We start from the raw sequence: 72089 nt of genomic DNA on the forward strand, positions 1-72089 counted from the left end.
AAATTTGTTATATTGTCTAGTGAGCATAGCTGAATACGATAAAATTTCCACGTGTGAAACTGCCATAGAAATGTGGTATAATCTTGAAATTACATATGGAGAAACAAGCAATGTAAAAGAAGTCCGAATCAACTCTCTAGGAAATGACTATGAACTGTTCAAAAGGCAGACAATGAGAACGTAGAATTTGTTCTCAAGATTCAGAAAAATAGTTTGCAAACTCAAATCTCTAGGAATGGTATATTCAAATGGACTGCAAGTTTGCAAAACTCATCAAAACTGTTCCTAAAGCTTGGAAAACAAAAACAACTATCCTTATTGATAGAGATCAGCAACGCCTGACGTATAATGAAGTATGAGGTAATCTTATGGCTTATCAATATAATCACATCAACAGGTACCATAAGGATGAAAAGAATAAAATAGTAGCTTTTACTGCTGGAACTCCTGAAAGCGAGAAAGACGTTATTGAATCTCAAATTAATGGAATGGCCCTCATCTATCGCGGTGTTAGAAAAATATTGTGAAAAAAAAACAAAGACCTTAACTAGATCTCAGGAATAATGGCTACACCAGTAATCATGAAAGATGCTATCACTGTGGAAAGCCCAATCATATTAAACAAAACTATCCTGATTTTAAAAAGAGAAACTTTTGAAAGATCAAAAACTCAAAAAGCCTTGACGCATGGAGTGATGAAGAAGTATGAGAGAGGATCAAACTGAAGCTGCAAATATATGTTACATGGACATAGGGGAATCTCTGAGGAGCATACTAGGAAAACCTACAAGAAAGGAATGTGGGTAATTGACAACGGATAGTCAAGCATATGACTAGAATGAAAGAAAATTTTAAAGCTATTAAAGATATTGATGTAGGATATATACGATTTGGAGATAATTCTAAAGGAGAAATAGTAGGAGTTGGATCCATTAAAATTAGTCCATCACGTGATCTAGTCGAAATGTATTTAATTAACGACCTCAAATACAATTTACTTTGTATTAGTCAACTATGTGATGCTGGATTTGAAGTACTCTTCAATGATGTAAAATGCACTATTCAAAATTCGGCCAAAAGCATCACTACCATAAGAGATTGTGTAGACAATATTTATGTTCTAAACAATGATAATCTTCCTACATTTACTTGTATTTCTGCTATTTCTTGTGATCCCTTATTGTGGCATTGAAAGAAGTCAGAATATACAATTCCTAATTATCTCGCAGTCCGTTTAATTAATTGTTATCACAATATTGTATTTCTCTCTATTTCGTTCATCCTTCTTTTTTATTTTATTCCCAATTTTAATTTTTTATTTTTAATTTAATCATGGATAGTGGCGTGTGTTTCATATTGGTCCAATACAAAGATCGATGGAATTTTGCGGGTTTGTTTTTTTATGTCATCTTTACTTCATTTTAAATTATTTTTTTAAATATAGATTTAGATTTTATTGTTGTAATGAGTCTACTAAAATTTTGTTGTTATTGAAATTTATTTCTTCGAAAACTGAAATGGATATTCAGTAATGGATTCTGAATTTTATTGTTTTGTGTATTTAGTTTTGTCACGATCCAAATTCATAAATCATGATAGAACCTACGTTCCCAACCGATGGTAAGTCAACCCAATCATTCTTATCAATTCAATAAAATAAATAAAGTAAGGAGACTAGCGACAAGTGGAATATCCAACACACTAAGTCTGTCATAAGTATGAAATGAGGAAAGCTAAAATACCACGCAAGATTTGGTGTTATAAATACAAGAGCTTCTAAAATAGGACTCAAATATGAAGCTAAAATGACTAGTTTAGACGTAATAAATATCTTGTTTGAATACTAAAATAATAGAATAAATGAAAGAATGAGGGAGGTGTGGTCAACAGAATAACAAAGCAGCTCACCACAACTCCAAGATAACTCAAGCTCCGACTCACAAAGCTCAACGAGATGCACTCATATTCGAAATCAAATCTGCACCACAAAAGAGTGCAACAAGTGTAGTATGAGTACGAAACCATGTGTACCCAGTATGTCTCATTGACCGACAATGAAGAAGTAGTGAAAGGAGTATTAAAAAAAACATTCTCAAATTTTGTAATTTTACTTTATAATTATCAGTCAAGTCTAATCAAAAAAGGGATAATCAATATCACAAAATATTCAACATTCAATTTAACACATAATCATGTAAAATGAAGAAGAGAATGAGATATATGCAACACCATGAGATGATATGCCTCAAATAACAAGTAACCTCACAACCATATATATACAATACTTCTTGGAAATTCTTCGAGAGTTTGTGACCCATGGGGGACTCGCGCAGTTCATATACCAACACGGACAATCTCCACATGTTTGTGCGGATGATCTCAACACACTATCATAAAATCCACCATTCCCAGCACAGACGATCTTCACGTGCCCAACTTATAATCATAACCAATTTCAACACGGACGATCTCCACGTGTTAGACCTTTACTCATATTCAATCTCATGTCAATGCATGTGCATAATATAATATCAACAATATAGGGGATGATGATGCATCTCAGTGAATTAAATATTAGTATGACATATAATCACTCCAAATTTCACAAATATACGGTTAAAATAAGAAGCACAACACAAACAAAATTAAATCAACAATACATCAGCTAATGGCCATATGCTTTGGCATTCTCGGATTACAATCCTTCATTCTATAGTAATAAAGTTTCCCTTTGTATCATCGGTACCCGCACCAATGCCCATCACACCATTGGTACGAGACCCTCATCTTTCGCCCTTACCCATTATCTATTTTAATTTTTAATCTTTAATTAGAAAACATCCTTCAACAAAGTTTGAAAGTCTTACATACCTCGAATGCCAAACATATGTCACGAATCCTCAAGATTTTGCTTTCCCTTTCGCGCAAAACTTCACAACATTCCCATTCTATCAAATATATATTATTCATAAGTAAACGAATCCGTAGAAACCCATATTACTATATGTCTAGCCTAGACCTAAAAACTCACCCCAAATCTATAATCAAATACCTAAATCTCAAGCCTAGGCTTAAATCTCAATTTCTTCAAATATCATAAATCTAATGATATTAATATAATACAATACCCCAAATATATTAATATATAGCAATATGTCAAACCAATTTAACTATGAACACTCATGAATTTCCACGAAGCTAAAGAGTAAATTATAAGCGAATTTTATATGTTTTGCCTCTACTATTAAAGAAATATTAAAGAAAAGCATAAAGTCTATCCCCTCATCGTTGCACATATTGGAATTTCAAATCTAAATACGCAACAAAAAGAAAACTTTTGTCTCCTACCTAATAGATACTAATCCTTACATTATCATGATTATATCACCTTCCCACTAACTATTTTAACAAATTGACATGACAATTTCCAATAACATTACAGGAACATTCTATTCCTAGAAATATTTAATATGCATCAGGTTTAAAGTTACCTGAAGCACTCTCGGATGCCCGCCGAAGATAGTTCCTTACTCTCTTATTTCTTTTATTTTCTCTTCAAAAATACAAATTATAAAATAACTACTCCCATTTCATCTAACCTTATAACATTGATTTTAAAGGAGTAGTAGATATGACCCACTTCAAATAAAAAATAAGTTTTTGTTTTCCATTAATAATTAGTTATAAAAAATAAATCACCACATAAATTAATTATTAAAAGAATACCCTTCAACTAAATAACCATAGTTAAACATATTGTTCAAAATTTTTATTTAAAATTTTACGGGAAGAGTCAAAATAGTTCTATGCTCAAAACGACCTAACGGGTCATTACATCATCTACCACTTAAAAAACGTTCTTCCTTAAACGATTAAGGATTAGGAAGTACCTCAATGCTCAAAAAGCTAAGGATATCTAATCCTCATGTCTGACTCGGTCACCCATGTAGCCTCCTCTATCGGAGGATGCTTCCATTGAACCTTCACTGAAGCAGTCTCTTTTGATCTCAACTTTCGAATTTATCTATCCAAGATTGTTACTTGCTACTCCTCAAAGGTCCAATTTTGATCAAGTAACACTGAGTCCCATTGAATCACATGAGCACCATCCCGGTTATACTTCTTTAGCATCGAAATGTGAAATACAGGGTGAACACCAGAACACCCAGGTGGCAAAGCTAACTGATGCGCAACCTAACCAACATGCTCACCAATCTCGAAAGGACTAATATATCTCGGGCTAAGCTTGCCCTTCTTCCCAAATATCATCACTCCCTTCATGGGTGAAACCTTTAATATAACTCGTTCTCCAACCATGAACTCTAGATCACAAACCTTTTGATCTACATAACTCTTTTGACTACTCTGAGCCATAAGGGGCCTATCCTGAATCAACTTGACCTTATCCAAGGACTCCCTCGACTGATCTATATCCCACGGTCTAACCTCAAATGCATCAAATAAACCAATTAGAGATCGATATATCCTACCATACAATGCCTCAAATGGTGCTATCTCATGCTCGAATGATAACTATTGTTATATTCAAACTCCACTAAGGGAAAAAACTGATCCCACTGACCACCAAAGTCGATCACACATGCATGCATCATGTCCTCAAGGACCTGAATAGTCCGTTAAGACCGACCATTAGCCTGAGAATGAAAGGTTGTACTAAGATCCACCCGAGTACCCAACTCCTTATGCATAAACTGCAAAACATAGGATAGGATGTAAATTATGGGCCATGATCTGAAATGATAGAAATAGGCACCTCATGCGAATGAAATATCTCCCGAATGTAGATCTTGGCTAACTTCTCTAAATTATAGGTAGTATGAACTGGTATGAAGTGCACAGACTTGTTCAACCGATCCACAATGACCCATATTGCATCAAACTTACCCATGGTACGCGACAACCCTACCATAATGTCCATAGAAATAGTCTCCCATTTCAACTTAGGTATAGGCATCCTTTGAGACACACCACCAGGATTTTAGTGCTCATACTTCACTTGTTGGAAATTTATACATCAAGACACAAAATCTTCTATGTCCCTTATCATACGACACCATAAATAATATTGTTTCAAGTCATGATACATCTTAGTATTTCCCAGATGAATAGAGCACCTCGAACTATGAGCCTCTTCCATGATCAGTTTAGTCAAATCACCAACCCGAAGAACACAAATACGACTTTTTATCCTCAAAACTCCTTCACCATCAGGAATTGCCTCATTGGCTTCTCCTTGTAATACATTGTCTCGAATCTTACACAAATCACCATCATCAAACTATTGAGCCCGAATCTACTCCAACAAGGATGACCTTGACTCCATGTAAGCCAAAACTCTACTAGGTTCTAAAATATCAAGCCTCACAAAGCTATTGGCTAAGGACTGGACGTTCATAGCCAAAGGACACTCTCCAGTATGTAGCAAGGCTAGACTACCCATACTTACCTTTTTTTGAGTCAAGGCATCTGCTACAACATTAACCTTGTCTGGATGATAAATGATAGTTATGTCATAGTCCTTGAGTAACTCTAACCGTCTCTGCTATCTCAAATTGATATCCATCTAATTGAATATATACTGGAGGCTATGATGATCTGTGAACACCTCAAAATGCTCACCATAAATGATGCCTCAAAATCTTTAATGCAAATGCTACAACCGCCAACTCTAAGTCATGAGTAGGGATCTTCCCTAACGGTACTGTTGCTACTAACCCCATGCAGGAAAAAGAGCTTGATGTTACCAAGGCTGATTATAACATGGTAAGTTTGCCAAAAGTGTTACCTCATGTATTAATTCAGCAGCACCAACAACAAAACATCCAAAAGACCATTCCAATCCAAAGTAACTTTCTTAAGATATCTAGTAACTTTGACAAGCCTAGTCCAAACTATCTAGGTAACAACTTAGTTCCTAATCAATCTCAAATAGGTGCCCTTACCAACCAACCACCCCAGAAAAATCAATTTCCCAACAAGAGGGATCAGGTCCCTCAACCAACACCCTTCATAGTAGTTCAAATATTTGCCTCTAAGCTTAGAATCAACCAAGCTAGGACTGAGGTCCTTTTTGTACTATCAACCCCAACTTATACCACTAGACAAGGCCTACCATCTGTCATTTTGAAAAAGAAGATTTCATGGTTAAGTTAGCTTTTAGATATAAGTATACCTTAGTGGGAAAATTTAGCACTACCATGACAAAAATTGAGTTGCTAAGGAAAAGTTTCATTATACAAACCCAACTATCAGGAGGAGTCAAGATAGCTCACTTCAATGCTAGACATGTCTACATTGATCTTGATAATGAGCTGGACTACATTATTGTATGGACCAAACAAAGGATGAATATAGAAGGCCAGTTGATGAGGATACAAACTTGGACACCTACCTTCAAGACTGAGGAAGAGACCCCAGTAGTGCAAATTTGGGTTGCATTACCTGAATTGCCATGGCACTACTATAATAAAGAGGTTGTGACTGCTTTGTTATCTTCCATAGGTAAAGTATTATACTTGGATATTGCCTCTATCCAAAAGACAAGAGGGAGTATAGCTAAGGTAAGAATACAAGTAGATCTCACAAAGGAAAGACCAGCACATGTGTGGATAGGTCATGATAAATAGGATACCACTATAGGGAGATGGAAAGCCATCCACTATGAGAATGTCCCTGAGTACTGTATGTACTGCAAGCATCAGGGCCATATGATACATGCTTGTACTGTCTAGAAGAGAGATAAAGAGCAAAAAAGAAGAAAAGAACTACAAGTTGATAGGAAAAACAAATCTAAGGATGATATGGAGACCAAGGAGCAACAACAACCACAGACTTCTACTATGCAATTGAAGAATAATATCCATACATCTAGTAATCAAACACAATCACAACATGTAAGTAGTAACAGGAATGAAGAAGGATGGCAAATTCAAAAGAAGAAACAAAACAAGGAGTCAGACAATCCTCAGTAAGCCAAAGGACCTAAACCTGCTACACCAAGAGACAAAGTCAGAAATGAACAATTATTGCTCAACCAAATACTATCAGGTAAGTCTACTAACTCCAATATTATTTCTAATAATTATGTTGATCTTGCTACACAAGATCAACCCACTAACCAAGTTGCAGGAGAAAAAAATAGCAAAATAAATGCTCCTATTAGGAAGCAACCAACAACACAGGACAACACCATATCACAAGGGCCAGGTATTGACTTAAGGTTCCCCAAGTCCCATTCCCCTCATAACCAATGCACAGGTGTAATGCCAACTGCTGGATGTGAAATTAGTAAAGAGTCAAGACCCCCAGGTATTGACTGAATGCTCCTAATCCCCAGACAATCCTCTTATTATAATGCTGTTGTTGCTGATGTAGAAGTTGATGGAGGATTGGAAGGAAGTGAAATGGAGAAACTTACTAATATACAGGAAGGGGTAACCAAATAGGGTGGGAATTTGTCTCATGTTATGCATGAAAACCCAAGCACTGACCCTTGCTGTGACTTTAGAGCTCCTTCTACCCCAACTCCTCTCCCTCAACACAATATGGATCTACCCACAATTGCATAGACTAATGACAGGATAGATGAAAAAATTGACACTACCAGTCATGCCATTCACTTGCCAACAGTTATAGGTTCTATGGCAACAGATTTAGGGGCTACAGCAAGTACAAGTGCCACAAGGTCTAATGAAAAAAAGAATAAACTGAGCAAAAGAAGAAGGGATGCTATTAAAAAAATTAAAGAAAAGAAACTTGCCGACAAGGGACAAATTTCTCTGGTACTGGACAAGGTGCCAGAACAACATTCTAATCTTGGGGGCCATCAGTTTGTGCTGGAGGATGACCAAGTGGGGTTGGACAACCACACAACTCCTCAGCATCCAGCCAATAGAACTGTAGAGCAACTCATACAGTCCACCCCCAAATATACCCTTCATACTAACATAGAGGTCCCTCCTGATCTAGGTGAATATGTTGTTATTGAGTCTGAAGATGAAAGTGATAATGATGAACACCCTTTTAATGATCCAGATGAAGATGATATTGCCAGGGAACAGCTTATCAGAACACTTAGTCCAACCTACATAAATGATCATGATGATGAGATTCAATAAATAGCTAACTCCCAAGGTTTGTCCCCTAGAGGAGGCCATAAAACCAGATTCAACACTAAAACTACCAGTCCTACTACCTCTGCTCCTACAAGTAGACCACACACTAGGATTTTAACTTCCAAAATATCTCAATGATTAGCACATTAAGATGGAATGTGAGGGGTATAAATACCCAAGGAGTCATGGAAAGACTTAAGTCTCTTAAGAGTATCCATCAGATTACCCTTATTGCCATTTTGGAGCCCTTCTCTGATAGTTCCCAACTTCAGCATTTCAAAAATTAACTCAACATGGATATGCTACCAGCAATCCAAATGGTAAGATTTGGATTTTTTGGACTAAAGATGTGGACTACAAGATTTTGGAAAATGAGGAGCAGTTGATCACTTGTGAAGTTAACCATGTAATGAATCCTAATCAATTCATAGTTACCTTTGTATATGCAAAATGCAAGGATCATCTCAGAAGACTACTCTGGGATAGCTTGTTACAACAATCTACCACCTCCCACCTATGGTGCATTTTAGGTGATTTCAATGTTATTATAGATCCCCAACAGAAGCTGGGGGTGTCACTTACAATATGAAAAAGAGCCATGAGTTCATCAACATCATTGAAACCTGCGGATTACAAGATCTTAGGTTTTGTGGTCAGAGATACACTTGGTCTAATCACAGGGGTATATTTTTCAGAATTTGGAAGAGACTTGATAGAGGAATGGTCAATGATAAATGGCTAGAGATGATGCCTCAAACTTCCATTACTCATTTACCCTCGGTGGGTTTAAGTCATTGCCCTTTACTGCTAGAGATGACTGATCACAACCAACACCACACCAAATATTTCAAATTCCTTAACTGTTGGACAAAACAGTCATCCTTTTTGGATACTGTTAGTAATTGCTGGAACAGGACCATGGAGGGTAATCTAATGTGGTGTTTTCATCAAAAAATGAAGAGGTTGGCAGCCATTCTTAGTACCTGGTCCAGACTGCAATTTAGGGATATCTATGCCAAAGTTAAAGAATATGAAGACAAGGCTAGACAGGCTGAAAAGGAGCTGATCACTGTAAATTCTGAAGAGAATAGAACCAAGCTACATGCCCTCAATACTGAGTATATTAAATATCTGAAAATGGAGGAGTCCATATTAAAGCAAAAAACTCAGTTGCATTGGTTCAAAGAGGGTGATATGAATTCTAAGTACTTTCATGCTTTGATAAGAGGAAGAAGAAGGAAACTATATATCCATAAGATCCAGAATGAGGATGATAATTGGGTACAAGGTGAAGAAAATATAGCCAAAGCTTCCTGTGAACATTTCCAAAGCATTTTCACCGGTGAGGAAACACAAATTCAAGAGCATATTCTCTAATGTATCCCCAGGATGGTCACTGATGAAAACAAGAAAAACCTGAAAGCTATCCCTACACTAGAGGAGCTGAAAATTATGGTTTTTTCAATGAATCTCAACTCAGCTGCTGGACCTGATGGAATGAATAGCAAGTTCTTCCAAGCATGTTGGGACATCATAAAAGAGGACCTCCTTAAAGTGATCTTATCTTTCTTTTGTGGCCAAGTTATGCCCAAATATTTCACCCACTCTTGTTTGGTACTACTCCCAAAAGTAAACCATCCTAATAAACTATCAGAGTATAGAATGATTAGCCTTAGCAACTTCACCAACAAAATCATTTCTAAACTCATTTCCCTTAGACTGGCACCTATTCTACCCAACCTCATTTCCCTTAACCAATCTGGCTTTGTCAAAGGCAGAAGCATTTCTGAAAATATCATGCTATCCTAAGAGATCATACACTAGATCAAGAAGCCTAATGTGGGAGGCAATATTGTTATCAAACTGGACATGGCCAAAGCCTATAATGGGGTATCATGGTCATATATTTGCCTAGTTCTGAGGAAAATGGGTTTTGAAGAAGGTTTTATTGACATGGTATGGAGAATTATGGCTGATAATTGGTATTCCATCATTGTTAATGGTTCAAGGCATGGCTTCTTTCACTCCACATGAGGCATTAAGCAAGGGGATCCACTGTCACCAACTTTATTTATCATAGGTGCTGAAGTTATCTCAAGGCTGATGAATAATCTTCATCAACACCCTCAATACCATCACTTCCTTATGGCAAAGAAGGGCCCTTAGATTAATCATCTCAGTTTTGCAAATGACATTATCATATTTTTATCAGGGAGATCTCATACATTGCAGCTCATTATGGAGATACTCCATATTTATGAGAGTGTCTCTGGCCAACTGATTAATAGAGACAAGATTAGTTTCATGGTACCCTCAAATGCTTTTAGGTCTACAGTGAAGAGGATCAAGAGGGTTACTGTTTTTAAGCAAAAAAGCAGCCCCATTACTTATTTGGGATGCCCCTTTACATAGGCAGGCAAAAGATCATATACTATTCTTACCTTATTGCTAAGGTTGTAGCTAGAATAACAGGTTGGCAAGCAAAGATCCTCATCTATGGAGGTAGAGTTACATTGATTAAGCATGTCATTCAAGTTTTCCCTATCCATTTGCTCTTAGATAGTTCCCCTCCTACAACTACCATCAAGCAAATATAGAAAATCACTGCTAATTTCTTTTAGGGATGGACGAATGACAAGAGAAAATACCATTAGTCTTCCTGGAAGAACCTTAGTTATCCCTATAATGAAGGAGGTATTGGTGTGAGACAAATCTCTGATGTGGCCAAGTCTTTCTAATACAAACAATGGTGGATCTTTAAAACCAAAAACACTTTATGGAGTGAGTTTCTCAAAGCCAAGTACTGTCAAAGGTCCAACCCCATCACCAATAAATGGCATACTGGACAATCTCAGATTTGGAAGCACCTGATGAAAAACAAGCACACCCTTGAACCTCATATCCAATGGCAACTTTAGTCTGGTTCATGCCTCTTTGGTAGGATAATTGGTTGGGTGTTGGTCCCGTAGCAAACTTCAAGTCTATCAGTAGTAGGCTGAACAACACTAAGGTGTCTTCTTTCCTTATTAATGACTAATGGAATACAGAGTTAATCACTCATGAAGCCCCTCCTGATCTTGTTCCTATCATCCTGGGTAAACACATCAATTACCACCCTTAGCAGCCTGATCAACCCTTTTGGAAACTAAATAGCAGTGGAGAATTTACTTGCTCCTCTGCATGGGAACTTATTAGAGACAACAAGAACAAGAAAAATATCAAATCTCAAATTTGGCACAAATATATACCCTTCATATGCTCTTTTCCGCTGTGGAGAGCAATTAAATGGAAGCTACCAACCAATGAAAAGCTTAGCAGCTTTGGACAAACCCCTAACCAATGTTATTGCTGCTACAGACCTGGCCAGGATACCATTGACCATGTTTTTGTATCTGGACACTTTGTAAGGAAGACATGGAGCCTGTTTGTAGATTTCATGGGGATTAGCAAGGAATACACACCTCTTAGACTCTTGATGATGAGATGGTGGTCGACCAAATACAAGAATGATGTGCATAAGCTTATCATCCAATGCATCCCCATATTCATATGTTGGAACCTTTGGAAAAATAGATGTGTTGTCAAATATGGAGGCAAACAATCTAACTTCGCTAGAGTGATATACCTAGTCTCAAAAGACACCTCCAACTTACTGAGAATTACTTACCCTTTCATCAGCTGGCCTACTAGATGGAAGGAACTGGTCCTTCTTGTGGACAAATGCACTCATGAGCTCAAGGTTAACATTGTCTACTGGAAGAAACCTTCAGCTCACATAGTGAAGCTGAAAACTGATGGTAGTGCACTCCATAATCTTGGAAGAAAAAGAGGGGGGTGGACTGTTAAGGAACTCTCAAGGTGATCTTCTCTTTGCTTTTTCAGTCCCCTTTGAAGAAGGCACAAACAACCACTCTGAGGTGCTAGCAGCCATTTTTGGCTTATCTTGGTGCCTTCATTTGGGATATACAGATGTCATCCTAGAATCTGACTCAGAGCTACTCATTAGATGGATAAAACATCTTTCTAAACCTCCATGGTCTGTCAAGGAGCAATTACAGAAGCTGCAGGAAATCAGCCACCAATTCCAAGCTTTCCAATGCAACCACATCTATAGAGAGGCCAATTTTACAGCTGATGCTTTGTCTAAACATAGCCACAAGTGCTCTGCCCCATAAATTTACTTCACTAAGAAAGAACTCCCTAAAGAAGAAAGAGCTAACTTTCTACTAGACAAGCTAGAAATGGCCAACTTCAGGAGAAGAGGACTCAAGAGGATTAAGAAACCACCTTGACCTCACCATCCTTATTGTTCTAACTTAATCTTCAAAATGGATATCTCTATGTTGAGTTATAACTACTTTGAAGGCTCTATAGTGAGGATCATTATAAAGGGGAGAATCTCTCCTATTTATTTTCCTCCTAGAATAACCACACTACCACTAGAGATAAGGCATAGAGTAGTGTTTACCTCTTTCTTTTCTTGTTCCTGGCTGTGCAGGTATATGCAAAAAGTGGATGGAGACCCAATCTTGTTGGTTTTTGATACATCAATGGCAAGGTGAAACACTTGACATGTTGGAACTTGGATTGGAGAAGCAAGAATGCTACAAAGATACAGATTCCTCCATGTGCAACACTTTCATCTTGCAAGCAACATCCAATAATAATATATTCCAATAACAATCCCAGTAGCATACAACATATAACAAACAACTACAACTTTATGTGTGTTGTTGTTTATTTGTTTATTTAGGTACAGGAGTTTGCAAGTAGGAGTTCTATGTTTGTTTGCTTTGTGTCTTTGTGCAGATACTAGATTACAGCAGCAGCAACACCTGATCCTGGAGTTTTTACATCAACAACTTCAATAGCTACAGTAGATGCCAGAAGCAACAAACACTCAAAAGCATATATTATACACATTGCACCAACATTATGGATTGTTGGTACTACAGCAGCAGCTGCTGCCAGAAGCAACACATAACAACATCAGCTTCAACATGTAACTTACAATATCAAAAATGACTTCCAACTGTTGCAGACTTGCAGTAATTCCAACAATTGGAGAACCCAAGAAGTTGAGGCTCGAATGGATAATCGGAGACGTTACTTGAGCGACTTTATTTACCTGGCTTAATTTCTCCCAATGACGTATACACTTTTCATATCCAAACTTACAGCAACATGAAATCATCTACTTTCCTTACATGAGGCACTCACATCTTATGGAAAAACTCGGTAAGACAAACCTAAGAAGGACAACGATGACACGACTGCTCTCAATCCATGGAAATCAGAAGTTTTGTATACTTGCTTTAATTCGATTTAGCTATATTTTTAATGTAGCTTAGTTGAATAGGACTAGTGTAGGTTTCTTTTCTGTATTTACATAGAAGGGGAGAGTCTCCCTCATTTATGTTTTTCTTAGTCGCATTGTATCGAGAGGAGTCCTCTCATTCGTTTATCGCTTTTCATCTAGTATAGGGGATGAGTTGGCCGACCTTAGTAGGTTAGCCAACTTATGAACCATCTTAAGGTCGAAAGTAAGGTTTATGTCCCCCTCTGTGTATTTTTATATTTTTTATATATGTAAGGCTTGGGGGTGCTGCTCAACCCCTGACTGTGCACGAAAGGTAGGAGCCTCGTGTAGGGTCTGTTCCCGCGGGAAAAAAAAGAAGTCATGATCAGGGTAGTTCTTCTCTTGAACCTTCAACTTCCTTGAAGAATAATCTATCACCTTCCCCTTTTGCATAAATACGCAACCAAGAACAATTCGAGAAGCATCACAATATATAATAAATTTTCTCCCTACACAGGTAGAGTCAAAATTAGGGTAGTAGTTAATAAAGTCTTGAACTTTTGAAAGCTTACCTCACACTTGTATGACCACTGGAAAGCCACTTCCTTATGGGTAAATCTAGTTAATGGAGATGCAATAGATGAGAACCCATCCATAAATCACTGATAATAACCTATAAGTCATATGAAACTCCGAATCTCATAAATTAAAGTAGGTCCAACCTAATCTCGAACTGCCTCAATCTTCTTAGGATCCACCATAATACCCTTCTTGTACACTACATGCCCCAAGAATGTCACCGAACTAAGCCGCAACTCACACTTTGAAAACTTTGCATAGAGTTTATTCTCTTTCAGGATTCCAAGCACAATTCTCAAATAATGCTCATGCTCCTCCCTACTACGAGAGTATATCAATATATAATCTATAAAGACAGTAAAAAACATCCAAGTACGGTCTGAACAATTCATTCATCAAGTCCATAAAGGTTGTCCGGGCATTAGTTAGCCTAAAAGACATCACTAAAAACTCATAATGGCCATAAAGTGCCCAAAAAGCTGCCTTAGGGATATCCTCTGCCCTAACCTTCAATTGATGATAATCGGATCGCAAGTCAATCTTGGAGAAAATTGAAGCACCCAAAAGCTGATCAAATAAATCATCAATAAGAGGTATCAGATACTTATTTTTGATGCTAACCTTGTTTCACTGTTGATAGTTAATACACATACGCATAGATCCATCTTTCTTCTTCAAAAATAACACTGGAGCACCCCAAGGAGATACACTCGGCCTAATAAATCCCTTGCTCAATGATCTTGGGTAAATTTATGTGCCCAATAGGAACTAAAACCCATAAATCATTAGTCAAGTAAAGAATAAATTCCTAGAGATTAGTTCATATTTTTCATATTTTGTATTATTATAACCAACCAGCATGATTAGACATTTTCAGAATTAATTGAGTAAGATTAGACATTCAAAGCATGATTAGATTGAAAATGGAGATCAAAAGAGCAGTTGGAAACAAAAGGTGAAGAAATTACACTTTAAAAAGTAGGCTCGCATCGCGCATTTGGACCATGAAATTTAATAGCAAGTTTTGGAATTTATTTCGCGAACCAATATTGTGTACGCCAGGTCCACAACGCAGACCTGAGCAATGGATAGAATAAATTCATACTTGGAAATTATTCATCGAGAGTGAATAATACCTTACCTGTAATTCTTTCATATTCTTTATCTAAGGTTCAGGTCACGGCAGCACTTGAGGTATTGAAAAGGCACAAGAAGGCAATATGATGGCAAATGGATGATCTTCATGGTATCAACCCTGTTTTATGCATGCATAGAATTTTAATGGAAGTAGGACATAAGACTAGTTCCCAACCACAATGCCGGTTGAACCCCCTCATGAAAGAGGTTGTGAAGAAAGAGCTAATTAAATGGCTAGATACAGGCATAATATACCCAATCTCTGATAGTAAGTGGGTAAGCCTAGTTCAGTGTGTACCAAAGAAAGGGGGAATGACTACTGTGACTAATGAGAAGAATGAGCTAATCCCTATAGTAACAGTAACTGGGTGGCGCATATGCATGGACTATAGAAAGTTGAATGATGCCAAGAGAAAAGATCACTACCTTGTACCATTTATTGACCAAATGCTTGACAGATTAGCAGGCCAAGAGTACTATTATTTCTTCGATGGGTATTCTTATTACAACCAGATTACCATTGGATCAGAGGACTAGGAAAAGACAACATTCACATGCTCGTATGGGACATATGCATTTAAGAGTATGCTATTTGGTCTTTGCAATGCTCGTGCCACTTTTCAGAGGTGCTTGATTGCTATATTTGATGATATGGTGGAAGAGTTTGTAGATATTTTTATGGATTACTTTTCAATTTTTGGAGAGTCTTTTGATCTATGTTTGCAAAATCTAGAAAAAGTACTAGCAAGGTGTAAAGAAATAAATCTCATCTGAAACTGGGAAAAATGTCATTTCCTGGTAAAAGAGGGTATTATGTTGGGGCATAAAATCTCAAAAGATGGTTTGGAGGTGGATAAAGCTAAAATTGAAGTGGTTGGGAAGCTTCCACCACTAATTTCAGTGAAAGGAGTCTGCAGTTTTCTAGGTCATGCCGAAATGATTCATCAAAATAATTTCAATGATTGCCAGAACCATGTGATCTTTATTGAAAAGGTGGTAAAATTTATTTTTAATGATAAATGTTTTAGGTCTTTGAACTATTGAAGAAGAAGTTGATTGAAGATCCCATCCTGATAACTGCTAACTGGGAGCTACCTTTTGTACTGATGTGCGACGCAAGAGACACAATAGTGGGAGCAATTTTGGGACAAAAGAAGGAGAAAATTTTTCACTCCGCTTGACTCTTCTCAAGACAACTACACGGTCACGAAGAAGGAAATTCTAGCATTGGTTTATGCGTTTGATAAATTCTGCTCTTACCTAGTAGGTACAAAAGTGATTGTTTATACTGACCATGTAACTTTTAGGTACCTATTCAACAAGAAATATGTCAAGCCAAGGCTCATAAGATGGATTCTGTTGCTACAAGAGTTTGATATTGAAATCAAAGAAAGGAGGGGATGCAAATATTAAATAGTAGACCACCTATCAAGATTAGAGGATTCATCCCATGTAGGTGAGTAGAAGTTGTTAAAGGAAAAGTTTCCAGATGAGCAATTGTTGTCAATAGAGGTATAAGAACTCCTATGGTATACAAATATTATGAACTACATTGTTAGTGGAGTGTTTCTTCCTGATGCTACTTCGCAGTAAAAGAAGAAGCTTATGCATGATGCCAAGTTCTACATATGGGACAAACCTTATCTATTCAAGAAAGGTGTTGACCAAATGGTTTGGAGGTGTGTGCTAGAAGTGGAGGTGCACCAAGTGTTGGATAGTTTCCATTCATCACCATATAACAGCCACCATGGAGGAGAGAGTACTGCCCATAAGGTACTTCATCCGGTTTCTATTGGCCTACTTTGTTCAAAGATGTTGTAGGGTATGTAAAGAACTATAATCAGTGTCAAAGAATGGGCATGATATAAAGGAGACATGAAATGCCTTTGACCAATATTCTGGAAGTCAAAATCTTTGATGTATGGGGATGGACTTCGTGGGTATGTTTCCATCATCTTATGGGAATCAATATATACTGGTGGCAGTGGATTATGTATCCAAATGGGTTGACATAGTATCCCTTCCTATTAATGTCTCAAAGGTGGTAAGCAATTTCTTTAAGAAGCACAGCTTCACTCATTTTAGAACTCCCAGGGCGATTATCAATGATGAAGGATCACACTTTATCAATCAAACAGTGAAGAACCTCTTGTCCAAATATGGGGTGTGTCACAGCTTATAATCTAGAAACCAGTGGACAGGTGGAAGTCTCCAATAGAGAGGTGAAGCAAATTTTACAAAAGATTGTCAATGCACAACAGAAGGATTGGGCAGAAAAGCTAGATGAGATGTTATGGGCTACCAGTGAGGTATTATGTATTTTTAATTAGATATTACAATTGATTTTCTTGGTATTGCTAAAATTTCATTTTGTTTCAGTGTATAAGTGATTTTATAAAAAAAAAAAAAAAAGAAAGAGAACTTGGATGAAGCCTAACCAGTAATGTCCACGACAAGTCCGCATCACAGACCTAGTTAATTTCAGTACAAAAATGAAATTTCAAATTTTGGGTCACAAAATAGTAAGGTCCGCGAGAAGTCTGCATCGCGGACTTGTTCCATCTTAGATCAAAGCTTTCCAGGTATGTTTTTATTTATGTTTAGGTGAAAAAAGTCACAAGTAAAGTCTGTGCCAGATTTGCGTTACGGACCTAGCTCATTTCAGCACTAAATACAAATGAAAATTTTTGACCCTAAAATAGTAAGGTTCGAGACAAGTCCGCGTCGTGGACCTAGAGAGAATTTTTGGGAACTTTTCATTAAAAATACAGGTTTAACCCATTTTTAATGGGCCAACCCAATGTTTTCAGTTTTAAAACACTGAAAAGACCTCATTTTTCTTAGAATTGAAATTGTTTTCTCTCTTCTCAGCTCTCAAAACTCTTCTCTTCTAAGGCAAATCTGCGATGCACTCTTCAAATCCAAGCAAATTATGGTTGAATTTACACTTCATCACCAACAAGGTATGTGTTCATGAACTAACTTTATGATATGAATGGTTGAAATCTACATAAGTAAGTACTTGGGCCTCAAGTTTTGACTCAATATAATTGATTTTCATTAATCTTGGATTGAAATGCTCATGAGTGTGTAAAATTGCTAAAATATTTGCTTAATGTGGTTAATTGATTAAGGGTTATGTTTTTGAACTTTAACCATACTTTTGGTCATTAGAAGAAATTGGGTTTTGTAATTGTTATGGATATTGAGTGTTGAATTCTTGAGTAAACATGCATAAAGTAATGAGTTGAAGTTAAGTTGGATTTGTGAACAAAAATGGGGTAAAGATTATATTGTTTCAAATCATGGTTTGAAAACATGCGTGCAGTAAAGATGAAATTATATACCCATTTATATTTTTTACTTTGAATAATATGTTGGGTTGATGTTAAGATTATTTACGAGTTCAGTATGGTGTTGTAGTAGTGTTGTAAAGTTTGTGTTGAAATAGTTTATAGTATTGAATTATATAGGTTGATTGTTTCTTTTTAAAGATATGCTAGATTAAGGGGACTATTTTGGAACTCATATAGAATGGGATTCACCATGTTGGCTGTTGTGAAGTGTAGGTTGGTTTCATAGCATACATGCACATAGAGGTCAAATGAAGGAAAGTCTGAGTACCTTCATATCGTTTGCGTGCTAATGAAATGTGTAAATGTGGGGTACGGTCCCTAAGTTCTAATGCTCATGTAGGTTCTTATATATTGTTGTTTTCTGGTTTAATTGCCCTAAAAATATCATCCAGTAGAAGACCAAGGAAGGAACCGGCAGGCCTAGGGAGAAGAAAAAGAGATATAGGAGCACCCTCTATACCACCAGCCCCACCCATGCCTCAAGATCAATCCCATCGATATGGAATACAAGAGGTACACCCACGTGAAAAAAATTGGTACAAGCTACCACAGCACATTCCCATAAGTGAATCTTAACAAAGAAGCACGTGTATGGGTGAAAAATGTAATGCGTAGTCTGATTCCAGGCCTCTACTATACAGAATTGATACGGAATAGGGTATGCTTAGTCTATACCCTTATGAAATGGATAGATGTCAATTTTGGTTTGGTGATCAAGGCCACTATCCAGAGGAGCAGGGTTCACAGAGGCAAGGGATTTTCATTCATAGGCCTCATCATAAAAATATGCCAGAGGGCCAGGGTCCTCAAAGAACAGTATGATTATATGGCCCCCCACCCATCAGATTTGTATGATGTCATGAGCATAAATGGGCCTGACTACACTCATGGACAAGTCCTCACTACTCAAGAGAGCGCAAAACGCGATGACATGATCACAGCCCTCATGTTTTGGTTGGAAACGCTTTGACACCGCATAGGAGTAAGAGCTTTTACTGAAGAGGAACTACATGAGGTTAAGAGGCAATACCCTCTAAATGAGCATGCGATGGCTATGCTTTGACTGGGAATTGATTTCTATGAGCTGACCGAAGATGACATCTCCATAGATGAGGACAAAAGGAGGACCAGCTCAGATATAGAGTCAGATTTGGAGGCGATGGAGTTTGACCCTTTAGCGGTGGAAGATGCTAAAGTTAGTGGTCAGATGGATGAGTAGATAGGGAAGTCTAATACCTTGAGCTCTGAGGACAGTGCCCAACTATAAGTGTTGGGTGGAGTTTGCATATTTGTTTATTTTGTTCTGTGTTTGTTTTATTGATTAAGTTGATGGCTAGAGTGCGAATTCTTTTCTTAACTGGATTGATAATTGTGGTAGATTTATGTGTGATTATTTTGACATTTACTTGTTATTTGAGAATAATGAATTTAGAAGTTATGAAATGCCCAAATGGAGGGCAAATCTGAATTATCTAGCATATGCAGATGACACAATAATGTTTTCATCTAGTAATGCTAGATCTTTGGAGTTAATTATGGTGGTCCTAGAAGCATATGAGAAGTTATCAGGCCAACTTATAAATAAACCCAAGAGCTTCTTTTATGTACACAGTAAGGTGTCTAATGGACTCATACAACAGGTGGAGACAATTACTGGTTTCTAAAGAGGGACTTTTCCTTTTACTTATTTGGGATGCCTTGTCACACACTCAAGGAAAAGAAAGGTTGATTACAATGATCTGATCAAGAAAGTCAAGAATAAGTTGCAGACTTGGAAAGGAAAATTGATATCATTTGGAGAAAAAGTTGTTCTGATCAATAGTATACTATTGAGTATGCCAATACATCTGCTTTCAGCCATCAAACCTCCAAAATGTGTGATCAATGATATGCACAAAATCCTTTCAAGATTCTTCTGGAATAATAGTGAGGAAGGCAGGAGAAGGCACTGGGCATCTTGGCTACATCTGTGTAAGGCAAAAAAAGAAAGAGGAATAGGATTTAGATCTTTGTTTGATGTCTCTAAAGCCTTATGTGCAAAATTATGGTGGAAATTCAGGACAAAAAATACTCTATGGGCAAATTACATGTGGATAAAATACTGCAAGGGGCAATATCCTCACACTGTGCAGTGGAAGAAAGGCTCTCAAGTATGAAAGGCTATGATAGAGGCTAGAGATAATATAGAGCAAGAAATATGGTGGGAACCAAGGAGTGGAACTGCAAATGTTTGGTTTGAAAACAGGACAAAACTAGAGGCTCTATATCACATCATACCAGAAGACTTTGAGATAGATGAGGGTGTTCAAGATGTAAAAGAAATAATGATCCAGGGTGGTTGGAATATGGGTAAATTGTAGCAATTGTTACCTATTGATATTGTGAATCATAAACTAGAAGATTTAAACTTTCAAGAACCAAAAGAAGAGAGGGATATGCCAAGATGGATGATGACAACATCAGGCAAATTTTCAGTAGGCACTGCATGGGATTTAATGAGGAGCAAAGCAGCAAAGTCAGAAGTCTACAACAATATATGGATATCAGGTGTACCTTTTAAGATATCATTCTTTGTTTGGAGGTTGTGGAAATATAAAATACCAGTTGGAGAGGTAGTAAAAAGGATTGGGATAGACACTGAGGCAACATGCTATTGTTGTGATCATAAGCAATATGAAACTATGGACCATTTGTTTGTTACAGGAAATTTTTCCACAAAAGTGTGGAATTATGTTAAAACAACAGATGGCATCACAGCACACTTTCAACAACTTAGGCAACTATTTCAAGTATGGAATACAGATTATCCCACAAAGTTCAGAACCATCTTTAAAGCTATTCCAATGGTTACCATGTGGCAGATATAGAAGTGGAGGAATACAGTTCTACATGGAGGAAAGATGTCCATTAACAAAGTGATCTATGAGATAAATATGATCATATATCAAATGAGTAGAATGAGGTTTCCAAGGCAGCAAAACCTACCAAGATGCATGCCTCAAATTCTACAAACATTTGAAGCATACAGGCCTAGAATTGTATCCAAGATTGTGAAAGGGAACTTTCCTAATCAAGGATGGTATAAATATAACTCTGATGGAGCTTCTAGGGGAAATCCTGGACCAACTTCTGTGGCCTTTTGTATTAGAAATGCAGGAGGTAATCTTCAGTATGCAGAAGCAAGAAGGATACCAGATGGATTAAATTTGATAGTAAAAGCAAGGGCACTACATGAGGTCTTCAATATTGTGTTACACACAGGATGCTACCTGTAGTGTTGGAAACAGACTCAATAACTATGAAAATGATCTTAACTGGGCAGTGGGAGACTTCATGGAGCATATCAATAATTATAAATGACATCTCAAGGCTGAGGACAGACAAGGCAGTGTTAGTCGAGCATGTTTTGAGAGAAGGAAATGGACTGGCTGATTTTTTAACTAATTATGCTTTTGATTTTACAGGTGATCATCACTTTGAGAATTTCTCTTCTCTTCCTGTGAAAGCAAGGAAAATTTTAAATACAGAAAAATCACACATACCATACATGAGAATTAGACAAGCTAAGGACCATCACATACCTGGAGATTAACAATATTTGGAGTGCAGCAACAACAACAACTTTGGCATTTCAACCAGCCAAGAATAGCAGATGGACATGTAATCTGAGATAAGGGCAAATAAGTTTCATCTTCTATGCAACGTGATAGAAGCTACATTTGATGGAATATGGAGGATTTCTACTCCATCCTGGAAGCCTGAATAAGTATTCATTTTGACTTCGAACTATAACACCTGGTGAGAGCTTGAAGGTGTTTGAAATGGTAGGAAGGCAAGGCCAGAGGATTTGCAGCAGATTAGGCTCCATACTATATAGGATGTAGTTGATACTTCATCTTCAATTTTATCTTGCTTTTAGGATAGTTTCTTCTCCTTTTTTTTCTTCCGTTGTTCTGTTTCTTAATCTTAATATACAACCAAATTGACTTGGTGGTTAAAAATAAATCTCCTCAATAACTAAGTCCAAAAAAAAATAATCTAGTAACATTGATTTGAAAGGAGTAGTGGATATGACCCACTTCAAATAAAAAATAAGTTTTTGTTTTCCATTAATAATTAGTTATAAAAAATAAATTACCACATAAATTAATTATTAAAAGAATACCCTTCAATAAAATAACCATAGTTAAACGGATAATTCAAAAGTTTTATTTAAAATTTTATGGGAAGAGTCAAAATAGTTCTAGTGCTCAAAACAACCTAACTAGTCAATATGTACAGGTCTTATATCAATATCAATATCAATTTGTATAAAAAGGGTCAGGAATCTCTACGATTGGGCCAGTATCATAAATGAGCGCAACCTAGATGCCTCGAATCAATTTATTAAAATTGAGGGCATCCTCGATGCCTCGAATCAATATCATATAATGAGCGCATCCTCGATGCCTCTAGTCAACTGAAATTAGTAGTAATACAGGTCGTAGGAACCCCATTCAATAATCAGTATAAAATAGTTTGGGTTACAACCGACCTTTCTTAAATCAATGCTAATAACCAATGCATGCACGGGGGTCGACTGCATCCACGAGAAAACAATGATCCAATGCAATGCATGCCATCACCACCACCCAAATAACACGCACAATCACATACAACAATGACTCCATATGCGCATTACCCTCTAGAGCACAGAACAACACTAACAAATGCAATCGACCTCAAATCAAGGCCTAAAGCTCAAGTCTACTCCTCCAACTCAATCAGAAGGACCAAAAGGGAACTCAACCCTAACAGGGTGATAAGGAAGAGGGGAAATGAGGAAAAATGTGTTCAACTAGTCAATCAATACCTCTAGATCCATCTGGGAAATATCACCTCGATATTTATAACAAAAGATAGCCCTGCCAAACAACAACAAGAAAGCATAAGAGATTCTAGCTCGAAATTCAAAAATTGAGTCTAATAGTAATTTACAAGCCTAACTTGTTGGAAATCACTACAACAAGGCTCCAAGATAGGTCATATAATAGCGAAGGATACTAAGACTCATAACTTCCGGCCAATAATGGCTACATCAACTAAGGATCAACTCAAATCCAAATTCTAAGGTGCTAATCCGCCATCCACCATAAACATCAATCAAGGCCACACTTAGGCATAATCAATAATCTCACCGACTAGACGGGAAAACTCATAAAGGTAAACTAGTCTAAGGTTCAAACCGGGGGAACAAGACAATAATTTAGGAGTCAAGCCTAACCCGTCACATACAATCAAAACCACAAGAAAATTATTCTAAACAATATCTATTGAAGTTCAAATAAAGAATAGGACATCGTATCATACCTCGAAGCCAAACACACGCGCTCTGTCTACTTCCCCATAGTTTTTGGCTCCAAAAATGACTTCAAATGCCTCCACACTATCAAAACATTGATCACCTCATCAATAAAAACGTTTGGACACTAAAATTGTATTTTTTTTAGAGACGGACCCAACATTAGGTCTAAAAAGGAATTATGGGACCCACAATGAAAATCTCAAAAATGACTCCGTGAAAATGTTTTAATGTGTTATTGAGCTTGTACCCCAAAATGGGGCACAAATCGATTCTCAAAACTACTTAAATCAGCCCAAAAATTAAAAACACCATTAAAGACCTAAACTAAGCTTGGGTAGCTCCTTTGGGCAAGAAATTATCTCAAATCGACGATCATCACGCTTCCTCAAACCTAACAAAACGTAGCCACAACTCTCACAAACCCAACACACTTTGAATTACCCAAATCATAGCTCCCTATCTCCAAAAATTGAAGAAACAAAATAGGGTTGGGGCTGAGTTCCCGTCGCTGGTCTTAATTAAAAGATCAGTGAATTGCTCTCTATGAACACAGAGAAAGAGGCTTGCGAATGTGGAGGCTAAGGCCTCAAAGCTCCTCAAACGCGGCTTGGGCCTCGCAAATGCGACCCTTTACCCGCAAATGTGGAGACCAAGAATCATGGCTTCCGCGAACGTGACCTGAGTGGTGTGAACACGAAGACCAAAATTGGTCTACACTAGCTGATGCACATCAGCTGCTTTTAGAAATTTTTTCAACTTCGCCAGGGTGCTCGTAATTCATTCGAAATCCCGTTCTCTTAAACAGACAATGCTACCCCAACAAAATTTTTTGTCCCAGACTTAATGGTGCAGTCTAAATTTCTATCCAAGGTCATCTAGACAAATATTTGGATCCCACACCCAAGCATAATTTTCGCCAATTCTATAAGATGCTTAAAATGAGACCAGAAGCCTCAGGACACGAACGAAAGGTCGTTCTAGACCAAACTTGACATTCTGGATCTAACCGAGCTGACGAAATTTCAATCCGAGCGTGTTTTCCAAGAATGCTGACCAAAGTCAACCTTAGGCTAAATTTTAAAGACTAAAATGCCAAATGACCCCAAACTTATATTGATTGCCTCGATACTTGTGTCGACCATGCTACTAGCCTAATTTAGTCATTCTGGAATTGATGGAATAATTAAAATTCCATTTTGAGGTCATTTTCCTAGAGTTTTGACCGAAGTCAAACATTTGTACTCCAAGAGCTCCAAAACAAGGAATCGAGCATAAAACTCAAATGAACAACCAGGCGACCGAACAGTTAGCTCCTATAAGTCATATATGGCCAGGGAGGTCATTACAACATTCTCTACTAAAAGAACTTTCCTCTTCAAAAGTCAGAGGATGGAAAAGAACCCAAGGGTACGAAAATATTAGAAAGCTAGGTCCGAAAGTTCTGCCAGACCTACAGGTATCTTCTTTGGGTAATTCAATGCAAACCCAAAACTCAAGCTAAGGGAAAACTCCTAATTTCACTTTTCTTCTTCATAACTCAAACCAACTTCCAATTTCTCCCTTTTTGATATTGACTTCCAACAAACAAGAACAACCTCAACTGAACGCAACAGACTGATACGACATAAACCAAAACCATAAAGATTTCTCAGAATTAGGCGACCAACAGACAAGAGGAGAATGTTAAATAACTCCCAAGTTGAATTCTTTTCTTTATACTCCAAACTCAAGATTCATTAGTCATCATAGGTATCCTACCCATCCCAAACCATAGTAACAATTCCCAACACCATCTAACAACTATCCAAATAACCATGAAGGAAAGGCAAGCACCACCCAATAATCAAAGAGAGGCAAGAACTCAAAATAAACAACTCAGCCCAGGGCACAAACCCAATGTTCAAACCCAATAGCACTTGAAACCAAAAACTTGAGTCTGAAATCCATCTTTCAAAACTGAAAAGGCTGCTCCAAGGGACAACCAAACCTCGAGTACAAATATCGCATTGAGATCAACTCCAATGTTGCTCTACTGCTAAAAGGACTTCTAGAAAATCATACCAATATGAAAATCTAACCCCGAAACCAATCAATACTAAGGCCATGAGTCCATTCCCACTCCACGAGTGCAAATCTGAGTAACCGACCAATCCAAGAGAAAAACTAGCCTAATAAGCAGTTTATTAGCATATTACACCTATCAAGAGTGACCCAATGAAACTGAACCATCACACCAATTACAAAAAGTCAACCCGTTAGTGCAAGTCTAAGCTAACCACTCAAACTCAAGAAAAGCTAAGCCGATAGGTACCGAGCAAGCATATAAACTCCTTTTTCGAGAGTGGCCATAATTTAACATGAACCCCTGTAAGGAACACTGACATCTAACTATAATGACACAAGCAAACCTCACACCCTTAGAAAGAAACCAAGAGATGATCCCACGAATTACTTTGACTCCATTCTGAGGGTGAGCTTTCTAAGAGAAATCCAATTTGACCATGGAAGCCAAAGCCTGAATTAGTCAAACCACACTACCACAAAAGTCCCAATTCAACAATCTGACTCTTTGAACCATCGAGACACCCGTTGTAGCTTACCAGTAGAATCAAGGCACAACACAGAATCACCAACACTGAATGGAGTCCTAGTTGTAAGTTAGAACAAGCTTATGACTAAAATTTCTGAGATGTATTAACTAACCACCTAAAAGTCCATAAGTCACAAGAGCATGCCAAGATAATTCTAATAAATCAAGACTCATCAAACTGAATGCTCTCTCTCCAAAATCATCCCCTCCCGCTACTGATTGGTCAGTCACAAGCATAAAAAGACCATTATTTCCATGAATTCGATAGAACTCTTTTTACATAACACTTCAAGAGAAAACATTGCCATACTTGGAATAACAAGGGACAATTCATTCCCAGTTTTCTCCACTCAAACACATTCATCTGACACCGCAACACATAACTCGCTGAATCGATAATTAAACCATCAAACTTACCATTAAAGATAACCCAGCCAAATATGTAGGGAAAACTTTAACTTTGCCACCTTAGAAACTAAGAACACGAATTGAACAAAGGAAGAATCACGAATAAGATCTTTAGTAGACACAAGGGCCATTAATACTGACACACCCTTCTCTCAACAACAACCTCACACCAGCTAAGCACACTATGGGTCAAGCTAGGAAGAGGAAAGGACTAAGCCCAAAAACTCTAAAATAGTTGAACAAAGCCCACCAGAACAATTAACTAAGCTCAACATCCATAAGGTATAACTCTAACACTACTACCTCATAACAGTAACACCAATATGATCCACTACTAAAAGAAATCACCTAGGGAAGATAAACATATACATATAGTTTGAAATAAAGCTGTAATAGCAACAATAGAAAAGTAATCAGGCTAAATAAGCACGCTCACATAAGTCCAAGAAAAGTAACTACCAGATTCAAAACATGGATCAAACAAGCCAAATAATCACTGATGGGTACAAAGACCCCAACACCTAGTCACTACAAGTAAGAAAAGTCCTAAAAATAAAATTTACGCAAATATGATTGATACCTGGAGCCTCTTCCTCTGTATGACCTAAAGAAGCATGGGATGGAAAGCGCCTGGCCTAAAATTGAACACCTGAACCACCAACTACAACACTCGGGGCACCACCTCTAACTGGTTATCTGCCCTACGAACCTGATCCTATCGATCGTGTTGATATGTGATTGTAGGACACTCTCTAGCTGGATACCTAACCTCACCGCATGTATAGAACTTTTCAAATAAATGTATCTTGCTGATATCAACCATCTGAATTAGTATGAGCCCCAAAACCTGAATGCCCGGAGAGCAAACCTTGAGAAGTCTATCGTGAACTCTGTCTACCATGGGTGCCATAACCTATCACAAGACCACTTGGAACCTAAGGTGTTCTGGACATAGGTCTGGTAAATCTAGATTGAAGTTGAACCTCACTTGGATGATGTCTATCTCGAGCAGGGTATTACCTTTACTGTGCTGTCGGTGAGATCTTCTATCTCCTCCTCTATAAGTATCCATACATGCATGCTCCATAGACCTCACATAACTAACAAGCTAGGAAAAACTAGACCCCACTGCTATCAAGTGTTGTTATGCTAGGTGGAGCAGCAAAATCAATCTCTTAATAAATAGCTGAGTCATGTCTCGCTCCATAGGAAACAGTGTAAGAGCATGCCTTGTCCAGTCTAGAAACTCCATCACATACTCAGAGACTGATGAAAAATCCTACTAAGGACCTAAAGGTCCTATCCTAGTCTCCGAACCACTTGGAGCACCCAAAACTACTCCTACTTCTTGGTATGCTCATCGAGACACAAAATCTCTAATGCTGGCTCCAAAGAAGTCGAGGTAGCCATAGATACTGTTGAAGCCTGGGTAGTATGTGTTGATGCATTGACCACGCCTGTCTAAAAGTTTGTACTAATCATCTAAGGAGGAATGAATTTCCAAGAAAGTATTTAGATGTTGATCAAAGAAATTTCAAACGATAAGGAATTAAGAATAGAGTTTCCTTAAGACTGTGCTATAGCCTCCCAAATATAGGATATGGACATCTCCTCACCAATCTGCAGGACTCTACTAGGCACTTGCTCTTATACCGATGAAACTGGCCAACCTAAGCTCTATTACCACTCTGTCATGACTCAATTTATCAAGTCATAATGGCATCTACTATCAATCCACTAGTAGGTAAGTCTAACCCCACAGTTCAAAACCCTTAGGCAATGGATCATCATAAGCGAAAGATAAGAAACGAATAATAATATTATTAATAAGAAGAAAAGAGAATGAGAACAATATAACAAGATAACCTCTAAGGCCTAGTATTAGTTGGTAGTTGAGACACTAGACCAAATAAGAAAGTATAAGGTTTATACATATAAAATAATACTAATAATAATACAGACTGTCTCCGAATACCCAAAATAAAAAGAGATAGGTAACTCTGAATGCCAAGAGCTAACCCAAGTCTCCAAAATCCAAGAGCTACTCTGCACGATATCCAAATCAATAGTGAAAACCCATATTATGATCTGCAAGGCTGAAAAAGTATAGTATGAGTACCAACAAGTGGAACTCAGTAGGCATCGGCCAACTGAGCTCCAAAGATAAAGCAAGTACAAAGAGCATGTAAGAAAGAAGTATATATCACACATAACTAATAATAATAATATGAAAGCCTGCAATAAGAAACATCAGATATAAGAAAGAGAGAGAGAACAAGAAATAGCAAGGACGTAACTGGTGGCGGCATTCCAAGACATAAACATAATAACCCACTATGAAGGAGGACAACTAAGTGACAACCTATGAAAAGAACTAAACATATATATCACATAAAGGCCCAAAGGATCGGATCACTAAATCCCTACACAAAAAGATAGATAACTAAGAACAAGGGCAATAACTACCTTTAAACAAGAGACCACCCTGTATACCGCCGCAAGTTTGCAAATAGTAAGACAATACCTCCCGAGCCCCTGTGTGCCCAAAAAGTTCACACACAGAAAGGTAAACTCGCACGGTATCCCATACTACTGATATGTACAAACAACTATACTGGTGATGAAGAATGCATAGATATGTGAATGTAATGCAATAAAACTAGTAGTACCATCTATGCCAAGTGCCTAATACCAAGATATATACACCTACTTCAAGTCTCGGCCAGAAAGTAGGACCCATGCGCCTATATGGGACAACAATGAGGGCTTGGGAATGCCCCTATATATCTTTCTGGTCTCGATCTAGGACTTATATCAATATCGATATCAATCTTTATACAAAGGGTCAAAAATCTCTACAACCGAGAAAATATCAGAAATGAGCCCATCCTCGATGCCTCAAATTAATATTATAAAATGAGGGCATCCTCAATGCCTCGAATCAATATCATAAAATGAGTGCATACTCGATGTCTCCAATCCACTTAAAATAGTAGTAATAAAGGTAGTACAAACCCCATTCAAAAATTAGTATAAAATAGTTTGGGTTACAACCCAACTTTCTTAAATCAATGCTAAGAACCAATGCATGCACTGGGGTCAACTACATCCTCTAGAAAATAATGAGCCAATGCAATGCATACCAGCACTGACACCCAAACAACATGCAAAATCACATACAATAATGACTACACAAGCACCTTACCCTCTAGAGCACAGAACAATACTAAAAAATACAGCCGACCTTAAATCAAGGCCTAAAGATCACCTTTACACCTCTAACTTAATCACAAGTCCCAAAAGGGAACTCAACCCTAACTAGGTGATAAGGAAGAGGGGAAATAAGAAAATAGGTGCTCAACTATTTAATTATTACCTCAAAATCCATCTGGGAAATATCACCTCAGGATTTATAACCACAGATAGCCCCGCCAAACGGAAACAAGAAAGCATAGGGGATTCTAGCTCTAAGTCCAAAAATGGAATCTAATAATAATTCACAAGCCTAACCGGGTGGAAATCATACCAAGACTCTAATATAGGTGCTATAATAGGGAAGGATACTAAGTCTCATAACTTTTGGCCAACAACGGCTACATCAACTAAGGATCAACTCAAATCCAAAATTTAAGGCACTAATCCGCCATCCACCATAAACATCAATCATGTCACCTAAAATAGGCTAATCAAGGCCACACTTAGGCATAATCAATAATCTCACCGACTAGATGAGAAAACTCATAAAGTCAAACTAGCCAAAGGTTCATACTGGGACAACGTGACAATAATTTAGGAGTCAAGCATATCCAAACTACAAGCAAATTATACTAGACAATATCTATTGAAGCTTAATCAAAGAATAGGAAACTATAGCCTACCTCAAAGCCGAGCACACGCGCTCCAAGTCCATTTTCTGGTAGTTTTTGTCTCCAAAAGTGACTCTAAATGTCTCCACGCTATCAAAATGTTGATCACCTCATCAAGATGAATGTTTTGACACTAAAATCATATTTTTTGAAGTTAGACCCAAAATTGGGTTTAAAACGAAATTGTGGGACTTGCAATGGGAATCCCAAAAATGACTCCCTGAAAGTTTTCTAAACGTGTTATTGAGCTTGTATCCCAAAATAGGGCACAAATCGAGGCTCAAAACAACCTAAATCAACTCAACAATTAAAAACACAATTAAAGCCCTAAACTAAACTTGGGAAGACCCTTTGGGCAAGAAATTACCTTAAACCTATGACATTCATTGTTCCCTAAACCTAAAAACACATATCCACGACTCCCACGAACCCAACGCACTTGGAATCTCCCAAATCAAAGCTCCATAGCTCCGAAAATTAAAGAAAGAAAATGGGGTCAGGGTTGAGTTTGCGTCACTAGTATTAATTAAAAGACCAGTGAATTGCTCTTCGCGAACGCAAAGAGGTTCGCGAACGAGGAGTCTGAGGCCTCAAAGCTCCATAAAAGTGGAGGGATTATTGCAAATGCGGTGTCTAAGACTTTAATGATTTGCGAACACGGCATGGGCCTCGCGAATGCGAATGTCGATCTACTAGGCCTTTGTGAATGCGCCCCTTTGCCCATGAACAAGGAGACCAAGAACCGTGGCTTTTGAGAACGCGGCTTGAGTGGCGCGATCACGAATTCCAAAATTGGTCTACACTTGCTGATGCATATCAGCTGGTTTTGGAAACTTTTTCAAGTCCGATAAGATGCTTGAAATTTATTTAGAATCCCGTGCACATAAATGGACTATGCTACCCCACTAAATTTGATGTTCTGGACTCAATGACGCAGTTGAAATTTCCATCAGAGGTCATCAAGAAAAAAAGTGGGTCCCACACCTAACAAATGTTTTTGCCAATTCTACAAGGATGCTCAAAATGAGACCAGAATCCTTGAGACACGAACAAGAGGTCATTCTAGACCAAACTCGACATTCCAAAGCTAACTGTGCTGACAGAATTTCAATCCAAGTGCGCTTTTCAAGAATGTTGACCAAATTCAACCTTAGGCCAAATTTCAAAGACGAAAGTGTCAAATGGCCCTAAAATGTTTCCAATTGCGTCGATACTCGTGTTGACCATGTCTAGTTTGGTCATTCTAGAGCCGATGGAATCGTTAGAATTCTATTCTGAAGTTTTTTTCCTAGAGTTTTGACCGAAGTCAACCATTCAAACTCTAAGAGATCCAAAATGGGGAATGGAGCAAAAAACATAAATGAACGACCAAACGACAAAACTGTCCGCATCAGTAAGTCATATATGTCTTAGGGTCGCTACAAGAAAACTCTAAACACTGAAAATATTATAAAAGGATAAAAGTGACCATGGAGGTCATTATAAGTAATGGATTTAGCCTCAGAAATTACTTTGATTGGCTAATTGTGGACAGCTTTCCACAAATGTTATGATTATGGATCAATTGGTACTCATTCAGCAGCTACAATGACACTTTTGCCGGGCATTCGAATTCATTCTCCTGCCTCGACCTTATTCATATTTCAAAGAGCATCCGGATTCAAGCTCCAATCTTTATCACTCAGATAATCATATAGAGGATCCGGTTGGAGGTCCGACCTTAGTTACTTGGAACTTGGATAATTTTCGGGAGCATCTGGTGAGAGGTTTGGCCTCCATTCGGTCAGATTCTACTAGTGTTAGTTGAGGTTCTTTTTCGATACACATTGATTTTGATTCCTCAGATTCAGTTCTCTTTAGTCATAGCTATTCTATGTACTTGTCGATCATATGGGGGTCCGTTTATATTTTTATTTAAACTTGCACACAAGCGTACCTTCTAGGCTTATAGGGGTTCAGTTAGGTATAGTTTATTTTTTAGATTACTTCAGTTAGTCCATTTTACACTTATATGCATCTTATTATTACCTTACGACTGTCCTTTCTTGACCTCTGTTCTGCTCTATTCCTTCTTTTCATATTGCCTTTACTTTTCTAGCTCAGTCTTCCTATGATGCCTACTAGGTACCTGTTATTTTGTTACTCATACTACATTCTGCATCTTTTTTGTGATGCAGATCCGAGCACCAGTAACCAGTGTTGATATCAATCCTGCAGCAGCCTGATCCAGAGATGGGGTGAGCACATGGCGTTTTGTACTATTTTAGTCTTCATCTTTATAAATTGACTAATCTTTTGCATTTTGAGACAATCTAGTATTTGTGGTCCACTTTTGGGACATGTACTTATTTGGTTAGTAGTTCTGTACTTGTAACTACCAGGTTCTGGGAGAGTTCTTTAGTTGTATATACTTGTTTTGGCTTGCTTCCCTTATCTATCCTCTTTATCTTAGAATTACCTATTCTTGTTTAGTTTTTACCCTCAAACTCATTACTTGTCATTCCGAGTTACGGATTGACTTACCTACTAGTGAGTTTTAGTAGGTACCAACATGACTTAGGAAATCGGATCATGACATTTAATATCTATTTTATGCTCAAAGTTCTCGTCAATTTTAATGACCCATAAAATTTATTGATTCATCAAATTTTGCAACATTTTAAATGAAAAGTTAATATACAATCCAAAAAGATAATAAAATAAAACATACAAACTCTATAAAATATAAATCAAAAAGTCAATTCTTCATACCTTCACAACATCTTTTCCCTTTTTAGTCTTGCAATCTTTCAAATCTTTGTTCACAATCACAATAGAATTTGGCTCTTTCTCTCGTAAAGTTTCTCTCTTAATTTTTTGGCCTATTTTATCTTGTGAATCATGAACAAAGTCGGAATTCGAATTTTCTGACGGAGTAGATGCGATATTCGTAAACTTCCTCTTATTTGAAGTTTGTTTTATAAAACTGATATCGATGGCAACACTGTCACTTTACGTGTTATTATTGACATTCTTTTCCGGTGTTTGGGTGAGCAAATTGAAGGTTGGTCGATCACTCACACCATGCATGTGTTCTAATTTGGGACTTTTCGAGGAATAATAATAGTTTTTAATTTTTGTTCATGAATTTAAATTGAAGCAAAAAAAATTAGCAAAAATCGTGGATGAAATTGAAGAAGAAGAGGAAAAAAAGGTTGAAAATAAGATGAAGATTCAGTAGCATAAACTTATAACCCACACGATGTTTCGGATTCATCAAGATTGTGAAATATTCTTTGAGAAGATTATGGAGAGATATTTGGGATTCAAAGTACTGTTTGATATCATTACCTTCAAGGAAAACGTATAAAATGCAAAGCCTCAAAATATAGTAAACAAGAAACTACCACAAAGGCACAATTTTTCTTTTCTCTCACCCGCATTAAATACGAAAGTAAAAAACAAGTAGAATATAAATTAAATAATAAAATTCTTAGTAATTAAGTTGTTGTATTAGTAATTCCTAACTAGTAATTTTATGTGATGGAATATAGGATCTTGAATACATATATCAAACAATTTTTCCTTTTTATATCAATATATGTAGAGAAGCCAGGACATTCCCTATTCAAATTCTCGACCGTCCGAACTTGCTTAAATTAACATTGAATTGTGATAACATTTTAACATAATAACACTTAGTGTTTATCTAATAAAATGCTCATAATATTCAGTATTACATAATTTATTTAAACAGAAAGAAAGATAATTGTTGAAAAAATAATCACACATTAATGATGCTAGCTATTATTAATTATAATAAAGACAATTTCTAACATAAAATTCTAAATTTGTGTTTGCTTGTAAGATCACTATATTTTAGCCCATTTAGTTTTATAATACTTCGTCAGTTTATCCGTGACTAACATATAATTCACATTGTTTTAGCTATTGTAATTTTTTCTTGCTATCCTAAGTTGGAGAACCCTGTTAAAAGAACAAGGATACACAAGAATCTCTAAATTAAAACAACAATTAGTATTCTCATTTCCAAGTACTTTGATATAAAATATATAAATCATCATTTCTGCATACAAGCTCATTTTATATCATCATCATTTCAATTAAAATTGTAACTATATTTATGCCATAATTTATTTATTTCAGAAAGAAGTTGGCACTAATTATTATTTGTTACTCGCATCAATGTAATGTTCTATTATTTCACGTGAGCACATGATTTATCAAATAAGCACGTAAATAATAATGTGACTTTGATATATTTGAATTATAGCATTGATACAAGAAAAAAAGAAACATATTTGAAAGATAAATGAGAATTACAATTTTAAGGACAAGGAATGTTTGAAATTAAAATAACTTGAATATAAATTGAAACTAAGTCATAAACAAATTTTATAAGTTAAATAAAGAATAACATAACATTATTTTATTGGAAAAAGGAGATTCTCTTTTACTTGCTCGGAACATCTCGAATATCATGCGAATATTTGATTTGAAGTTTTCTTTTATTGAATCCCCTTCAACAATAAATGTGCCACTTCAGCATTCTCCAATAGTGCGGTTGTTTGCTCTTCTTCTAAAACTTAGTGGTTTATTTGTTGAGTGTCTTAAAGAATCGGGAGATTAAGATTCATACGAAACATTTGTTTGTGTGAAGTGTGGATTATTTTTTTTTAGAAAAAAATGAGTGGGTAGTGATTTATTTAAAGTTGATTTTCATAATTTAACTTTAATGTTAGGGAGTTCATGTTTTTAAAGTAACTAGTTTCTCGACACGTGTATTGTACGTGGTTGCAGACTAATACTTTTGCACGGACGGCCCTATTTAGGGTGATCTTTAATTTTTCTCCTACTTAATTAATGAAAAATTATTGTACAAAGTACCTTTAACTATGACTTAATTTTTCTAGATAAACCTTTTTAGAGAAAGTTTGCTCCAGGGCGTAAGTTTAGTAACATGTAATTTTCAAGTCAAACCTTTACCTTTAACATTACAAAAATTGCCTGGAAAAGTTATGCCCTATAAGGGACAAGCCTAGTACTAGTAAACTAATGCCAGGACACGAGTTAAGGCTAAGAAATAAGCTCAGTGTGTGAACATCTTAAGGCATAACATTCTAAAACTAAACTTATGTCCCAAGGCACAAGATATGTCTTACGAAACACAAGTTCAATGTATGAACTTCAAGGCATAATATTTTAAAACAGATCTTACGTGCGCAAGTTATGTCTTACAAGGCATAAGTTCAATTTTAGAACATTATGCCTTAAGAAGTTCATACTATTGAACTTATGAACTAAGGACATATTATGTCTGTCATGACCCGAGAGGGTACTCTAGGCGTGGTCGGCACTCAGAGACTATTGCTAGTCCCCAAGCGAATCACTTGGCCTGTTCACACAATAATTCAATCAACTCTCTATCATCAGAATACTTACTCATCAAGAAAATAGCCTATAGAATAAGGCCAAAAGCCAAAAATATATCTAATCCTATCAACAAGACTAGTATGAATGAAACTAGCCAAAAGACAATATCAAATCAACAAGTCAACAATCTAGTCTATGAAGCCTCTATCAACTATCTAAGTGGTGCCAATGACAGGCTTATGGCTACCTCAAATCAAATAAAGGTAAAAGTCTAAACTCTAAAATTATTTGATAAAAGAGTGGCAGTCCAAAAGCAGGGAGGACTCACCAATCAGCTGGATACGAATAGATTCTCAACGATGCACCTGTTGATGATCTCTAGTACCTGTCTCTACATAATGAAATGATGCATACCAAAATAGACATCAGTACGTGTAATGTACGAGTATGTAATATGGAAGAATGAAACATGCATAAGGTAGAATAATACCAATTCAGCTTTCAAAATCAGAAAGATAAGGAATTCAAGTAGGATGTCATAAGTTTAAAACAAGACTAAGGTTTAGATAAAGACCAATCATATACTATCAAATCCAATCTAATCCAATTTGATTCAATCCAATCCTATCCAATCTAATCAAATCAGAGTACAATCAAGACATTTATGAGAGTTTCTCTTGTCCGACAATAATCACTTATGAGAAAATGAATGTATAAGAAGCCCATTGCTATTGCCACAACCGTCCAGTACTTTTCAAGGGAAAAGGACAAATTATCCAATTAAGGATCAAATCAAGTAATCAAGTCCTATCTTTTCAGGACATTAAAATAAAGGAAAACATCCAACTTTAACGGTTCAATCATCTCCTATGCTGGATATATAGTTATTGGGTTTGAGTTATTACTTACTCTTACCCATTTTGGTGCCGATACTCTTCCAAGTCTCAATGCTCATAAGACAATCAATATCAATCAACCAATGAACAACTCTCATATGGACTTTTATTAGTTCAACGGTTCTATCCAATCAGTCCTTTCGGACAATCAATCTTCTAATCATTCACAACCATTTATTTATGAGTATTTGGGACAATCATTTATGACAATATTTATTTAAGACCATTCCATTGAGTTCAATAGTGAAGATTCAAAGGCTATCAAGTTTCATCAAGACTATTATCATGCTCACATCCCAATGACAATCATACATTCACAAGTTCAAGGCTCTAGATACAATTCTTAATCATGTTCATCAAATATTAGTCAAAATATCATGTGAGTTTATAAAGTAAATAGTCAAAAAAATATTTGTTCAAGAACAAGTTCATAGAAAAAAACAATTATGCAATATTATGTAAAAATATATTAAGTTTAAGGAAAATTCTCAAGGAACACAATCATGCAGATTCAATTCATTGACAAATCAACCTATCACAATCATGGGGACTCAATTCATTTATAAATCAAACTATCACAATCACAGGGCAAATGGAAGAAAAAAATCCATGCTTTAGTTTTCTCCACTCCTTATCCCTAGGTCTCTAGTTAGAATGCGTAAAATGGAGTTAGAAATGTTTAGAAAGTCTTTTAAGGTCGAAAAGGACCTATATAAGTCTTGGGTTATGTATAGGAGGGGTAGGAAAGTGTGCGATGCGGACTTGTTCCCCCATAGTTCATTTTTTCTAGAAAATTTTGAACGGTGATTTTTGAATCAAGATTGGCCAAGTGCGCACATCTCTGAAATTGCATTTTTGTCCCAAAAAATTATTTTTTGATTTAGTTAGCCTAAAATTCAACCGAGACCATTTTTCCATATGATTTTTCCCCCTGATCGATATTCTGGCCTCAGATTGAACGAAAAAGTTAAGGATGATGCATTGTGTGAGCGTTTTTTGGTCTAGGGGTATTTTAATAATTTTATTAGGTGTAACATTTTCTTCTCCTTGGAATCATGCATCCTCAAATGAAGAGACATTAGAAATGGACTTGAGGCATTAATAACAATCAATACTCAATCAAATCAACCAATCAACCAAATCAAATAATCTAGATAATAACCTATTCAAACTCAAGAATAGACAAATCAGTTCAAGTCAAGAGTATAGACATTTTCTTCAACATTCCCATCATTAGGCACGAATAGAACATCAAAACTCTATCAATCAAATCATTCAAATATCTAGATCACCAACTGTCGAACTCAAGAAAGAAGACATCAACTCGAATCAAGAATAGGACGTTACTTTCAACATTATCGTTGATGGCACTAATAGAAGTGGATATTTGGTCTTCACATAATCCTCATAGGACATAATGTCCTTGATTTTAACACTATCAATGGGAACTACCAACAAAAGATCTCTGAAGAACTCCTTCGATCATCGAGACATGAAGCACTAGACGAATGGCGGCTAGCTTAGAAGGTAAATCCAATTCATAAGTGACATCTCCAACCCTCTTCACAATTTGGTAAGTCCAATATATCGGTGCCCAATCTTCCCTTTCTTTCCAAGACACCTCAAACTCCAAGTCTTTTCCCTTCACCTTAATTTTCACACTCTCTAGAATGGTTTTCACTTCCTCTATAACTTGGTGAACTATGCCTGGTCCAACCCACTCAAAGATATGGAATTCCCTTAATAGAAGACATCATACTAGAGATAAGAAAAGAGCTACAACCACAAATACTCACATCAATATTCCTCTTACCAAATTTAGGCCTAGCTCAAAGTCCTAAAGTGCTAGTCCTAAGATGATCGTACTTATACAAATCCAACCCTCGAATTCATATTTTATACCTCCATAGGGGGATTTTGCTTAGAGAATACTACTTTGTCTTACCACTGCATACAAACACTCACAATCATCACCCAAAAGTCATCAATAGCCTACTAGCATCACTCTAATAGTGACAACCACACCTTAAGCCTATAGCTCTAATCACATTAACCACATCTAAGAATTGTCGAGCCTACTTTAACACTTCTACCTCCATTATTGTATGAGTTGTTACCCAGAGGCACACTAACATACTCTTACCTATCTATTGCATATCATAGGGACTTATCTCGGTCCTCTTCCATACTTTATCCTTAACTAGACAAATACAACATAACTATCAAAGTTAGAAAACACTCACTCTTCCCCCATCTACTCTCACTCAACTTTGTCTACTATCATCAACATCGCTATTAGAACCAGAAAGAAAGACTCACTAAACAAGTTTAGCGCAAAAAGTCATAAGCATGATTCATTCAAGAAAGTGTGATATGGGAATATCCATAACTAATATGATCTCTTTAGTCCTTTAGGGCCTATCATGAGTTCATGGATGTACATATTGTGAAACTCAAGTCATTTCTCGTGTAACATAGGGATGGAAACTCTTAGATTCATGAGATAAAATTAGAATTGCTGAATAAAATTATCTATTCTAATCCATGAATTCATCATGGATATACGTCAACATGGGGGGTGAATGGGTCTAGGACATGGCATGGTTCCCATACATACTGAAGGAATAAAGTATCACCCCGACTAAAGTGTTAGGAATATGCAAGATGAAAAACATCATTGTCTCTTCCTAAACAACTTATCATATTGAAAGCTCAAGACTTACTTTGGTTCATTATATTATCATATCCCCCTTAGCTCAATGGTCATCTCCATAAGTCTGCGAACCAATTCTCTACACTTAGTTATAAGCACACTACTCTGTATGATAGAGTATCACTATTCACAAGAACACTTAAACTCTTTGATTATACTATACTTGAAGATACAAAGCTACTACTGGGGCCTCATTCTAAGGTACTTTCCTTAACTTCCTTCTATCCTTTAGGCATCCTTCTATACTTGCTGATCTTATTGGCACACACCTCCACTTTTTCTAATGCTTATGATCTAACGTCTTCTCTTTAGCCTTCTAATACTCATCTTCTAGGTTCACATATTCCTAACTTAGTTAAATGAAACTTGAACTATAACAGGAGACTCACTATTATCTATATATAACTCCCTTTGACATAATTCTTATGGATACTAAATAAAAAAGACAAACTCACATCCAGCCTTCTCCATAATAACAGCTAAAGGATACTAACTAGTCACCCAAAGCTACTCCTAAAATTAGAGCCTCATACAACTCTATACTACCTTGGATACACATCTCAAGCCTCTTTTTACCAAATGACTTAGCTTCAATTCACTATTTACATTTGAGGGTCACATACCCCTATTCGTAAAGCACACTCCTCGCAAGTTAATATTTTAATCTCTCGCATACGCCATGTCAAGCCTACTAAATCAAATCTTAAAACTAGCATTATCACACTCATAATGGTATTCCCTTTTTTCTTTACACCACTCATCTCAAATTCAAGGATAAGGTCTAGTAGTAACAAGCACATCACACACTGCCCGCATAATACACCAACTTACAACTACTAGGTGATATTAAGAAATATTCGCCTACTAAGACCTCATGACAAGTAATCGATACTTGTCTCATTGTCTGTCAAGCTACAATTTATCACCTCATCTCTTTACATAACCTAAGTACTATTTACCAATTAATTATACCTCATTGCCTAGTTACATTCATATCCCTCTAAATAACATGGGGCTCTTTCTTCAGAATCATAAGCCTAGCTTAGATCTATCATCTCATGACTACTCCTCCATTTTATTCAACCCTATACTAGGTCTTTTGATAACACAAAGACACCTCAACATAAAACTCATCTCATGGTTTGAGTGTAATCTAACTCATCCCAACCAACAACTCTTCCTCTACCTCCTGTCATGAAAGCTAGATGATACTTACTCCATCTTTCATCAAAGTCAAAGGGACATGACTTCTAACCCCATTTCTTAACTTATACATACCTAACTCTTGGTACATGCCTCAATCAACCACCGTTCTTACTATTTGGTTTCTACTTCTCTAACTCCATCTTTATAGCTCTAGGATCATTCTACGAATTATAGCTTACCCTGCCTCAAATCACATTTTATCGGATGATGACACTAATCATTTAGAGACATAACTTTCCTCTTGAGGATAACATCTGAAATAAGGTTTTAGAGAAGAGAGTATGGAAATGCATCTTGCTCTGGCTCAACGTACTTAATATGAATAAGGGTGCATTCTTTCAAATCAATAGACTTGTGTATACTAATCGGCTCCTCTCAATATTGGTGCAGTGTTTTTAACCTCTAAATACTTTATCTAAAAGTAACTCATCAATAAGGATCTAAGCTTTACTATTCCAACTACTTTGATTATAAAGGGTAATCGAATGGATTTGAGCAACACACGAATTAGAAGGGAACTTTTATAGAACAAAACTCTATCGTAGAAAATCAGACAAGGAAAGAAGTGAAACAATTCCTAATGCCCTATAACCTCCTAAATCTAAGTGTGGTGCACAATACACCATAAGTAAGACTCTACTAGACATCGCTTCATAGACTTCCTAGGACTCTTGAACTTTATGCTCTAATACCAAGTTTGTCATACCTCAGCAGGGTACCCTAGGCATGGCCAGCACTCTAAGACTATTGGTAGTCCCCAAGAGAACCACTTGTCATGTTCACACAATTATTCAATCAACTCTCTATAAGCACAAGACTTACTCATCAAGAAAAATAACTTATATAATAAGGTTAAAAGCCAATAATCTATCTAATCCAATCAACAAGACTAGTATCAATGAAACTAGCCAAAAGACAATATCAAATCAACAAGTCAATAATCTAGTCTATGAAGCCTCTATCAACTATCTAAGTGGTGCCTATGATAGTTTTATGGATACCTCAATCAAATAAAGTTAAAAGTCTAAACACTAGAGCAAGATGATAAAAGAGTAGCATCATCTGGAAATCGGGAGAATTCACCAATCAGCTGGATATGAATAGATCCTCAACAATGTGCCTTTTTATGATCTCTTGTACATGTATCTACATCATGAAATAATGTAGACCCAAATGAACATTAGTACGTGGAATATATGAATATGTAAAATGATAGAATGTAACATAGATAAGGTAGAATAATACCAATTCAGATATCGAAATAAAAAAGATAAGGAATTCAGTCAAGATGTCATAAGTCTAAAATAAGAGTAAGGTTTAGACAGACACCAATCATATACAATCCAATCCAAGACACAATTCAATCCAATTAAATGAGAGTAATGTCAAGACATATATAGGTGTTTCTCTTGTCTGACAATAATAACTTATGAGCTAGTGACCATACAATAAGCTCATTGCTGTTGCTAAAACCGTCTAGTACTTTGCCAGTGTAAGGGAAAATTCATCCAATCAACAATCCAATCAAGCAATCAAGTCCTATCTTTTCAGGACATCAAAATAAAAGGAAACATCTGATTTTAATGGTTCATTCCTCTCCTACGCTAGCTACAGAGTTATTGAGTTCAAGTTATTACTTAGTCTTACCCATTTGGTGCTCGATACTCCTCCCTAGACTGAATACTCATAAGATAATCAATCCCAAACATCTAATGAACAAGTCTCATATGGACTTTTATTAGTTCATCGATTCTATCTAATCGGTCCTTTATGATAATCAATCTTCTAATCATTCCCAAATAATTCATTTATGAGTAGTTGGAACAATCATTTATGAAAGCATTTAGTTGAGACCATTCAATTGAGTTCAATAAATAATATTCAAAGACTATCAAGTTTTATCAAGACTATCATCATGCTGACAACATAATCACAATTATACATTCAAAGTTTAAGGATTTAGACTCAATTGTTAATCATGTTCATCTAATATTAGTCAAAATATCATATGGGTTTATAAAGTAAATAGTCAAAAATCATTCTTTTGAAGAACAAGTTCATAGAAAACATTGATAATGCAATATTATGTAAAAATATGTTAAGTTTAAGGAAATGTCTCAAGAATCACAATCATGGGTACTCAATTCATTCACAAGTCAACCTATCAGAATCATGGGGACTTAATTCATTCACAAACCAAACTATCACAATCACGGGACATATGGAAGAAAAAAGTCCATGACTTTAGTTTATCTTTATATACCTAGGATGAGTACAGGACAATCAATCTAGCAAGAAATCACTTTAATCTCTTTGACCCTTGCATTTTCTCCACTTCATAGACTTAGATCTCTAATTAGAATGCGTAAAATGGACTTAGGAATGTTTAGAAAGCATTTTGAGATCAAAAATGACATATATCAGTCATGGGTTAAGTATAGGAGGGGTAAGAAATAGACCGGAATACCAATCCTTAAAAATAAAAATAGGCAAAAAAATTTGGTCTAAGGGGGAACAAGTCCACGATGCGGACTTGTACCCTCATAGTTCTATTTTTTCTTGAAAATTTTCCACTGTGATTTTTGAACCAAGATTGGCCAATCCACAATGCAGACTTGGTGCGCACATCTCTGAAATTGCAGTTTTGCCTTGAAGAGTTATCTTTTGATTTGATTGGCGTAAAATTCAACCGAGATCACTTCCCCACATGATTTCCCCTAATCAATATTTCAACCTCGAATTGACATAAAAATTCAAGGATGATGCATTGTATGGGCTTTCTTTAGTCTAGGAGTATTTTGATAATTTTATCTAGTGTAACAATGTCTAAGGCAAAAAAAGTTCACAAGGCACATGTTATGCCCTAAAAACGTAAGTTCAATGTATGAAACTCTTAAGGTACGTATAATGTTCGAAAACGGACCTTATGTCTTATAAGGTATAATATGTGTCTTTCAAGTAAGGAACACTATAATATAGTTCTAAAACTGAACCTCTGTCAATATTTACCTTTCAAGTAAGGAACACTATAATATAGTTTATATCCGTGTGAAATTGAGCATCAAAAGAGTGTGGCAAAGGAAGAATTCTAGGAAATTTTGCCAATGATTTAGCCGGGCCATTTTAGATTAATGGACTAGTGGCAAAAGAGGAATTCTGGACAAAAATTACAATTGCGTTAATAAAATTGTGTGAAGTAAATGACTAATAGAAAAATATTGGTCACTGAGAAGTAATAAGGCAATACGTGTTTGTTGAACAGAGAAGCTGGATGATCGTTTGGGCGACCACATTGTGATTTTGATTATTGGAGATATTAAACATGTAACTATCAAGGAACTTGCTCTCGAGGCATCTGCTGAAAAAGTGTTGCGTCTGTGCGAAGTGTTCGTTGGTGTCTTTGCTAAAAATTGCAACTGATATGTAGGGTTGTCAAAGTTAATTTAAATTAAGGGGTAGGGGATATTTTTGGAATTTTAAATGATTTCATGTTAATTAAATGAGTTAGGGGTAATTATATAATTTTTCTTTCAAACTAAGGAGTTCATGCTTTTAAAGTAGTATAGAAATATATTAGCCCCATATGTTCGATTATGACCGATTGGTTTTGATAAATGACACTTAACCAAAATTAGCTTTTTTCCAAGGGTAGAAGTACAAGGATTCAAAAAGAAAAAGAGATAAATATAGACAAAAAGGATCTGGAAGATTAACTGAGAGAAAATCAAGGTGAAACCATTCAACTTAATTTTGGAAGATCATTTGGGAGCCAATCAATCAAGGAAAATCTAGAAGATCGAGCTAATCAATCAAGTAAAATCTGGAAGATCAATTGGTAACCAATCAAGATAGCCAAGAATATTATGCTCCATCCTAATTAGTAAAATCATGAGAATAAAAAGATACAATAAAGCAAGAAATCTATAATCCAAAGGAAAAAGATCGTCGAACCAAGACGTATGACAAATGCCACACCTGAATGAGAAGATTGCAAGAAGATCTTATTGAAGAAAGAAGAAGATTATTTCCTACATGAGCATATCTGATATGGACATTAATTTGCATTAATCTTCCATAATCCTCAATCAAGGAATCACTACAAATCCTTGATTCAATGAAATACCTTTTGGGTTTCCTTTCAAAAGAAACGAGCTAGACAATATATGTAATGACCCGGAAGGTCATTTTTAGTTATAAAATGACCATTTTAACCCCCACCCACCCCCGAAAGTTTTTGAGTTATATTTGATTGAAATTCGATGTCGGTTTCATAGTTTTCTTGAAAAGTTTGGAATTTTTGGTAAAATTTGATTTTTAGAGGTTTAAATAATTCAAAAGTGGTGTTTGAGGTCATTTGGAGTTTAAAGTCTCAAAATAGAATTATGGTTGATTCCATCAGCTTCGAAATGTAGAAATTGTTCTAGAAGGGTTGATAGAATTATATTCTATGTTATACCACAGATCTGAGTTAGAAATCTTTGAGTTTTTGGCCATATGGTTGACCTTGGTCAACATTTGAGGATTGAATGCTCGAAATTGAAATCCGGTGACTACATTGGATTTGGAGGGTAATTTTAAGCCTAGGAAGATTTCCTGTGTATTTTTTAGAAGATCCAAGGGAATTTTAGTCTTTATTAGATTTGGAATTATTTTGGTTGGGACTTATCAAGTTTTGGGTCAAAGAGACCTCAAAATTAAATTCTAACGACTACTTTGAGTCCGGAACGTTAAATTGAGTAGGGTTTCATATATGGTTTGTATGTATGGGATTTCAAATAAATCTCAAAGGTCATTTCGATTACTTTTGTGACTTGGTGCATTTTCTTAGTTACTGATGTCTTCTGCACTCGCTTCAGCGAGGGGTGCCGCTATAAAGACGTTCGCTTAAGCGAGGTGCCCATCGCTTTATTGAGGTCTGCTTAAGCAATTTACCAGTAGCTTTGCGAGCACGGTCACTTTAGCGGGGTTTGCTTTGCAAAAGAGAACCTCTGCAAAAGCGAAACCCTTGTTTCTTAAGCAACATCTAAGGGGTTTAGACGGGGATTTGAGTCTTTTGACCCCTTTTCACAAATTTTGATTTCTTAGTGTTGTTGGACTTATTCTCTGATTGTGAAACACTATTTGAATATATTATGGAGATTCAGAGTATATACGAAAGAGGAAGGCATATGTTGATCTGTTGATCGCGATTTGGCTAGGCAAGTGGACTCTTAAAACTTCACGAATCTTTTAGAATTTTGAACTTTACTTGTTGTGTGTATTGGAAAGTAATGGGAATGAGGTTACGAATTGAATTATGATATGAACTAATATAAATGTATCGATGGGGTCAATAAAAGATGATATTTGTTATTGTAGAGATTTGAGTATTACATATCATGATCTAGATATCTATGTTTATTTGATGAAATACTTTGATAGTCTGATTATGATTACAGATTGTCTTACTTGATAAATTCCTGATTACTTGTTTGAGCATTCTAATTGCATTTGTTCTGAAAACACTATGATGGGAGACACTTGATGGTGAGGCCGAGGTCATTTCCGATAAGATATTTTGATGCCGACGTCAATTCCAGTAAGATATTTTGATGCCAAGGTCATTTCCAGTCAGATATTTTGATGTTGAGGTCATTTTCCATGATATTGTACTGTCAAGGTCTTTTCTAGTGAGAGACTATGCGGTCAAGGTCATTCTTGGCCAAAGGTTACGATACCGAGGTCATTTTCGGCAAGATTATGATGCCTAGATTTTTGTCGGCGATTGCACATATGATTGATCATTAAGTGTGCATATATATTTCTTGCATATATGTTTGTGACAGACTTGATACTTGTATTTGACTTCTGGTTACTTGTACACTTTGAGTTGAGTTGGAAAGGAATTTGTGTATCCTATTAGATTTACTTAATTTTGCTAGTTAGCTTGTTGGGTACTGTGTTGTTTGGTACTCCTCCTTGCTTCTACACTTTTGTAGGTTCTGAGCCTGGACTGTCTTTCCTCCTTCTGATTATTCGAGGCATTCAGGGGATTATGAGTAGCTATTGACATCCAACAGACTCTCAGATTTCTTGTACTTCTATGCTTTTCTCTATTTGAGAGTTGAATACATATTGAAACTTATATTTTATTTCAGTCTTGTCATTTTAGTGGCTTGTACATGTTATTTTAGTGGAAAGACTTCCGCTTTTATTTAATACTTGTCTATTTAAGTTATTTCCACTCTATTTTCCTTAAATATTGGATTTTAGGCTGACTTGTCTAGTAGGAAAAAAAAGGTGCTTTCACACCCAAATTCAGGTCGTGATAATATAAATCAGCTTTATCGTTTAGGAGAAGCCTACACACTTCACTTTAACTATTGCACTAGCTTTATTTTATCTTTCATTAACATTATACTCTCTATGTATGCAATTGTAAAGAAAAGAGGAAGAGAAGATAGCTTAAGTTATATAGGTAGAGGTTGTGTCTAGAAACAAAAGATTGTAAGAAGTCCAGAATCAAAACCATTGCAACCTCAAATGTTCAAGAGCTCTGAAAGAAACCCTTGAAACCCAAGGGGACTGAAATAGGAACCACATTAGTGATTCTAACCAGTATAAAATCATTTTCCTCATTTACTTTAAGATTTTTATATTTGCTATTCTCTGACTTACTAATATATAGGAGAATCAACTTTCTCATATGGACATTTGACTAATTTTTTTTTAATTCCATGCCCCCTTAATTTTTAATTGGTGTTAGGGCAGGTCTACCTTCAAAGTGTTTAACCATACGTGACGAAACATTCATGTATAACAATTAAGTCTTGAGGGCTATTCTATAAGACAGACACTCTTTAAACCGACCTCCATATTTCAATGGTCAACATTATTTCCATTGGAAAATAGATTCAAAATCTTTTTTCAGTCAGGTGATTTTCAAGCGTGGGTTGTGATCAAGAAAGCACAAAAACTAATTACTAGAATCAATAGAAAGGAAGATACTGGTAAAATAGATCTGCAAACCTTTGATGTTACGAAGGAACAACAAGAGGTAATTCAAACTAATGCTAGAGATATAAATTTATTATATTGTACAGTGAGTGGAGCTGAATACGAAAACATTTCCACGTGTGAAACTGCAAAAGAAATGTGGTATAAGCTTGAAGTTACACATTGAGGAACAAGCAAAGTAAAAGAAGTCTGAATCAACTCTCTAGTCAATGAGTATGAACTTTTCAAAAAGGAGGACAGAGAGACCATAGAATATATTCTCAAGATTTAGAAAAATAGTTTGCGAACTCAAATCTCTAGGAATGGTGTATTCAAATGGACTGCAAGTCAGGAAACTCATCAAAAGTGTTCCAAAATCTTGAAAGAAGAAACGACTATCCTTATTGATGGAGATCTGCAACGTCTGACGTATGATGAACTATGAGGTTATCTTATATCTTAGTATTATAATCACATCAACAGGTACCATAAAGATGAAAACAAGAAAATAGTTGCTTTTAATAATGGAACTCCTAAAAGGGAGGAAGACGTTAATGAAATCTCAAAGTAAAGGAATTGCCCTCATCAATCCTGGTTTTAGGAAAATGTTGCAAAAAAAAAAGACAAAGACCTAAAGTGGATCTCACGAATAATGGCTACACCAGAAATGATGAGAGATGATATCACTGTGACAAGTCCGGTCATGTTAAACAAAACTATCCTGAGTTGAAAAAGAGAAACTTTTGAATGAATGAAAACTCAAAAAGCCTTAGAGATGGAGTGATAAAGAAGTATAAGAGACAATCACACTGAAGCTACAAATATATGTTTCATGGACATAGGGGAATCTCGTGAGGAGCATGATCTTGGGTACATTTATGTGTCCAATAGCGAATAAAATCCATTATTCGTTAGTCAAGAAGAGAGCAAATTCCTAAAGTTTAGTTCATATTTTTGCATATTTGTGTATTGTTGTAACCAACCAATATAATTAGACACTTTTAGGGCTAATTGAGATAGAATGGACATTCAAAACATGATCGGATGGAAAGTGAAGCTCAAAGGATAAGTTGAGAACAAAATGTGAAGAAAATACGTCATAAAGAAGTGTGTCTGCATTGCACCCTTAGGTTCGCTTATTTAATTCCAAAACTTAGAATTTATTTTACTCAATAGTGTGGTGCACGCCAGGTCTGCATCGCGGACATGGTTCTGGATAGAACAAATTTTCACCAACACAAAAACTGAAAAACTGCACTAAACTGAACCAAGTCTGCATTGTGAACTTTAGTGCGACTACTTTAACTCCGCATTTTGGTGGTATAAATAGCACCTTTACATACTTTATTAAAACGTAGATCTGATTGTCGGATTTGGAATGAAGAAAGATGAAGGAAGAAATACTTCTGGTGATATTTCCTTATTTTCTTTCATTTGAAGTCTAGTTTTTATGTTATTAATGATTTATGTAATTATGTTAGAAATGATGAGTAGATAAATCACCTTGTTCTTGGGTTATAGAGACAAGATGAAGGTTTTAATCTTATTTGCTTCATTTGAAAATGGGTTTTTGTATGTGATTACTCTTATATTCGTATTTTGATTATTTTAATACTTGATCCCCATTAGAATAAATTTGTTGTCCACCTAGAACATGAAAGACGGAAAGAGGATAGAACACTAGAATATACGGAGAATGTTTGTCCTAGAATTATCTAGAATAATTTGTGTATAGAATGACTGTGACACATATTTATACACCATATTTGGTTACTTAACAGAATGATATGATTAATGCATTTTTGTTGGTTCATGCTTATCTCCGCTCAACGATGTAGTTAAGCTGTGAACAAAAGTAGACAATTAGAGGATGAAAGATCATAATTGTAAAATCAACCCTATAAATTATTAATCAAAAGACCCATTGGATAGCAAAGTAAAGGATTTTAGACTGAAAATCTATAAGTGATACAACTCTGGGACTCTTCTTAAAATTGTAAATTTTTTCTAATATCTTTGAATCATTTTCTTATATCATTTTATGGTATAATCATTTTAGATATAAATAAACTCAACCCTTTAAAAACACGCATGAATAATTTAATTCATTGAAAAGCTAACTAAGACCTAATTAAATTTCTCTGTGGGTTTGATATATTGCTTTTAAAAAGGGTCAATATATTACTTTTGAGACTGTGTACACTTGCGTGTGTGTTTGGACGCAACAAGTTTTTGGCACCGTTGTTGGGGAATTTATTTAATTTGGCAATAGTTTTCTTGGTGAATTTTCTTTATTACTTGTGTTCTAGTTAACAACTTGATCATAGCTATTATTTCTAGCAAGAGAATTCACAAAGTCACACTGGACGAAAGTGGGAACATTGTAGAGCTATTAGCTGAGCCTAAAAGATTTTTGCATCAGCAAAGAAGAAGAGCAGTTACTCTATATCCCGTACCACAGGTAAATCTGGGCAATACAAATGAAGTGCTTGTACAGGTCCTTGTGGAGATGGCAGCCAGGATAGTACGTGATGTGGTAGTCCCACTCACAACAAATGTCACCTCCAGCATTCAGATACCGCCAACTGGAGGAAAATTTGAACTGAAATAGAACATGGTGCATCTTTTGCACTCTAATAGGCAGTTTACAAGTTTGCCTCTTAAAGATCCCTAAGTCCACATCCGGAACCTCTTGGAGATTAGCGACACTTATATGACTAATGGGGTATCTCCTAACTATGTGAGTTTAACCTTGTTTCCCTTTTCTTTGTTGGGGGAAGCTAAGAGGTGGTTGAAGTCAGAACCACCAAATTCAATCACTTCATGGAGTGATTTGGCTCGCAAGTTTCTTATCAGGTTCTTTCCTTCGGGGAAGACAACTAAGTTGAGGGATGAAATTTTATGCTTTAAATAAAAATCTAGAGAAAATTTATACCAATGTTGGGACAGATTTAAATCTTTATTCATTAGTTGTTCTCACCATCATCAAGCTAATGAGGTGTTGATCTACACCTTTATAGAAGGGTTGGAAGCCAAAATCAAAATTCTTCTTAACTCTGTAGTAGGTGGACAGGCAATAGAGAAAACATATGATAAGCTCTATACATTGTTTAATTACTGATCAAAAGGAAATCCTGAGTGGGATGGAGGAAACTCTATACTTGTGGTTCAAAAACACGAAGGCATGTTGGAAGTTGATGCGGTGACAGCATTGATGACACAAATTGCTGCCATACAAAATGTGATGACAAAGTATTTCAACACTTTAGCAAAAGGACAACAGCAAGCTCCGGTGAATATAGTTCAGCAACAACACATGTGGTGCGAGGTGTGTGGCAGTAGTAAACATGTGGCAGAATACTGTGGAGCTAATCCTGAGTTGGTGAATTTTGTGGGTAATGTACCTAAGGGTGGAGGTAATTAGAACTATGGAAATACTTATAACCCAAATTGGAGAAACCATCCGAACTTCTCATGGGGTGGAAATCAACAAAACCAATATCAAGGGAAAACACAATCCGAACCACAAGGAAGTGGGCAACAGTACAACAATCAAGGCCATGGTCTATATAGATCATAAAGAGGAGGCCATCATTATAATCAGCAAGACCATAGTAACCAATAATCAAGCAACGCCGAAAATATAAGTGTGGAAAACATGCTAAAAAAACTCATGAATAACCAAGCTAAGCTAGCTGCAGACGTTCGTCAGTATCAAATCACTACTCAAAATTTAGAGAAGCAGGTAGGACAACTAGCAAGTGCTCAGAGTTCTCGCCTGTAAATTGGCTTACCAGGTAACACTAATCCAAACCCCAAATAGGTAAATGTTATAAGTAGAAGAAGTGTACAAGCATTAGTTGAGCTACCGCTACAAAAAAAAGGTAGTGAAGGATAAGGTAAGGTTGTGGAGATTGAATCTAGTGATTCTAGCCGACCACAGAAGAAGCAAGAGCAAAAAATAAAACCACCTCCCCCATTCCCAAAAAAAATTAGAAAGAAAAAAAAGGAGGAATGTTTTGAAAAATTCATAGACATGCTTAAACAAGTACAAATTAACTTACCTTTGATTGATGTTTTGTAGGACATTCCAAAATATTCCAAGTTTGTTAAATATGTTGTGGCCAATAAAAGCAAGTTAGCTGAATTTGAAACCGTAGCACTCACAGAAGAATGCAGTTCAAGAATCTTGAACAAAGTTAAGCTTCTAGCTAAACAAAAAGATCAAGGTAGTTTCACGGTACAGGTAACTATTGGTAAGTACAATAATGCAAGAGATATCTATGATCTAGGTGCTAGTAAAAACTTGATGCCTAGATCTATGCTTAAGAAATTACACATGGGAGAACTTAAATCAACCACTATTTTGTTACAATTAGCTCATTATTTTGTAGCTGGATTTGATGGTATTATTGAGGATGTGTTAGTTCAAGTGGGATCCCTCATCTTTCCTATTGATTTTATTGTATTAGATTTTGAGCTTGACCCAGATGTTCCTTTATTGACGTGGCTGCAGGTAGATTGACTATGAGAATAAATGACAAAGTGAAGGTGTTCCATGTACATCAGGCACTAAAGTTACTTGCAGTCTATGAAGAGTTGTCTGTTATAACTGTCATAGATGAGGAAGTCTTAGCTCAATTCATATTAGCAAAAGATCCTTTGAAAAGAGTTGTGATGGGTCATGATATCAAAGAGGACATGGAAGCTAAAGAGTTAGCTAGTGTGCTTGACATGCCAAATGTCAGCATGTGGAGAAAAAATGATTACCTTTGAAAACAAAATTGGGTCCTACACCCAAGCCATCTCTGGAAGAAGCTTCTAACTTGGAGTTGAAGCAATTGCCAGCATATATCAGGTATGCTTTTCTTTGAGTGAATAATACCTTGTTGTAATTCTTTCGTCGGCTTTGTCTGAGATGCAGTCACAGTAGAACTTGAGGTGTTAAAAGGCACAAGAAGGAAATTGGATTGAAAATGGTTGATCTTTATGGTATCAGCCCCGCTTTGTGTATGCATAGGATTTTCATGGAAGAAAGACATAAGGCTAGTGCACAACCACAACACCAGTTAAACCCTATCATGAAAGAGGTAGTGAAAAAAAAGATAATTAAGTGGCTAGATGAAGGAATAATATAGCCAATCTCTGACAGTAAGTGGGTAAGCCCAGTTTAGTGTGTACCAAAGAAAGGGGGAATGGTTGTAGGGACTAATGAGAATAATGAGTTAATCCCCATAAAAAAAGTAATTAATTGGCATATATGCATGGACTGCAGAAAGTTAAATGATGCCACGAGGAAAGATCACTACCTACACCATTTATTGACCAAATGCTTGATAGGTTAGCAGGCCAAGAGTACTATTATTTCTTTGATGGATATTTGGGTTACAAATTGCACCGGAGGACCAGGAAAAGACAACGTTCACATGCCCGTATGGGATATATGCGTTTAAAAGTATGCCATTTGGTTTTTTCAATGCTACTACCACTTTTTAGAGGTGCATGATTGTTATATTCATTATATGGTGGAAGAGTTTGTAGAATTTTTTATGGATGACTTTTTAGTATTTGGAGAGTCTTTTGCTATGTGTTTGCTTAATCTAGAGAAAGTACTAGCAAGGTGTTAGGAAATAAATCTCATCTTAAACTGGAAGAAATGTCATTGCTTAGTAAAGGAGGGTATTTTATTGGGGCACAAAGTTTTAAAAGATGGTTTAGAGTAGACAAAGCTAAAATTGAAGTAATCGAGAAGCTTCCACACTGGTTTCAGTGAAAGATATCCGCAGTTTTCTAGGTCATGCTGGATTCTATCGACGATTCATTAAAGATTTTACAAAGATCGCCAGACCCATGTGCAGCTTGTTAGAAAAGGAGGTAAAATTTATTTTTGATGATAAATGTTTGCAGGCCTTTAAACTCTTGAAGAAGAAGCTGATTCAATCCCTAATCCTGATAGCTCCCGACTGGGAGCTACCTTTTGTGCTGATGTGCGATGCAAGTGACACAGTAGTGGGAGAAGTGCTGGGACAAATAAAGTAGAAAATATTTCACTCCATTGATTATGCCAACTACACTGTCACGGAGAAGGAGATGCTGGCATTGGTTTATGCATTTGATAAATTATGTTGTTACCTAGTAGGTACAAAATATACTGACCATGCAACCCTCAAGTACTTGTTCAACAAGAAGTATGCTAAACCTAAATTAATCAGATAAGTCTTATTGCTCCAAGAATTCAATACTGAAATCAAAGATAAGAGGGGATGCAAAAATCTAATAATAGACCACCTATATAGATTAGAGGATTCATCCCATGTAGGTGAGAAAAAGTCAATAAAGGAAGAGTTTCAGGATGAACAACTATTGGCAATAGAGGTACAAGAACTCCTATGGTATGCAGATATTGTGAACTACATTGTGAGTGAAGTATTTCCCCCAGAGCAAACTCCCAACAAATGAAGAGGATAATGTATGAAGAAAAGTTCTATATATTGAATGAACCTTATTTGTACAAAAAAGGTGTTGATTAAATGATAAAGAGATATGTGCCTAAATCTAAAGTTCAACAAATTCTACACAGTTTTTATTTGTCTACATACGGTGGACATTATGGAGGCGAACGAACAGCTCATAAGGTATTGCGGTCAGGTTTATTTTGGCCTAATTTATTTAAAGATGCTGCAGGATTTGTGAAGAGTTGTGATCAATGCCAAAGGTTGGGAACAATATCAAAAAGGCACAAGATGTCATTGGATAACATCCTGGACGTAGAGATGTTTCATGTGTAGGGTATTGACTTCATACGTCCCTTCCCATTGTCATATGGAAATCAGTGTATACTGGTGGAAGTTGATTATGTTTCTAAATAGGTGGAGGTCATTTCTTTTCCAAAAAATGACTCTAAAGTAGTAAGTCGCTTTCTCAAGAAGCATATTTTTGCAAGGTTTGTCACTCCAAGGGCTATCATCACCAATAGATGTAAGCATTTCATAAATCAAACAATAAAGAATCTGTTAGCAAAATTTGGTGTCAGGCACAGGGTCGCCACATCATATCATCCCCAAACTAGCAGACAAGTTGAGGTATCAAATCGTTAGGTGAAGTAAATCCTTCAGAAAACCGTCAATGCTACAAGAAAGAACTGGGCTATCAAACTAGATGAATCTTTTCGGGCATAATGGATTGTATACAAAACATCAATTGGCACTTCACCATACCATATGGTGATCGAAAAAATATGTCACTTGCCAGTAGAAATGAAGCATCAAGCATATTGGGTGATCAAAAAGCTAAACCTAGACCCAGAATTGGCATGTAGAAAGCGCATGGATCAGCTCCAAAAGTTGGAGGAATTCAGACTCCATGCTTATGAGAATGCAAAGTTGTATAAAAAGAAGACTAAGTGATGGCACAACAAGCGTATAATCACTCAAACATTTGAGCCATGACAAAAAGTCTTCCTTTTTAACTCGCGTTTCCATCTTTTTCCAGGTATGTTTCGATCATAATGGAGTTGGACCATTCGAAGTAGTGCGAAATCGGCACAGGGAGCCATGGAACTCTGGAATTGCACCAAATCGGCCACATTCATGGTGAATGGCCAACGTGTTAAGCACTATTTTGGACAAGATGTCGATCGTGAGGAAGAAAGAATTGAGCTAGAGAATGAATAAAGCTACAACTGAGCCGTGTCACGACTTTAAATTAGGCGATGCAGGGCAGGCAACCCGTAAGGTAGTGTAAAATATTTTTAATTAGAAGTTATAATGGATTTTTTTAGTTTGCTAAAATTTTATTTTTTAAGTGTATAATTAGGATAGTATAAGTTATTAAAAAAAAAGAGTTTGGGCGAAGTCCTAAACAGTGGTATGTTTTCAAATAATTTTGGTGAAAATAAGTCTTAAGTAAAGTGTGCGCTAGGTCTGTGATGCGGATATGGTTTATTTCTGTACAAATAGAATTTTGCAATTTTGGCATGCTAAATAGTGAAGTTCGTGACAAGTCTCGTTGTAGACCTGGGATAATTTTTGGGAACTTTTATTTAAAAAGACGGGCTTAACCCATTTTTAATGGCTTTTACCCAACCAAATAAGTTTTTAACATCTAAATGAGTCCTTTTAACTCCATTTTTTCATCAAATTAAGCGCCTTTCTTTCTTCTCTTCTCAACAACTCCTCTCTTTTAAAGCAAATCTGTGAAACACTCATCAAATTCAAGCAAGATTTTATGAGTTTCTACTTCACACCGACAAGGTATGTGTTCTTGAACTACTTTTATGGTATAAATGGTTGAATTTACATAAGTAAGTTCTTGGGCCTTAGGTTTTGACTTATTGCAATTGATTCTCATTGTTCTTAGATTGAAATGCTTATGTGTGTGTAAAATTGCTAAGAAATTGATTGTTATGGTTAATTGATTATGGGTTGAGTTCTTGAACTCTAACCCTAATTTTGTTGTTAGAAAAAAATGGATGTTTGTGGTAGTTATGGGTAATGTGTGTTGAATTCTTGAGTAAGCATACATAGAGCATTGTGTTGAAGTTGGTTTAATTTGTGAAAAATAGTGTGGGGTGAGTTTCTATTATTCTAAATTTTGGGTTGAAAACATGCTTGAAGTTAGGGGATCTAATTTTGGATTATGCTTTATTACTTGAATCATGTATACATCTTTTAGAGAAGAATACTAGAATATAAAAGGTTTCTGTGAATTCATATAATATTAAATTCACTATGCTAATTATTTAAAATGTGGGTTGGTTAGCATGTAGGCACATAGTATTCAAATAAAGGGAAGTCTGAGTACTTTCGTATCAATTGTATGCTAATGAAATGCTTAAGTGTGGGGTGCTGGCCTAAAGTTCGAATGCATGTTTAGGCTCTTATATGTTTTGTTTTTGGGTGGCTTGTTTGCAAAAAAACATGTCACCTAGCTAAAGGCCCAAAAAGGAATCAGCAGGCCCTGGTAGCAGGAATAAATAAAGAGGGTCACCCTCTATACCATCTGCCCCACCTATGCCTCGAGGTCAATCTCGTCGATTTGGCTCAAAAGCGGTACAACAGACAAGGAACAATTGGTACAAGTGACACACCGAGTCATGCTATCTCTCCGATATGCTAATTGATGAAGAAAAATTGGCTAGAGACTACCATCATGAGGAGAATAGAGAAGTTGCATATGCATTTCTTGTTTGCTGGCCTGAAACTATGCAGTTTGCATGTGGTACGGGAATTTTATGCAAATTATCAATCGGATCAGCCACTCATTACATTATAGTGCTAGGGTTTGATGTTTCTATATGTCTAATAGCCATCAACAAGATATTGGGAACTCTAGAGTTGCCTACCACCATCCTGATATATTTTAATATTCAATCACCATACAGTAATGTTCGATATACATTATGTAGGCCTAGGTCAACAACAATTATGGATGCTTTATGATATTTCTAGAGGCTTGGTTAGAGCTCTTGTAATTTCGATTGTTGTGTTATGACTAGGTCCTAGATTGGGTCATGACAAATTTGGTATCAGAGCACAAGTTTTAAGATTTCCTAGGGTGTCTAATATGCCGCATCAAGTAGAGTCTTATTCATGGTTGTGAACCATAGCACAACTATGGATAGGAGGCTATAATTCGTTTGAGGAAATTTTCACTTCTTTCATGGTCTAGGTCATGCTATAGAGTTTACCCTAAGACTTCCTTTCCCTAACAATCATCCTTTGTAATTTTCAAAAAATTCCTCAAATAAGAAAACATTTCCCAAGGGTAATAGTGCTAATGAAGCTCAAGCTCCTCCAGCTCCACAAGACAATAGTCTCCTACCCGACCAAGTGACTAACGCAGAATTCTTGACCGCTATTACTATGATAGCCAAAGTAGTGGCTAACTAAGGTGTTGTGGCTTCTTCCAATGTTCCTACTTCAGCTTCAATGGTTCGGAAATTTTCAAGGATGAACCCTCTGGAGTTTCATGGCTCAAAAGTTGATGAGGATCCTCAAGAATTCATTGATGAGGTTTACAAGATAGTGAGCATTATGGGGGTGTCATCTGAAGAGAAAGCATATTTGGCAGCTTACTAACTCAAGAGTGTTTCTCATGTTTGGTATACTGAATGGAATTTTGTGAGAGTAAACGAAGGTCCTACCAAATGTGAAGCCTTAAAACAAGCTTTTCTTGATCGTTTTTTCCCTCTTGAGCTAAGGGAAGCCAAAGTGTTGGAGTTCATCAATATTCAACAAGACAACATGGGTATGAGGGAATATACCCACCAGTTCAACATGCTATCCAAGTATACCCCTTCATTGGTTGTCAATCCACATACCCAAATGATTCAATTCATATCAGAGGTATCCAACTTGGTTGCTAAAAAATGTTATACTACTATGCTTATCACGAAAATGGACACACCGTGGCTCATGATTTTTTTCCAAGCAAATTAAGGGAGAAAAGCTCAAAAAGATGAGAATAAGAGATTCTAAGAGGCCCCGGTCTAAAGGTGGGTTCTCGAATGCTAGGCCCAGTGGTAGTAGTATCCATTCTCAATAAGGCCAAAGTTTAGGAAAGAAGTTTGTAAATGATAGAGTACCATACCCTAAGGCTCAAGGAGGAGGTGTGAATGCTACTAGCCCTTGATTTCCCAAGTGTGCAAAATATGGGACGAATCATGGAGGGAGGTGCTTGATGGGAATGAGTGATTGCTTTCGGATGTGGTAAAATGGGCCATAGCAATCTGAGTGCCCTCCTGTTTGAAAAAATGGTAGAGAAAGTCGTCCTCAAGGCCAAGTTGCTCAAGATATACGTGTTCCACAAGGTTCCCTAGCTTAACTTAAAGGTTTTCAATATAACCACCAATTTTATTCTTTTCATGGTAGGCAAGAGGTGGAGGAAACTCTTGATGTTTTTACCAGTATGTTAAGGGACTTTCACTATGATGTTTATGCCTTGCTTGATTCGGGTGCAAATTTTTCATTTGTTACTCCTTATGTTTCTATGAGGTTTGATGTTAGCCCCAAAGTATTGATAGAACCTTTGTCCGTTTATACTTTTGTAGGTGAGTTGGTTATGGATAAAAGAGTTAATAGAAATTGTCTCATGTCAATTTTGCACAAAGTTATCCCTTGTGATCTTGTTGAACTTGACATGACCAATTTCAACATTATTCTTGATATGGATTAGTTAGATGCCTCTTATGCATCCATCAACTGTAGAACCCATAGGGTCAAGTTTCAATTTCTAAATGAGCCCACTCTTGAATGGAAAGGTAATGGTTCAGTGGTTAAGATTCGATTCATTCCATGCCTCAAGGCCTAGAAAATAAATTCCAAGAGATGCATCTACCTTCTACTATGAGTTAGGGATATTGATTCTGAGACTCCTACTCTTGAGTCAGTTGTAAATGCAAATGAATTTTCAGAAATTTTCTCTAAAGATCTTCGGGGTATTCATCTCGAAAGGGAAATAGACTTTGTTATTCATCTCCTACCTGATGCATAACCTAACTCTATTCCTCCTTATCATATGACTTTGGTGGAACTTAAGGAGTTGAAAGAGTAATTGAAGGATTTGTTGGATAAGGGTTTCAAAAGACCAAGAATTTCACTTTAGGGTGCTCCCGTGCTTTTTGTTAGGAAGAAAGATGGTTCACTCCGAATGTGTATAGATTATCGATGATTGAAAAAGGTCACAGTAAAGAATAAGTATCCCATCCGAAAGATCGATGACTTGCTCGATCAATTTCAAGGGGCCAGCTACTTTTCAAAGAGTGATTTTCAATTGGGTTATCAGCATCTCTAAGTGAGGGAGTGTAACATTCCAAAAATGGCTTTTCGAACTTGGAATGGTCATTTTGAATATTTAGTTATGTCTTTTGGACTGATAAATGCCTCTGCAGTATTTATGGATATGATGAACAGGGTGTTTAGGCAGTATTTGGATATGTTTGTGATCATCTTTATTGATGATATTTGATTTACTCATGGAGTGAAAAAGACCATGCCGATCATTTGAGGATTGTGTGGAAAATTCTCAAGGACCACCAACTATATGCAAAGTTTAGCAAATGTGAATTTTGGCTAAGGTCAGTTTCTTTTGTTGATCACATTATTTACAAAAAAAGAATCATGGTTGATCTAAAGACGACTAAGACAATTAAGAATTGGCCTAGACTATTGAGTCCTTATGATATTTGGAGTTTCTTGGGCATAGACGGCAATTATAGATGGTTTTTGGAAGGTTTTTATTCCATTGCATTGCCCTTGAGTTCTTTAACTAAAGAGAAAGTGAAATTCCAATGGTCCGAGGCATGTGAGATGAGCTTCCAAGAGTTAAAGGAAAGACTTATCTCCGCTATAGTGTTGGCTTTACCGAAAGGTTTTGATGGGTTTGTTGTGTATTATGATGCTTCACGAGTTGGTCTTGGATGTGTTGTTATGCAAAATGGAAAAGTGATAGCTTATCCTTATAGGCAACTCAAGGTGCGTGAGAAGAATTACCCAACTCATCACTTGGAGTTGGTGGTGGTGATATTTTCTTTAAAGTTGTGGATACACTACCTATATGGTGACCATGTAGATGTTTTCACCATCTCAAGAGTTTTCAATATGTGTTCACTTAAAAAGACTTAAATCTCAAACAAAAGAGATGGCTTAAACTATTAAAGCATTATGACATAATGTACTATACCATCCGAGTAATGCAAATATAGTTACCGATGCTCTTAGTAGATTGTCCATGAATAGTATTGCTTCTATTGAGAATGAAAAGAGAGATTTAGTTCAGGGTATGCATCAATTATCCCGGTTAGGTGTTCGGATGGCTGATACCAAGGATAGTGGTGTTGTTGTACAAGAGGGTTCCGAATGATCTCCTGTAGCAGATGTAAAGGTAAAGTAAGATGATGATCCCACTTTGGTTGAATTGAAGAAAGCGGTTGTCAAAAAATCCATTGAGTCTTTCTCCTAAGGGGAAGATGGTGTTTTGAGATATCAAGGTCGATTGTGTGTGCCGAATATTGATAGGTTGAAAGATATGATATTGTCCGAAACTCATAGTTTGCGATGTTCTATACATCCCTATTCCACAAAGATATATCAAGATTTGAGGGAAGTGTATTCATGGAATGACATGAAGAGGTACAATACAATATTCATGGCTAAGTGTCCAAATTGCAAACAAGTGAAAATTGAGCATAAAAAATCGAGAGGTTTGGCTCTAGATATTGAGATTTCTAGTTTTAAGTGGAAAGCCTTAAATATGGACTTTTTTACTGGTTTTCCTCGTACTCATAGAAATATAATTCCATTTGGGTGATAGTTGACTGAATGACTAAGTCAGCTCATTTTCTCCCAGTTAATACCTTATATTCAGCCGAGACTCTACTAGAATGTATATCCGAGAGTTGGTCAAGCTTCATAATGTTCTATTGTCTATCATTTCTGATCGAGGTACTCAGTTTAAATCATAGTTGTGGAGATCCTTCGAAAAGGGTCTTGGTACCCAACTTAAACTTAGTACGGCTTTTCATCAATAAATGGATAGCCAGGCCGAACGTACCATTTAAATATTAAAGGATATGCTGAAAGAATGCATGATTGATTTTAAAGGAAATTGGGATGACCATTTGTCGTTAATAGATTTTGCTTATAATAACAGTTATCACTCTAGCATTGAGATAACTCCATTTTAGGATTTGTATACCCTATCGATTGGTTTGAGGTAGGTGAAGTTTTTTTGATAGGATCCGAGTTGATAATTGAGGCTATGGAGAAAGTTAGACTCATTAGAGAAAGATTAAAAATGGCCCAAAGCCGACAAAAGTCCTATTCAGATAAGAGGGGAAGGGAACTTGAATTTGAAGTCAATGATTTGGTTTACATGAATATTTCACCCATGAAGGGTGTGATGTGTTTTGGTCAGAAAATAAAGTCGAGTCCCCACTATATTAACCCATATTAGATTTTGAGGTGAATCGGTAAGGTGGCTTATGAGTTAGGTTTGCCTTCATATTTGGCATCGGTGCATCCGGTGTTCCATGTGTCATTATTGAGGAAGTTTTTTGGTGATCCTAGCACCATTGTGATATTAGACAATATTGAAGTTGAGGAGAGTCTTTCTTATAAAGAGGTTCCGGTTGAGATCTTGGACCGACAAGTTAGAAAGTTGAGAAACAAAGAAATAGCTCTAGGTTAATTGTTACAAAGGAAACAAGAGGTTGATGGTGCTACATGGGAGGCCGAAGACAATATGATGTCTCGATATCCTCATCTCTTTCCTTCCATGTCTAGTTGAGGTATTTATCTCCTTCATTATCCAACCATCCTTAATCTTGCATTTAAGTTGTTCTCATGATTTCATATGTATTCATGTTCATCAAATGTATTTTAAAGTTATGATTTTGCTTGAGATTAAGGATTACATGTTTTTATGCATTATCGAGATGTTTTGAGTTTATTTTGGGCTATTATGTTCCTTTCCTATTTCATTAAATCTATCTTGCATCCCATTCAAGGATGAATGTTCCCAAGAGTGACATATTGTAAGACCCTGGAATTTAAATAGTCGAAAAATGAGGATCAAAATATGAAATTTCTGAGAACCTGCAATTTTAGCACTAGGTGTTGACCACGAAAGGCCATCATGGGTTGTGATTAGCACCACGCCTCGTGGTGAGACACCGTGGTGGTAACCTTGAGGTTAAGTCCTGTAAGGTGCATTCTACGACAGGAAACCACGGGCAGTGAAGCCCTCCATGGTGACCCCTAACCTAAGGCCTCAACATAAGGATCTCGAGACTAGAACCATGCCTTACAACCATGGGTCGTGTAGCCCTTCACAGACCATGATAGGTGTCGTGGTGGTTACTCCTACAGACCAACCTGCAGGGCCTGCACCACGCCATTGTTTCATAGGCCATAATGCATTCCACGGATCATGAAGGGTTCCATGGAGGAAGTTCTGAAACTCTTCCATGCAACTTCCAAAAATCCAAGTCCCAGATAATCATAAAGGACACCAGAACGGGCAATTATAAGCATCACAAATCATGATGGGCCCTTCGTGTTGTGTCCTGGTTAATTAAATGAGGGGTAGTCCGGTTATTTCCCTATTCTTTCATTAATGTATGTGGATTTTTTGTGACTAGATTCATTAAGAAAATATCCTAAATACTTCTAAACCTATACTTTTCCCTAATTAACTCTCAATCAACTTTAAGAGTTCTCTGTCAAGTCTCATTCAAGGGTTCATCTTCTTTATCAAGTTTGGCTAGGGTTTGATGAAGAATAATTCTTCTTTTTCCAATTATAAGGTCAAATTCAATTAATGCATGTAGGGATTGATCCATAGGTCCATTTAACCCATGGATTCTCAAGGTTTCTACTCTAAATCTCATGAATTTCAATTGGGTTTGTAACCCTAATTTCATGAATTATATTGGGATGTTTAAATCATATTTTAAATCAATATAGTTGATCATTATAAGTATGTTGCTACATGGATTACATGATTTGAAGATGAGTTATAATTTCCCATACAGAAACCCTATTTTTAATGATGATATTCTAAAGTATGGCTATGAATTTAATTATTTCAAGGTATTATCATGACTTTCGTTAAATTGTATATATATATATATATATATATATGAGTTTTTACTCTAAGTTCAAGTATGAATCATGATCATAAATTACAAGTATGTTCAAGATATGAATTTCATGCAAGTTATGAAGTAAGGTGACTTAGATCTCGATGTGGTAACCTAGGACCTAATTATATTAATCATGCAAGTATGATTTGTAATTTTGAAAGGAAAATACTCACGTTGCAATTATGTTATGAAATGAGTTACTCTATGAAGTATGATGTTTATGAACAAGTTATGATTTGACTTAGCATCGAGTAGACTTTGAGGTGGAGGCACTACCAAAATCCTTAGTAGCAACCTCAAGTATCATAAACTACATGTCACCATAGGTTGACTTCATGGCCTATCTAGTGAATCCACATATGGCGTATGTACATGACCCATCTAGTGGGGTAGAGTCTACCTTGGCAAGTACATTCCCCTTTCTTCCATTGTATGGGGAGATATCGGGATTCCATGTTATAGCTCACACGTTCTTATTATCGGTTATGGTTCTATCCCACATATGTATGACGTCTTATGTACTATCATGATTTCAACTATGCCTTTCAAATGCTTTGATCATTACGGTTTTTCATGACTTTACTTATCCTCTTCCTGATCTACATAATTGATCATTGCATCTTGTGATTTATATACATGTTATGCCTTCATACTTAGTATATTCAAAAGTACTAACTCATATTTTTGCCTAGATTATTTCATAATGTAGGGGTTGACGATCACATTCCCACGAGTGGCTAGTAGGGCTTATTTGGTGAAGTTTTTTATGAGTCCTCATCCATCGAAGACTAGTGATGAGTTGTCTATCCTTTCTAAGATGTTTATTTCTTTGATATTGAGGGTGAGCTAGGCACATGACTTATAGTAGAGGCATTTTATAGGATATATGTTAGAGTCTATGTTGTCATATTCTCATACTTTAATGATTCATGATCTAGACTCCTTCGTTTGTTATTTTTCAGTATTTTCTTTACCTTATATAGCTTTATGATATATGTAGAAACTTGGTTGGAGCCTTTCGGGGTTTCGATCATCGTGTTATGACTTGGCCCTAAGTCGGGTCATGATAGATAGATTTGTAGTAGTTTTCATTGATAACTTCTTGATCTACTCTCAGGGTGATGAAGAACATAAGAACCATTTGAGGTTTATGCTCCAAACCATTAAGGATAGGCAATTGTTTCCAAAATTTAGTAAGTGTGAATTTTGTTTGAAGGAGGTGGCATTTCTTGGTCATATAGTGTCCGGTGATGGGATCAAGGTTGATCCTAAGAAAATGGAGGCGTTCAAGAATTGGCCAAGACCATTGTCTCCTTCAGACATTAGTAGCTTTTTATGTCTAACCGGTTACTATAGGAGGTTGGTTCAAAGGATCTGTACTATTTCATTTCTTATGCAAAAGTTGACTCAAAAGAACGTAAAATTCATATGGATGAAGTATGAAAAGAGATTTTAAACTTTGATGGATCGACTTACCTCCGCTCCTATTTTTACTCTACCAAAAGGATTAGAAGGGTTTATGGTGTATTTTAATACTTCAAAGATTGGTTTGGGTTGTGTATTGATAAAAAATGACAAGGTTATAGCCTCTGCTTCTAGGCAATTAAAGGTGCATGAATGTAACTATCCTACCCATGATCTTGAGTTCAAGGCTGTTGTATATCCCTAAAGATTTGGTGGAATTACTTCTATGGGGTACATGTGGATGTGTTCACCAATAACAAAATAGTCCAATATGTGTTCACCAAAAAGGACCTTAATCTAAGGCAAAGAAGATGTGTTGAACTCCTCAAGGATTATGACATGAGTGTACATTATCATCTGGGTAAAGCCAACATAGTTGTCAATGCACTTAGTAGAGTGTTTATGGAGAGTGTGGCTCATGTTGATCAAATAAAGAGGGAATTGGTAAAGGATGTTCATCAGTTGGCTAGATTAGTGGTGAAGTTCAGTAGTTCCAAGGATTGTGGTATGATTGTTCATAATGGGTCCGAATCATCTTTGGTGGTGGATGTTTAGTCAAAACAAGACCTTGACCCGACATTGGTAGCTTTAAAGAGGTTCGTAAAGAAAAATAAATTAAAGGTCTTTTTACAAGGGGGAGATGGGGTACTTCACTACCAAGGCCGATTATGTGTTCCGAATATGGATGGCCTAAGGAACTTGATTTTAAAAGAAGATCATAATTCTTTATACTCTATTCATCCCAGTTCGACAAAAGTGTACCAATACTTAAAGGAGATTTGTTGGTGGAATAGCATGAAGAAGGACATAACAAGGTTTGTGGTCGAGTGTCCAAATTTCCACCAAGTTAACGCCGAACATCAATGTCTGAGTAGCCTATCCCAAGACATTGAAATCCCTACTTTGAAGTGGAAAGATGTGAATATGGATTTTGTAGTGGGTTTGCCTCATACTCGGAAGTATCATGGTTTGATTTGGTTGATTATCGATAGAATGACAAAGTCGTCTCACTTTCTACCGGTCAAGACATTTTATAGTGTCAAGTATTATGCTAATTTGTATATTCAGGAGTTGAAAAGGTTACATGGTATTCCATTGTCAATTATTTCGAATTATCGTACCCAATTCACTTCTTATTTTTGGAGATTATTTCAAAGAGGACTTGGTACCAAAGTGAAGCTAGGTACTGCATTCCATCCTCAAACTGATGGGCAAGACAAACTGACAATTCAAACAGTAGAGGATATGTTACAGGCTTATGTGTTGGAATTCAAAGGGAGCTGGGATGATAATCTATCGATTATCGAGTTCGCCTACAACAATAGCCATCACTCAAGAATTGAGATGACATCGTTTGAGGCCTTGTATGGGAGACGACGTAGATCTCTAATTAGTTGGTTCAAAGTAGGTGAGATGACCTTATTGGGTCCTGATTTGGTGCTTGATGTTTTGGAGAAGGTGAAAGTCATTAGGGAAAGGTTGAAGATGGTTCAAAGTTGTCAAAAGTCCTATTCTGATACTAGAAGAAGGGATCTTGAGTTTAATGTGGATGATTGGGTATATTTGAAGGTTTCACCAATGAAGGTTGTAGTTTGGTTTGGTAATAAAGGAAAATTGAGCCCTAGGTATGTATGGCCTTATACAATCTTTAGACGTGTTGGCAAGGTTGCTTAAGAGTTGGAGTTGCCTTTGGAAATGGCCATAGTTCATTTAGTGTTCCAAGTGTCTATTTTGAGAAAATGTGTGGGTGATCAAAATTCCATTGTGCCTCTAGAAGTAGTAAAAGTTGAAGAAAGATTAACCAATGAAGAGGTCCTGGTTAACATTTTGTCATGACCCAACCTCGTAGGCCGTGACTGGGATCCAACCTGGACCCCTATATGCAGATAAGTCAGGTGTAGTCAAACTGAACTATAAACAATATGATAACGTATATGAGAACCTCAATGGGTCATAGCATTTCATATATCTCTAGCCTCTTTCATTTTTATCATAACATGAAAGGGCATGCAAGACGACAAGGCTGCTATAACACATACCTATATAATACATCATGTAGACCCAGCTGAACAAAACTTATATATACAACTCACATATACATGTCTACAGACCTCTGTTGAGTAATGACGATGAAATATGGTGGGATAAGGCCCCCGCCGTACCTTTAAATAAATGAAAGTAATACGTACACCAAGGACTAGTACCAAAAACTAGGCTCGGATACAATGGAGATTTTTCCAAATTGGCTGAGCAGAATCCTAAGTTGGCGGACTCCCAAAACCTGTATATTTACCTACGGGCATGAAATGCAGCCCCCCAAAGAAAGAGGGGTCAGTACGAGATATGTACGGAGTATGTAAAGTATAAAACATCATAAAGAGGGCACAACTAACATAGGGATACAGGGGAAAAGCATAACATTCACAAAACTATAGTACCTGCATCTTATAAATTAAAGTCGTGTATACCCCATCAACCTTGTACCTGGCCCGCTAGGGGACTCGGTGTTACCAATACATCATCTATCATGATAGGCATATATATGTTATTAGCCCCGTGGAACGTATAGCCTGATCCATGTATATAGCAAGTACATACTGAGAAACGATGGCCCGATCCGCATATCATGTAATAATACAGAAGAACAACGGTCCGATCCATATATCGTACGATAATGCCGAGGTATAATGGCCTAATCCGTATATCATATAGTGATACCTAGGAATGTACAGCCCGATCCATAGATAATGTAATATGCCAAGGAACGTACGGCCTGATCCCTACATAGCAAAATATGCATATACGTGCATGTAAAACTTTGTAACATATCAAACATCCCTCAGGTTATCACCATAAAGTATGCTCAAGAGCTCTTAGGTATAGGAGCTTATACATCCCATCACTATTCAGCCTATAGAAGTCTCAAGGGTCGTAGTGCAACTACTTCAATGCCCTTGTCATTCAAAAGTGAGTACAAGTCATGAGTCACATCCAGGACCTATGAATGGAACTGTCTCTAACTCATATCATATGTCATTTCACTTACATTAATACATTTCAAGAAAAGGAAGAGATAGTCTTCACGTGTATTACTTTTTATCACCTATAAGGCTTATAAGACCATAACTCAACCATCGCGGGAGTTCTAACATCAAGAAGTAAATAAGATTAACGATTCATGCTCGGGGTTCTAAGAATGGAACTATACCCATATTACATATACCATCCACTTATGGCTAAGACATGCCAAGAGAAAAGAAGTGTTAAGCCTTACATACCCTCTGCTTTTCATCATCTAGGAGACAATGAGAGACACTAACTCAATTAGCATAGGAGCTCTCACTTCCAAAAGTAGGTAGGAGTCGTGAATCATATCTGGAGCTTCATGAGTATATTTGTCCCACATTTCATATGAACATCATACTTAACACTAAGACACTCTAAGAGAAAAGAAGGATAGCTTTACATACTCATCACTTCCTAACGTATGGAAGGCTTGAGAAACCCTAATTCAATTATTTTAAGAAAGCTTTCATCAATAAGTGAATAAGGACTGTGAATTAAACTTGGAATTTATGAGTAGATTTACCCTCAAGCTCATATCATTCATTACTTCAGTTGAAAACATGCCAAAAAAAGGAAGAGATAAGCTTTACGTACCTTTTATCGAGTAGTCGTACCCACTCCTGCTTCATCGCCTTCCGAACCTATTTAACATGAAGGTAAGACTAACATTAATAAACTTCAATTTCCAAACTTCTCAAACCATACCCAAGCATCCATAGGAACCATTTTCTTATATTCCTTTCTTAAGTAGTTTGTTAATCGGTTAAGAAGTTAATGGAAATCGGGCAGCACTTCCCCTATAACTTGCCCTATCCGAACTTCCAATTACATACTCAATTACTAAATACAACCAAAAACAACAATCATAAGCTTACATATAAGTAAACCACTTCAATATTATGCAATACAAACTCCAAACGACTCACTTAAAACTATGATACCAAAATAAGGTTTTCAATCATTAATTCATAACATCTTTAACCACGCAGAATGGAGGGTTAGGTGTGTGAAACCAGAAGAACCCATACCTCTTTTGAATCACGTTCCATCCCTGAAACATGCCATAAAACTATCTCCAAAGACAACACCACAGTCACAACAACACTACACAACCTTAACAATTTTAACTCGGCTAGAACGACTTTAATTTTGTTCGCTTACAACGTCCAGAATACGTATACATTTTTCCTACTTCCAACTTCATTTAACACATAATACACTCCATAACAACATTATTAACTCCACTTTGAAAGGTAAGACGTTATCTTGTTTGAAACTTGCCAAAATTCGCCTCGGAAGTTTCTTGGTACGCTGAAAAGTAGTGGACTATTTGTATCACTTCTCCGTCGCCCCAAATAGAAATTTCTCATTATTAAACACCATCATATCACCGTAGGATACCTTAAACAATTAATTCAAGGAGAAGAAATTAGAGCCTTACCTCTCTTTGCTCAAACTCTTAGCTCCCCTTATGTTAGTTCTAGGTTTTTCTTTCAACTTTTCTTTTAATTTAAAGTGATAAAGGATGAGGATTTGATGAATTTTTCATCAATAACACCTATATATATATCCTTTAAGAGGTGACATGTGTCATTCCCTTAGGGTGACACGTGTCCAACCCTCATTGGACCAACCAAGCCATGCCACCACTCCAAGGCTGCCACATGGCAGCATGGGACCCACCTCAAGTAGGTGTGTCACCTACTTGGTCCAAGTAGGTGCATCACCTACTTGATTCCGAGTAGGTGCATCACCTACTTGCTTCCGAGTAGGTGTTATGCCTCCTTCCACCTCTTCCATGGGTTCGTAATCTCATTTAACTTTAATAACTTATGTAATCCCTGCTATGTAAGCTTAACATGTACGCCAGTAGCTTACATATGTAATATGTCCAAGTTGGTAGCTTACGCAAGTCAGTCGAATCCCATGACTTGTTATTTTGGCATCCAACTTGTGTCAAATCCTTATAGCCCTATTTCCAACCTTCACTCTTATGGGGCATCACATCCTCCCTTCCTTAGAGTTACTTGATAATATTATAGATAATCTGGGACACAGGGCAACCTTTAAAAAGCTCAAGAAGACGTTCTGAAGTACAAAGGTACGAGGTATAACATCTTTCCTCCCTTTAGAAGATTCATCCATAAATTTTAACTAGTCTCATAAGGCTTTACGAGTGCTTCAAGATTTCTCTGTATTGTTAGTCATCCATAGGCCTCTTATTAACCCATATGATCAGTTTAAAAAGGTAGATTACTTGTAGGCATAGGGGATAGGTACGGATATTTCTTTTCTATTTCTTGTTCGGCTTCTCAGGTCGTTCCTTCTGTATGCTCATTTTGTTACCATACTTTAATGGAAGCCACATCCCTAGTTTGCAACCTTTTAATCTACCAATCCAAGATGGTGATAGGTTACTCCTCGTAGGATACTTCTTTGTTATATGGACCTCATCCACGAAGAATATTTTGGGAGGGTCGCTTATATATTTGCGGAGCATTGATCTGCGAAAATGGAATATATTTCTTCAAATCGGCTGGTAGGTCCAACTCATATGCAACTTTGCCTATTCTACCCCTGATCTAATGAGGGCCAAGTTTCCTTTTCTTATTGAGTCCCATTACACCTTTCACTGGTGATGGTTTCACGAATGCCTTGTCCCCAACTTCAAACTCTGAGTATGACTTCTATCGACTCTAGGCTGATAATAGCTCCTCTTGAATAGGTTTCACTTTATCAATAGCTTGTTAGATCATGTCCGAGCCCATTAGTGCACCTTCATCAACCTTAAACCAACCAACAAGTGCTCTTTCATATAAAGATTTCTATGATTCCATTTAGATACTATTATACGCAGCTTCAATAGGTGACAGATAATTACTTTAGCTACTTTTGAAGTTAATACTGCAGGCCCATAACCTATTTTCTCGCATTTGCATAGTGCACTCGACCTGTCCATTAGTCTGGGGGTGTAATATTGTATTATGTTCTCAATTACCTATAAAAGGTTTTAACTATTCTTCTTCTCTGCAACTTCTTAACCCAATCCCTAGGGTTGGCTATCATACAATTTCTTTTACTCCAGCTTGTAACGCTTTAGGCATTTCCCACTGCACTTTTTGCTTAGGTCTTATTTTTAGTTCTCTTACCACACCTTGTATTGTAATCTTTACATGAATGTGTGTGGGTTCTTACCGCAGCCCAGAAGATGCCTTAGCATCGCTATACTGGTCTTTAGGTAAACCCGTATCGTTTCTTACTTCCTTCAGCTGATGTTAGGGATTCACTATAGCTTTTGTCCTTAGTACTGATTACACTTTAAGGGTTTTGCCTCAAACCATCTTACAGTTTTCTTTAATGTATTCGAACTATGGTAGTCACCTTGCTATTACTTACTTCTTATTATCTTTATCAAGTAATCACTTGATCTCACCCTTAGCATACCAATATTCATAGGTTGCATAACTATTATTGTACACTTTGCACAACGTGCGTTCAATTCCAATCATAGTCTGTCCTTCTCTTGGCTTACTCTGCTTTATGTAGGTCAGTGTACTAACCTGCACTTACAATCTCTTTTCTACTTGTACATCATATACCAGTAGTTAGTAACTCTGTTACAACATCTTACTTTTAGTCAACTATAGTCTGGCTATCCATTACAATATTTTCAAGTTCTCATTGTAATTTTATCATTGTATTCCTCTCTTTTATATGCACCCATTCTATGATGTTGTACCATTTGAGGTCTTTACCAATAGTTCCCAGCACTGTCTCAGATATCATGGCTTTTATACGTCCGTTGCTGGCTTTTAAGATCTTGCCGACTCATTCCAGTATGGGATCTCACTTGGAATTTAAGTATTCACGTTAACATGTTGTAATGTCAGTTAATTTTATATTATGCTAGTATTTCTCTTATCCACTTCCCCCCTTTAGGATATATTTATGTCATTGTCTGCTTACCTTCAACTTTCCAAATGCATATAAGTCTATTCCAACGTATTTGGTACACCTATGCTTTTGGTTACCTATGTAC

The 72089-nt window shown here is 36.5% G+C and overlaps 2 protein-coding genes across 2 annotated transcripts; both read left to right on the forward strand.

The window, feature by feature from the left end:
* Window positions 1-8720: 8720 nt before the first annotated feature.
* Window positions 8721-9512, forward strand: LOC129893811 (uncharacterized). Its single transcript, XM_055969218.1, has one exon. The coding sequence runs from the start codon at window positions 8721-8723 to the stop codon at window positions 9510-9512; it is 792 nt and encodes a 263-aa protein (XP_055825193.1).
* Window positions 9513-15243: 5731 nt separating this feature from the next.
* LOC129893819 (uncharacterized) lies at window positions 15244-15687 on the forward strand. The gene has a single exon (XM_055969232.1). It carries the CDS (start codon window positions 15244-15246, stop codon window positions 15685-15687), a length of 444 nt encoding a protein of 147 aa, XP_055825207.1.
* Window positions 15688-72089: the final 56402 nt, after the last annotated feature.

This window comes from Solanum dulcamara, chromosome 1 (assembly GCF_947179165.1).
Source record: "Solanum dulcamara chromosome 1, daSolDulc1.2, whole genome shotgun sequence".
NCBI classification, from domain to species: Eukaryota; Viridiplantae; Streptophyta; class Magnoliopsida; order Solanales; family Solanaceae; genus Solanum; species Solanum dulcamara.

Excerpts from the sequence above, each read along its gene's own strand:
- LOC129893819 (XM_055969232.1), top strand. The coding sequence starts at position 15,244 with ATGGATGATCTTCATGGTATCAACCCTGTTTTATGCATGCATAGAATT.
- LOC129893811 (XM_055969218.1), top strand. The coding sequence starts at position 8,721 with ATGAAAAAGAGCCATGAGTTCATCAACATCATTGAAACCTGCGGATTA.